Source organism: Phyllopteryx taeniolatus, unplaced genomic scaffold (assembly GCF_024500385.1).
Source record: "Phyllopteryx taeniolatus isolate TA_2022b unplaced genomic scaffold, UOR_Ptae_1.2 contig_70, whole genome shotgun sequence".
In the NCBI taxonomy this organism is placed as follows: Eukaryota; Metazoa; Chordata; class Actinopteri; order Syngnathiformes; family Syngnathidae; genus Phyllopteryx; species Phyllopteryx taeniolatus.
The window spans coordinates 12,340-84,428 of record NW_026903668.1 but is presented as its reverse complement, the minus strand read 5'-3'; the positions used below and the strand labels follow the sequence as shown (position 1 = coordinate 84,428).

Sequence of the window (72,089 nt, the reverse complement as noted above, 5' to 3'; positions counted from 1 at the left end):
GCCTATTTCCGAAAATGCGTTGGTGAACAAAGCGTTCTTAACTTTGTGTGTCCGCTGCTTGCTCCACATGCATGTATCTCCACACGAAATGACGAAAGGTTTAATAAGCCTGCTTAGTTATGAAGTGCTGCCTACACGAATGAAAATAAAAATGCTTTTCCAAGCAGCCACTTGTCTCTGACAGTGCCAAAACTAACCTATGGAAAATAAAAGGGGCAGTCAAAAAGTAATGAGGCCTATTTAATTTAACCTACTAATCAGTGAAATGTTCAGTTTGTAGTTGAAATACTTGTTTGAAGGTGAATAAAAAAAAAAAAGTTTTGTTTAAGCCTGTTCTTTTCCTGTCAGCCATTTTGGAAATGGCGTCTTTGTTGGATGCCCGTCAGAAGGAGAGCGCTGTGAACCACCACTAAACATTTTCAAAAGGTTGCAAAATGTGACTGGGGAAGCTGCAATAGGCTACAACGCAGTCAAAAAGTTGTTCTTCACCTTTGATCCTGGACACCCACGTTTAGGACAATAATCCATCCATCCATTTTCTGAGCCGCTTCTCCTCACTAGGGTCGTGGGCGTGCTGGAGCCTATCCCAGCTATCATCGGGCAGGAGGCGCGGTACACCCTGAACCGGTTGCCAGCCAATCGCAGGGCACATACAAACAAACAACCATTCGCACTCACATTCACACCTACGGGAAATTTAGAGTCTCCAATGCATGCATGTTTTTGGGATGTGGGAGGAAACCGGAGTGCCCAGAGAAAACCCACGCAGGCACGGGGAGAACATGCAAACTCCACACAGGCGGGGCCGGGGATTGAACCCGGGTCCTCAGAACTGTGAGGCTGACGCTCGAACCAGTCGTCCACCTTGCCGCCTAGGACAATTATTGGTAGGTTAAATTAAATTGGGTCCATGAATTTATGAATGCCCCTTGTATATTTAAAAGTCTTATATGGTCCTTGATCCTTGCAATATTTTGTCAAAAGCATGTCACTAATGTTATGAAAACAAATTGTGAAAAACATTTACAGAATATGTCTGGCATATAAACACCATCTGTGCACAATCCTGCTCCACCACGCATCAGTACCTTTGCCTCTGCTTCCTCCATTTGGCCCTTTTCATATATGTAGTCATAGAGGTCCATGCAGGGCCTTCTCCATCACCAGTACAATCCCTTTGTCCAGACTGTACCAGTACCAGAAACGATCCCATGTCTTCCTCCAACTTGTTACATTAGCGCAACATCTAGTGGGACCAGATACGCGTTCCCGTTTATGAACTGACACATCCACACGTGTGTCTTTTTGGGATGTGTTTGATCGCCAAATGTTGCACACAATTCCTAAACATTTGGTTAGTGGCGCTATAACAATGACCTGTGTAGGCTAGTGTGACTCTGCGGTCAGCAATTGTCGGAGCGGCGAGGGAGATTTGGCCGGGCCTAGCCCGTTTTGGCTTGCCTCCCCTCCACCACCCCACCTTGTGGTGGGCAGTGGGGCTTTGGCTGTGAGCCAGCGTCTTCGGCGGAGCAGGAAAAGCGAGAGAGACAAAGAACAAAAGGATTCCGTCCTTTGTACCAAGAAAAAGGGGAGTTGCCCCAAAAGACCCGAGCGGGACGAACAGACCACATCTCTGATATTGGATTTCACTTGAAAGTCCTCTGTGGTCTAAACCCAGTGGCTCTAAAATAAGAAAATTAATTCCCAGCTTTTGCATTGTCTCACACACCTTGGTTAACCTATGCAATGAGTGTTTCAACCTTATTTGGTTGACAGACATTTAACACGGCTAAAACTGTGGATACTGATTTCGAACTTGCAGTGACTCTTACCTGCCAGCGGGTGTCGCCCGTGCTCCACCAATGGTCCAAGATGGGCCCTTGTACTTCATTTGAGTCACTGCGAAGGTCTGTGAGTTTTAGTTCCATTTGTGGCCTGTCTGGCTAATAAATCCATTGTTGTCAATGGTCCCGAACTGTCACATTGGAAAAGAGGGTTCCCAAAATTCTTGGTCATTAGATCAGTCTACAGAAAAAGGTCTGTGTTGGAGAAACCAGTAAGTATGGCTGGAGGAGGACTCGACCAGTTTATGGCCCAGGTGACATCAACTCGGTTTCCTGTCTCTTGTGAAAACAGAGCAGCTCGTTGAGGGTGAGAAGGCAAGAATGCAAAGGTTATCAGCTCTTGGGGGGTGCCATCGACGAATGTATTTTATAGGCCGTATTCTACGGTGGCCTGGAACTGCAAAACAAATTGTGAAAGACTTACATTTCAAAAAACAAATAAACAAAAGCCAAAACACTTTTACATTTCAGAAAACAAATGAACAAACATCAAGCTTCAACATGATTGGCTCCTGCATCGGGGAAGGGTAGGCTCCGCAGATGGAACGAGCTGTCCATCCCAAATATGTAGCACATTAGTACAAAATAAATAAAAAGCAAATGATTTTGTTATGGTTATGTTTAGGACTAGCGTTTGGGTTAAGGCAGTTTCTGATGGGTTAAGGTTAGGATTATGATGGTTAAGGCTGGCGCACACCGAGCACCACCGCCGAGCCCAAATGAACTATGGCGCAGTGTGCGTGGTTTGGTAACTGTTTCCTTGAGCGTGCGATCAGTCGGCTACTGGGGTTTTGACGCGATTCAAAATGACAACCTCTGTTGCACGGCGTCGTAACATCCCTGCTTACATTCAATCAAAATCCACAGAAACTTCGTTCGTTTTCTGAAATGTAAAAGTCTTTCTCAATTTGTTATGTTGTTTTGCACTTCCAGACCACCGTAGCATAGCGATGAGGAGCAGCAGCTGCAGCCAGCGCACGTCATGTGCGTCAATGCTCCAAATGTGCACATCATATTTGCAAGAAACACATGAATGGTGGATGTAGTGCAAGTTTTCATAATGCTTAAGATTGTGAGGGGTTGAAAGTCCCCCAAAAAATTCAGAGGGGCGGACGACTGGTTAGCACATCTGCCCACATTCAAATCCAGCCTCACCTGTGTGGAGTTGATGTTCTCCCTGTGCCTGCATGAGTTTTCTCCAGGTACTCCGGTTTCCTCCCACATACCCAAAACATGGTAAGTTGAGTGAAAAATTTGCCGTAGGCGTGAATGTTTTTTTGTTAACAGCCATTGCACCAAAACGATAATGCGTGAAAAAAAAAATCTGTTATTACTTATTGACCTTTTCAAGGCTCTAATTGACCTCATATCAAATATTCCATTTTGAAATAATCTTTTTGAAAATATGGTATATTTAGAGTTATCGTCATAACACAATACTTCTTTTATTGTCCATCGAGGGCATACACTATATATATATATATATATATATATATATATATATATATATATATATATATATATATATATATATATATAGTCCAATGGTGACACTAATAGGCCTGAAAAGTGTATAATGTAATGGATGAAATGAGTAATTGATAATACAGAATATGATTGGATGATTAATCGGATGCATGTTCAGGAAGTTATTATTACACTGCACTGAACAAAAATATAAACGCAACACTTTTGTTTTTGCTCCCATTTTTCGTGAGCTGGACTTTAAGATCTAAAACTTTTTTCTACATACACAAAAGGCCATTTCCCTCAAATATTGTTCACAAATCTGTCTAAATCTGTGTTAGTGAGCATTTCTCCATCCCACCTCACAGGTGTGGCATATCAAGATGCTGATTAGACAGCATGATTATTGCACAGGTGTGCCTTAGGCTGGCCACAATAAAAGGCCACTCTGAAATGTGCAGTTTTATCACACAGTACAATGCCACAGATGTCGCAAGTTCTGAGGGAGCGTGCAATTTTCATGCTGACTGCAGGAATGTCCACCAGAGCTGTTGCCCTGTGAATTGAATGTTCAATTCCCTACCAGAAGCCGTCTCCAAAGGCGTTTCAGACAATTTGACATTACATCCAACTGGCCTCACAACCGCAGACCACGTGTAACCACACCACCCCAGGAGCTCCACATCCAGCATGTTCACCTCCGAGATCGTCTGAGACCCGCCACCTGGACAGCTGCTGCAACAATCGCTTTGCATAACCAAAGAATTTCTGCACAAACTGTCAGAAACCGTTTCAGGGAAGCTCATCTGCATGCTCGTCGTCCTCATCAGGGTCTCGACCTGACTGCAGTTCGTCATCATAACCGACTTCAGTGGGTGAATGCTTACATTTGATGGCGTCTGGCACATTGGAGAGGTGTTCTCTCGGTCCCGGTTTTCACTGTTCAGGGCAGACGGCAGACAGCGTGTGCGTGAGCAGTTTGCTGATGTCAATGTTGTGGATCGAGTGGCCCATGGGTAGGCGTATGTTATGGCCAACCAACACAGGTGCATTTTATTGATGGCATTTTCAATGCACACAGATACCGTGACGTGATCCTGAGGCCCATTGTTATGCCATTCATCCATGACCATCACCTCATGTTGCAGCATGATAATGCACGGCCCCATGTTGCAAGGATCTGTACACAATTCCTGGAAGCTGAAAAGATCCCAGTTCTTGCATGGCCAGCATACTCCCCGGACATGTCACCCATTCAGCATGTTTGGGATGCTCTGGATCGACGTAAACGACACCGTGTTCCAGTTCCTGTCAATATCCAGCAACTTCGCACAGCCATTGAAGAGGAGTGGACCAACATTCCACAGGCCACAATCGACAACCTGATCAACTCTATGCGAAGGAGATGTGTTGCACTGCGTGAGGCAAATGGTGGTCACACCAGATACTGACTGGTTTTCTGACTTCCCAGACCCCCACAATAAAGCAAAACTGCACATTTCAGAGTGGCCTTTTATTGTGGCCAGCCTAAGGCACACCCGTGCAACAATCATGCTGTCTAATCAGCATCTTGATATGCCGCACCTGTGAGGATGGGATGGAGAAATGCTCACTAACACAGATTTAGACAGATTTGTGTACAATATTTGAGGGAAATGGCCTTTTGTGTATGGAGATAAGGTTTTAGATCTTTGAGTCCAGCTCACGAAAAATAGGAGCAAAAACAAAAGTGTTTTTTTGTTTAGTGTATAATTGACAAATATCCACCAGATGGTGCCTAAAAGAGTTACTAAATTAAAGTCAACCAGTCATTCACATTTACAACCATAAGACGGAGCTATGGTGGCGGTCACTCAAGTGTCACCATTTACAGTCTTACAGTTATTTGCTTGCTCGATGCTCATTTGCAAACATACATAACCTCTAACAGTTCATTTCATATATTTTTGATTTTAGTAATAGGAACCCACAATCATTTGTGCCCATACAATGATATGTGAGCTAGATGAGGAAGGGTTTAGGACCTTTGATTGTAAAATGGGATTTAAAATAACATGTCAGACATTTGATCTTCTTTCTTCTTCTTCTTTTCCTTTCGGCTTGTCCCGTTAGGGGTCGCCACAGCGCGTCATCCTTTTCCATGAGAGCCTATCTCCTGCATCCTCCTCTCGAACACCAACTGCCATCATGTCTTCCCTCACGACATCCATCAACCTTCTCTTTGGTCTTCCTCTAGCTCTCTTGCCTGGCAGCTCCATCATCATCATCCTTCTACCAATATACTCACTCTCTCTCCTCTGGACGTGTCCAAACCATTGAAGTCTGCTCTCTCTAACTTTGTCTCCAAAACATCGAACCTTGGCTGTCCCTCTGATGAGCTCATTTCTAATTTTATCCAACCTGGTCACTCCGAGAGCGAACCTCAACATCTTCATTTCCGCCACCTCCAGCTCTGCTTCCTGTTTTCTCTTCAGTGCCACTGTCTCTAATCCATACATCATGGCTGGCCTCACCACTGTTTTATAAACTTTGCCCTTCATCCTAGCAGAGACTCTTCTGTCACATAACACACCTGACACCTTCCTCCACCCGTTCCAACCTGCTTGGACCCGTTTCTTCACTTCCTGACCACACTCACCATTGCTCTGGACGGTTGACCCCAAGTATTTAAAGTCCTCCACCCTTGCTATCTCTTCTCCCTGTAGCCTCATTCTTCCCCCACCACCCCTCTCATTCATGCACACATATTCTGTTTTACTTCGGCTAATCTTCATTCCTCTTCTTTCCAGTGCATGCCTCCATCTTTCTAACTGTTCCTCCAGCTGCTCCCTGCTTTCACTGCAGATCACAATGTCATCTGCAAACATCATGGTCCACGGGGATTCCAGTCTAACCTCATCTGTCAGCCTATCCATCACCACTGCAAAAAGGAAGGGGCTCAGGGCTGATCCCTGGTGCAGTCCCACGTCCACCTTAAATTCTTCTGTCACACCGACAGCACACCTCACCGCTGTTCTGCTGCCCTCGTACATGTCCTGTATTATTCTAACATACTTCTCTGCCACTCCAGACTTCCGCATGCAGTACCACAGTTCCTCTCTGGGTACTCTGTCATAGGCTTTCTCTAGATCTACAAAGACACAATGTAGCTCCTTCTGACCTTCTCTGTACTTTTCCATCAACATCCTCAAGGCAAATAATGCATCTGTGGTACTCTTTCTAGGCATGAAACCATACTGTTGCTCGCAAATACTCACTTCTGTCCTGAGTCTAGCCTCCACTACTCTTTCCCATAACTTCATTGTGTGGCTCATCAACTTTATTCCTCTATAGTTGCCACAGCTCTGCACATCACCTTTGTTCTTAAAAATGGGCACCAGTACACTTTTCCTCCATTCCTCAGGCATCTTCTCACGCACTAGAATTCTATTGAACAAGCTGGTCAAAAACTCCACAGCCACCTCTCCTAGATGCTTCCATACCTCCACAGGAATGTCATCAGGACCAACTGCCTTTCCATTTTTCATTCTCTTTAATGCCTTTCTAACTTCCCCCTTACTAATCATTGCCACTTCCTGGTCCACCACACTTGCCTCTTCTACTCTCCCTTCTCTATCATTTTCCTCATTCATCAACTCCTCGAAGTATTCTTTCCATCTACCTAGCACACTGCTGGCACCAGTCAACATATTTCCATCTCTATCCTTAATCACCCTAACCTGCTGCACATCCTTCCCATCTCTATCCCTCTGTCTGGCCAGCCTGTATAGATCCTTTTCTCCTTCTTTAGTGTCCAACCTGCCATACATGTCATCATATGCCTCTTGTTTTGCCTTTGCCACCTCTACCTTTGCCCTGTGTCGCATCTCAATGTATTCCTTTCGCCTCTCCTCGGTCCTCTCAGTGTCCCACTTCTTCTTAGCTAACCGTTTTCCTTGTATGATTTCCTGTACTGTGAGGTTCCACCACCAAGTCTCCTTCTCTCCTTTCCTGCCAGATGATACACCAAGTACTCTCCTGCCTGCTTCTCTGATCACCTTGGCTGCAGTGGTCCAGTCTTCTGGAAGCTCTTCCCGTCCACCGAGAGCCTGTATCACCTCTTCCCGAAAAGCTGCACAACAATCGTCCTGTCTCAGCTTCCACCACATGGTTCTCTTCTCTGCCTTTGTCTTCCTAATTTTCCTCCCCACCACCAGAGTCATCTTACACACCACCATCCTATGCTGTCTAGCCACACTCTCCCCTACCACTACCTTACAGTTGGTAACCTCCTTCAGATTACATCGTCTGCACAAGATGTAATCCACCTGTGTGCTTCTACCTCCGCTCTTGTAGGTCACCCTATGTTCGTGCCTCTTCTGGAAAAAAGTGTTCACTACAGCCATTTGCATCCTCGTTGCAAAGTCTACCACCATCTGTCCTTCCAAGTTCCTTTCCTGGATACCGTACTTACCCATCACTTCTTCATCACCCTTATTACCTTCACCAACATGTCCATTACAATCTGCACCAATTACGACTCTCTCTCTGTCTGGGATGCTCAGAACTACATCATCTAGCTCCTTCCAGAATTTCTCTTTCACCTCTAGGTCACATCCTACCTGTGGGGCATAGCCACTAATCACATTACACATAACACCCTCAATTTCAAATTTCAGCCTCATCACTCGATCTGATACTCTTTTCACCTCCAAGACATTCTTAGCCAACTCTTCTTTTAAAATAACCCCGACTCCATTTCTCTTCCCATCTACACCATGGTAAAATAATTTAAACCCTGCCCCTAAACTTCTAGCCTTACTGCCTTTCCACCTGGTCTCCTGGACACACAATATATCAACCTTTCTCCTAATCATCATGTCAACCAACTCCCGAGATTTTCCTGTCATAGTCCCAACATTCAAAGTCCCCACATTCAGTTCTAGGCTCTGTGTTTTCCTCTTCTCTTTCTGCCGAAGAAAGCCGCTTTCCACCTCTTCTTCTTCTTCTTTGACTTCGACTTCGACCCACAGTAGCTGAATTTCCAACAGCGCCCTGCAGGTTGACGGCGCCGGTGGCGGACGTTGTTAACCCGGGCCACGACCGATCCGGTATGGAATTCTTTGGATGAACGCTCATATTTGTTTGGCAAGGTTTTAAGCCGGATGCCCTTCCTGACGCAACCCTCTGCATTTATCCGGGCTTGGGACCGGCCTACAGTTTGCACTGACTTGTGCCCCCCATAGGGCTGCATTGAAATCCACCTCCTCATTCTCTGTAATGTTTACACAAGAGGATTTGCTGAGTTGGGAAGCAGGCTGGCCTAGTCATGCGGTAGTTTGTCCGTATTCTCTTTTATTTTTATTTTTTTATTTTTTAGGGCAGTCACGTGCAATGTGGCCTTTGTTTCCACAGCACCAACAGATGGTATTATCATAATAATTTCGATTTCTACCATATCTTACTCTCCCACGGTCTCTGCCGCGTCCTCTAAAATTATCTCTCTCTCTGCCTTGATAGTATATTTCTGCTTCTTCGTCGAGGAAGACATCTATCTTCTCTTTTTGTTTTTTGTCTAACACTCTTTCTGCGTGGAGGGCATGATTAACATATTCCTCCAGAGGGCCAGTTGCTAGGTTTATCCAATGTTTATCTACCCATCTGTTAATGTGTTCTTTCGAATTCGCATGTAAAGCATTTTTTAACTGTTGTTGATAAGGTGTGATGCCGGCTACGGCCTTTTTCACATCCTCATTAGTCCAGGTCCTATAGACCAAAATAGTTTCTTTCTGGTCCTCTTGTATATTTGGATTTGCTACTTCAATCATCGGAAATAAATCCATGTCTCCCTCGTCTGAGGTTATATTTGTTATTTTGGGAGTGGGAGAAAATGTTTCTCCCATAGTTTTAGACCAATTCATTTGTACCCCTCCCGATCGTAAAATTTGTTGTGTTTGTGCCTCTTGAGTTGGAGGATTTTCATGAGGTGGCAAAACCGGGTACAAGGGTGCTGATGCTTTTGTTTCCTTATTTTTTTTACAACTTTCTTCAATTATCTTTTTCTCGCTAATTCTTATTATTGGTCCTGTCTCGTCATCTTCCTGTCTTTGAAACAACATATTTTTATGTCTACCTTCCTGCTCTTTTTGTTCATTTGTTAAGTGTTTCTTATTCTCCCTTCCTTTTTCTCTTTTTGACGCCATGTTTAACCAGAAGAGTAAGTCGTCAAATCCATCTTTTTGTATTTGTGATATATCATTTTTGTGTCGACACTTTATTTCGTTTTGAAGTTGAACTATTTTTTGCGAATTTAGCTGGCCAGCGAAACCGTATTTGGTTATCCACGTGTTTAAATGTTCTATTTTGGAATGGTTTTGTAGTTGAACATATTTCCAATCTTTACACGTTAGGTCTATTTTTTGATCCGGTTTACTGTTATTTATTCCCATTTTTGTGAATTTGGAAGTCAGTTCATTTGCACCTAGAGTGACCTAAATACTGACTTTATTCAAAAATGACAGGGTGACAATAAATGTCTGAGTTCTGGAAATTCTCAAGCTTCTACCCCAATTGGGGCGGAGAATTCTTGCCTTTGCTTCCAAACCCAGTTGTCACTTACAATCCCGTCTTATACATTCATACTTTTACACATACACACGATATTAATAACGTTTTTATAAACACACGAAAACACGGAAACACAGAAACACAGAAATACGGAATTTAAGTACGTACAGGACCCCGCCGTCCCCACGGATTTTATCGGATTCCGTCGTCCATCTGACCACTTGCCAGTGACTAGTATTACACAAGGTTTGTTCTGCCGCAGACTTCTTCGTCGCGCAATTCACTCACTCTTTAATCCTTTTTTCCTAAAAAACATTTTTTTTTAAATTTAACTCACCACTCGTCTTCAATCCTGTGGATTGTCGTCAACCTTCAGATCCCAGTTGAGGAGAACGAAGACCAGTCCCGTAAAGGGTCTTACTTGCCGTGGCCACGGTCTCTTAACTGGAAGTCGGCTCCACAACTGGAATCTTCGGGTGTGTTGACATCCGGGTCGAAGGACCATTTTAATGTTGGATTTATCTTACCCAACATTATAAAAAATAGACACAAAAAGAATGAAGACACTGGTTTCTTTTTCTCATGAGGAGGGCGTATGGGAGATTGTTCAGATCACAGCCTCTCAACACGCTCTAAACAATCCCCCCCCCCCTCGCTCCTGCTTTTATTTGAAATAGGAGGGATTTACAAATCATAATGTTCTAAGCAATAAGACACAACACAAAATATTTGATAATAAGAGGGTTTTTCCCAGACATAGTATTCTAAGTAATAAGACACAACACATAATATTGAACCAACACCTGTCACGACCCGACCACATCCGATCACGTCCTTGGTCCAGGCGCCCTTCCATCGGATGATGCTGAGTCTTCTTTTTGAAGGCACCTCAAACGACTGCACCTCAGCGAACCCGACTGTCAAACTCCTGAAGTTTGCAGATGACACCACTGTCATCGGCCTCATCAAGGATGGTGACGAGTCTGCATATCGACAGGAAGCGGAGCGGCTGGAGCTGTGGTGCGGCCGACACAACCTGGAGCTGAACACGCTCAAGACTGTAGAGATGATCGTGGACTTCAGGAGGCATCCTTCGCCACAGCTGCCCCTCACGCTGTCCAGCTGCCTTGTGTCAACCGTCGAGACCTTCAAGTTCCTGGGAATTACAATCTCCCAGGACCTGAAGTGGGCGACCAACATCAACTCCGTCCTCAAAAAGGCCCAGCAGAGGATGTACTTCCTGCGGCTTCTGAGAAAGCATGGCCTGCCACCGGAGCTGCTGAGACAGTTCTACACAGCGGTCATCGAATCAGTCCTTGTCATGGTCTGTGTTTTGGGTTTGGGTTGTGTTTAGTTTTGTTCCATGTTTTCCTGTGTTCCATGTTTGTCGTGTGCTCATTAGGTTGTTGTGTCCACCTGTTCTCGTCTATTTTGTGTCGACCAATCAGCTCTCTCCAGCCACTCGTGTCTTGTCCAGGTGTTCCTCGTTGTCTCGTCAATTTGTTTGTATTTAGTTCCCTGGGTTCTTTCAGTCCTTGTCGGTTCATTGTCGTTGTCACATGTCTTGCCATGTCATAGTCGCCAGTTGTTTTTGTCATAGTCGCCAGTTGTTTTTGTCATAGTCGCCTGTTGTTTTATCATTGTGATTAAATATTATTATTTTGAGATTCCCGCACTCCTGCCTTGCCTCCCTGCTTCCCTGCAATTGGGTCCACCATGTTCTTGCCTTGCGTTCCTCGCCGTCGCCCTAACCATGTTCGTGGCTGAATGAACCGACCAGAACAGGACCCAGCGGGAAGAACATGGCGTCACCCTGGACGCCACCAAACTGCCTCCCACCGTCCTCAGCCTGCCATCCATACCTACCCTCCTCCAGTAAGCCCTATCATTCAGTCTTTTCTGTCCTTTTCCTCGGGTCCCCCCACTTGTCCTAGTTATTCACCATGCCCTACTATTGTACATCCACATGTTTCTTTAGATTCAGATTTTTCTGATTGTGAAGATGGCCCTGATTTAGTTAACCTCCTGTCGGATTCTGACTCTGACACAGATTTAGATTTTTCTGGTTCCTTCCCTAGTTTATCCCGTCCTCGTCAGTTTTTGTCACGTTTCCACGTTTCCAACCCCAGTGAGTCCAAATCCTTTCCCTCTGACCTTTTCTTGGGCACCCGTTTGGCCATCTACCCGGGACCGCCGCGTGGTGGCCAACGGAGGCGCCCAAGTAAAGGTCAAATTTTGCCCCCTCGTTTTTTCCCCCCTGTTCACAAATCACTTGATTTTTCACCTGTTCCCAAACGTTGTTCCACGGCTCCAATTAAGTCACGTCTAGTCAAACCTGCCCCCAAGCCATGTTCAGTACCAGCCATTTTTCCTAGTTCACCTTCCCGAGACCTTGTGCACTCTTCCACTCCCGTACCCTCTACTCCCACACCTCAATGGCGGCAGGCTGAGGAAGCGACTGCAGCTCCCGTTCCGGCTAATCGGCAGCTGCGCCAGGCTCCCGTTCCGGCTCCTCGGCAGCTGCGCCAGGCTCCCGCACCGGCGGCGCTCATCCAGCGGCCGCCACCTGACCCTGCTCCGGCGGCGCTCGTCCAGCGGCCGCCACCCGTCCTTGCTCCGGCGGCGCTCGTCCAGCGGCCGCCACCCGTCCTTGCTCCGGCGGCGCTCGTCCAGCGGCCGCCACCCGTCCTTGCTCCGGCGGCGCTCGTCCAGCGGCCGCCACCCGTCCTTGCTCCGGCGGCGCTCGTCCAGCGGCCGCCACCTGACCCTGCTCCAACGGCGCTCGTCCTGCGGCCGCCACTCATCCTTGCTCCGGCGGCGCTCGTCCAGCGGCCGCCACCCGTCCTTGCTCCGGCGGCGCTCGTCCAGCGGCCGCCACCTGACCCTACTCCGGCGGCGCTCGTCCAGCGGCCGCCACTCATCCTTGCTCCGGCGGCGCTCATCCAGCGGCCGCCACCCGTCCTTGCTCCGGCGGCGCTCGTCCAGCGGCCGCCACCTGACCCTACTCCGGCGGCGCTCGTCCAGCGGCCGCCACCTGACCCTGCTCCAACGGCGCTCGTCCAGCGGCCGCCACCCGTCCTTGCTCCGGTGGCGCTCGTCCAGCAGCCGCCACCCGTCCTTGCTCCGGTGGTGCTCGTCCAGCGGCCGCCACCCGTCCTTGCTCCGGAGGCGCTCGTCCAGCGGCCGCCACCCGACCACGCTCCGGCGGCGCTCGTCCAGCGGCCGCCACCCGACCACGCTCCGGCGGCGCTCGTCCAGCGGCCGCCACCCGACCACGCTCCGGCGGCGCTCGTCCAGCGGCCGCCACCCAACCCTATTGCCTGGCCCCTGCATTACCATTGGGTTCGGCACCGTGGTCGTCCGCCTGAATGGCCCTGTAAAGACCCTGGTGCTTGGCGTCCTGGACGACCTCCTGACCCGCTCAGCCAAGCACCTCACCTCGGGTGGCCTGGATGGCCACCAGACTGACCTGAGGGGTGGACTCTGTACCCTCCTCCAGGCCCCCTTCCGCCCACCCTGGGTTGATGACTTTTTGGTTGTTGTTTGGGGAACGTCTGGGATCCGTTCCTTTAGAGGGGGGGTACTGTCATGGTCTGTGTTTTGGGTTTGGGTTGTGTTTAGTTTTGTTCCATGTTTTCCTGTGTTCCATGTTTGTCGTGTGCTCATTAGGTTGTTGTGTCCACCTGTTCTCGTCTATTTTGTGTCGACCAATCAGCTCTCTCCAGCCACTCGTGTCTTGTCCAGGTGTTCCTCGTTGTCTCGTCAATTTGTTTGTATTTAGTTCCCTGGGTTCTTTCAGTCCTTGTCGGTTCATTGTCGTTGTCACATGTCTTGCCATGTCATAGTCGCCAGTTGTTTTTGTCATAGTCGCCAGTTGTTTTTGTCATAGTCGCCTGTTGTTTTATCATTGTGATTAAATATTATTATTTTGAGATTCCCGCACTCCTGCCTTGCCTCCCTGCTTCCCTGCAATTGGGTCCACCATGTTCTTGCCTTGCGTTCCTCGCCGTCGCCCTAACCATGTTCGTGACAGTCCTGTGTTCTTCCATCACAGTCTGGTTTGGTGCTGCTACAAAAAAGGACAAACTCCGACTGCAACGGACAATCAAAACTGCTGAAAGGATTGTCGGTACCCCCCTACCCACCCTTGAGGACTTGCACGCTGCCAGAACTAAGACAAGGGCGTGCAAAATCCTCTCGGACCCTCCCCACCCTGGTCACCAGCTCTTCCAGCTCCTTCCCTCAGGTAGGCGCTACCGATCAATGCAAACTAGAACTAGTAGACATTCCAACAGCTTCTTCCCTCTTGCAATCAACTTCTTGAACAGCTAACTTACAATTCCATTACAACAAGCTGGCAATTTTTTGACTTGAGTTCGTTGTCACATTTCTGTATTATGTATTACTCGTGCACTCACTGTAGTTGTCTCGCCGTGCTGCACTATTTGCATATAGTGGCCACTCATGCCAGAGTAGTATCTGCTCCATTTGCACACTGATTGAGGAGTATCTGTAACATTTGCACAACCATTGTCCCAGATTATCGCAGTACTCGTCACTTTAAACCGCATACACTCCTTGAAGTCTCAGTGCCCTTTGCACAATGGTCATTGCACCGGACTATTGCGATATTAGCCATTCGAACTGAGGACTCTGCATCTTTTTGCACAATTGTTGTTTGTTGTTGTTTTTTGTCAATGTCTTTATGTCTCCAAAGTGTTCTGTAAATTGACTGTCTGTTGTACTAGAGCGGCTCCAACCACCGGAGACAAATTCCTTGTGTGTTTTGGACATACTTGGCAAATAAAGATGATTCTGATTCTGATTCTGATTCTGAGACATCTAAAATTGTCCATTATACTAATGCAAGCTAAGCAAATAAATGATAACTTCTACATGCCAGACTGATTTAGAGTCTGTCATGGTCTGTGTTTTGGGTTTGGGTTGTGTTTAGTTTTGTTCCATGTTTTCCTGTGTTCCATGTTTGTCGTGTGCTCATTAGGTTGTTGTGTCCACCTGTTCTCGTCTATTTTGTGTCGACCAATCAGCTCTCTCCAGCCACTCGTGTCTTGTCCAGGTGTTCCTCGTTGTCTCGTCAATTTGTTTGTATTTAGTTCCCTGGGTTCTTTCAGTCCTTGTCGGTTCATTGTCGTTGTCACATGTCTTGCCATGTCATAGTCGCCAGTTGTTTTTGTCATAGTCGCCTGTTGTTTTATCATTGTGATTAAATATTATTATTTTGAGATTCCCGCACTCCTGCCTTGCCTCCCTGCTTCCCTGCAATTGGGTCCACCATGTTCTTGCCTTGCGTTCCTCGCCGTCGCCCTAACCATGTTCATGACAGAATGAACCGACCAGAACAGGACCCAGCGGGAGGAACATGGCGTCACCCTGGACGCCACCAAACTGCCTCCCACCGTCCTCAGCCTGCCATCCATACCTACCGTCCTCCAGTAAGCCCTATCATTCAATCTTTTCTGTCCTTTTCCTCGGGTCCCCCCACTTGTCCTAGTTATTCACCATGCCCTACTATTGTACATCCACATGTTTCTTTAGATTCAGATTTTTCTGATTGTGAAGATGGCCCTGATTTAGTTAACCTCCTGTCGGATTCTGACTCTGACACAGATTTAGATTTTTCTGGTTCCTTCCCTAGTTTATCCCGTCCTCGTCAGTTTTTGTCACGTTTCCACGTTTCCAACCCCAGTGAGTCCAAATCCTTTCCCTCGGACCTTTTCTTGGGCACCCGTTTGGCCATCTACCCGGGACCGCCGCGTGGTGGCCAACGGAGGCGCCCAAGTAAAGGTCAAATTTTGCCCCCTCGTTTTTTCCCCCCTGTTCACAAATCACTTGATTTTTCACCTGTTCCCACACGTTGTTCCACGGATCCTATTAAGTCACGTCTAGTCAAACCTGCCCCCAAGCCATGTTCAGTACCAGCCATTTTTCCTAGTTCACCTTCCCGAGACCTTGTGCACTCTTCCACTCCCATACCCTCTACTCCCACACCTCAATGGCGGCAGGCTGAGGAAGCGACTGCAGCTCCCGTTCCGGCTAATCGGCAGCTGCGCCAGGCTCCCGTTCCGGCTCCTCGGCAGCTGCGCCAGGCTCCCGCACCGGCGGCGCTCGTCCAGCGGCCGCCACCCGTCCTTGCTCCGGCGGCGCTCGTCCAGCGGCCGCCACCCGTCCTTGCTCCGGCGGCGCTCGTCCAGCGGCCGCCACCCGTCCTTGCTCCGGCGGCGCTCGTCCAGCGGCCGCCACCCGTCCTTGCTCCGGCGGCGCTCGTCCAGCGGCCGCCACCCGTCCTTGCTCCGGCGGCGCTCGTCCAGCGGCCGCCACCCGACCATGCTCCGGCGGCGCTCGTCCAGCGGCCGCCACCCGTCCTTGCTCCGGCGGCGCTCGTCCAGCGGCCGCCACCTGACCCTGCTCCGGCGGTGCTCGTCCAGCGGCCGCCACCCGTCCTTGCTCCGGCGGCGCTCGTCCAGCGGCCGCCACCTGACCATGCTCCGGCGGCGCTCGTCCAACGGCCGCCACCCGTCTTTGCTCCGGCGGCGCTCGTCCAGCGGCCGCCACCCGTCTTTGCTCCGGCGGCGCTCGTCCAGCGGCCGCCACCCTGACCATGCTCCGGCGGCGCTCGTCCAGCGGCCGCCACCCGTCCTTGCTCCGGCGGCGCTCGTCCAGCGGCCGCCACCCGTCCTTGCTCCGGCGGCGCTCGTCCAGCGGCCGCCACCCGTCCTTGCTCCGGCGGCGCTCGTCCAGCGGCCGCCACCCGACCCTGCTCCGGCGGCGCTCGTCCAGCGGCCGCCACCCGACCCTGCTCCGGCGGCGCGCGTCCAGCGGCCGCCACCCGACCCTGCTCCGGCGGCGCTCGTCCAGCGGCCGCCACCCGACCCTGCTCCGGCGGCGCGCGTCCAGCGGCCGCCACCCGACCCTGCTCCGGCGGCGCTCGTCCAGCGGCCGCCACCCGACCCTGCTCCGGCGGCGCTCGTCCAGCGGCCGCCACCCGACCCTGCTCCGGCGGCGCTCGTCCAGCGGCCGCCACCCGTCCTTGCTCCGGCGGCGCTCGTCCAGCGGCCGCCACCCGTCCATGTTCCGGCGGCGCGCGTCCAGCGGCCGCCACCCGTCCTTGCTCCGGCGGCGCTCGTCCAGCGGCCGCCACCCGACCACGCTCCGGCGGCGCTCGTCCAGCGGCCGCCACCCAACCCTATTGCCTGGCCCCTGCATTACCATTGGGTTCGGCACCGTGGCCGTCCGCCTGAATGGCCCTGTAAAGACCCTGGTGCTTGGCGTCCTGGACGACCTCCTGAACCGCTCAGCCAAGCACCTCACCTCGGGTGGCCTGGATGGCCACCAGACTGACCTGAGGGGTGGACTCTGTACCCTCCTCCAGGCCCCCTTCCGCCCACCCTGGGTTGATGACTTTTTGTTTGTTGTTTGGGGAACGTCTGGGATCCGTTCCTTTAGAGGGGGGGTACTGTCATGGTCTGTGTTTTGGGTTTGGGTTGTGTTTAGTTTTGTTCCATGTTTTCCTGTGTTCCATGTTTGTCGTGTGCTCATTAGGTTGTTGTGTCCACCTGTTCTCGTCTATTTTGTGTCGACCAATCAGCTCTCTCCAGCCACTCGTGTCTTGTCCAGGTGTTCCTCGTTGTCTCGTCAATTTGTTTGTATTTAGTTCCCTGGGTTCTTTCAGTCCTTGTCGGTTCATTGTCGTTGTCACATGTCTTGCCATGTCATAGTCGCCAGTTGTTTTTGTCATAGTCGCCTGTTGTTTTATCATTGTGATTAAATATTATTATTTTGAGATTCCCGCACTCCTGCCTTGCCTCCCTGCTTCCCTGCAATTGGGTCCACCATGTTCTTGCCTTGCGTTCCTCGCCGTCGCCCTAACCATGTTCATGACAGAGTCGTTAGCACTAAACTGTTTTTCCAACTTTGCTGCATAGTTCCTCTTTGCAATGTTAATTTCTTTCGTCAGCTGGTTTCTAGCTCGATTACACAGGGCCCTGTCCCCGCTCTGAAATGCGTCCTCCTTAGCTTGGCGAAGCTACTTAGGTTTAGCAGTGAACCACGACTTGTTGTTGAATGTGGGAAATGATTTTGTTGGTACACACACATCTTCACAGAAACTGATATAGGATGTAACAGTGTCCGTATATTCATCCAGGCTGCCAGCTGAATTTTAAAAGACATTCCAGTCTGTGCAGTCTAAGCAGCTTTGAAGTTCCATCTTTGCTTCCTTGGTCCACTTTTTCACTGTTTTCACTGTAGGCCTCGCAAATTTAAGTTCTTGCCTGTACGTCGGTATTAATGAATGAAGCAGTGATCAGACGAGCCCAGGGCTGCACGAGGTATAGCACGGTATGCGTTTTTTAGCGTAGTGTAGCAGTGGTCTAAAATGTTATTTTCCCTGGTAGGACAGCCGATGTGCTGCTTGTATTTAGGGAGTTTGTGGTTGAGTTTAGCTTTGTTAAAGTCCCCGAGAATAATGAGGGGTGAGTCCGGGTGTTTTTTTTCAATTTCGTTGACTTGTTCGGCGAGCGTTAGCAGTGCGGCATTCGTGTTAGCTTGAGGCGCAATGTAGACTCCAGCCAGGATGAATGATGCAAACTCACGCGGCGCGTAGAAGGGCTTACAATTCAAAAACAGTGACTCCAAATGCGGGCTGCAGTGTGTGCTGAGCTGCTTCGACTCCGGCACTCTCTTTGCTAGTGTAGTATATATCAATAGTACCACAGTCAGAGTTCCTTTGCGAGGGCCAAATGCTTGGAGATCTGTATTCAAGCCAACCATCTTTTCTTTGAAGTTCTACATCAAAGGACTTCCTTCAACCATTTTTACGTTTATTAGGGTTTTCCTTCTCCGCCAGACAGCAACATGTCCTGGGTTCACAGCAGGCGTCCCGGTCTGCAAAAAGGTCTGTTTTTCATCTTATAAGATAAGGGTAGCGGGTGTGAGCCTAGCTAGAATGTGAGGCGCCAGCAGGCGGGTGTGATTCCCAATATGGTCATGAGGAACGAACATCTTCCGGGTGCAACCAGGGTGTGGGTAAGTCCACGCCCAGAGAATTAAACCTTGATAAACTGAGATCCAGGTTTTTTCGGGGCTTTTTTGTTGTTCTGGCTATGTAAGCAGGTGTTATGACACTAAGGCTTGTTCAATAAATCAAATTAGCCCAAACGCCAAGTGTCTCGAAGTCTGCATTCATTCCTGCCCAACGGAAGCCCTGTGGCTTCTCCCGGGTGGCCTCCGACTCGGAACCATCCATCCATCCATCCATTTTCTGAGCCGCTTCTCCTCACTAGGGTCGCGGGCGTGCTAGAGCCTATCCCAGCTGTCATCGGGCAGGAGGCGGGGTACAACCTGAACTGGTTGCCAGCCAATCGCAGGGCACATAGGAACAAACAACCATTCACACTCACAGTCACAGTCATGCCTACGGGCAATTTAGAGTCTCCAATTCATGCATGTTTTTGGGATGTGGGAGGAAACCGGAGTGCCTGGAGAAAACCCACGCAGGCACGGGGAGAACAGGCGGGGCCGGGGATTGAACCCGGGTCCTCAGAACTGTGAGGCTGACACTCTAACCAGTCGGCCACCGTGCCGCCGACTCGGAACCACAGGCGAAAAAATATAATATCACGAACAGGATTCTTTGCTGCACTGCCGGGCGATGGCGCCGCGGGACCGCTTCAGATTTCATGCCGGCAAGAAGGTGAGCGTTTCCTCACTGTTTGGATCTGGCAGCCACGCGGCGCTCGCGCGAGTGGCTTGCGTGCGGCATTGAAACGGCTGGTGTGGGTGTGCCTGTGTATCCGTGTTGGTGGAGGTGGTTGAAGGCTTCGTCTAAATTTGTGGATAAGACCACGTGGATCTATTCCAGAAACATCCCCTCCTATCACTAAATATGAATGTTGTGTTTGTCCAATTACTTGACCATTGATTCTTAGCATCATAGGGTTTTGTGTTGAACCATAATTTCTTTGGTGTTTTATTCTATCCATTATTGCATTATGTTTTTTTCTGGCCCTTAATGCCTTTGTCCACCATTTTTTGTGGGGTCCACCTGCCGGTAAAATGGGTGGTTTGTCCCCATGTCTGACACCATGTGTGACTATATGGCAAATTCTGCACGCATCAGGTCTGTACCATCTGGTTGAAACATAAGTAGATGTCTGTTCCTCTATACGAGCTGTTATAGCCTCCACAGTCAATCACTTCGCATTAGTCGAAAACATAAGCATTGTTTGTTCCTTTCTTTGTGATTAATTGTAATTTGGAATGGTATTCCACATTTGCTTGGTACCCTTTCTCCTGCTCTATGAATTGTTGGTCTACTAAATTCCCCGTTTGCCGAATGCAACTTGAGGCAATAAATGCAATACTAATGAAACAATCAAAGTGGTTTGGCAACACGACATTGTGACCTGTGGAACCAGGTAGTCCCTTTTCCTTCAAGTTGGTAGGCGTGTGAAGTCCTCGCAGTCACGGTGAACGGTCCCGTCCACCTTGGTTCAGACCACTTCCTCTTTATCACTCGAAGCAGCCCGCATTTGGAGTCGCTGTTTTTGAACTGTAAGCCATTCTACTCGCCGCGTGAGTTCACATCATTCATCCTGGCTGGAGTCTACATTCCGCCTCAACCTAACACGAACACGGCACTGCTAATGCTCGCCAAACAAGTCAACGAAATTGAAAAAAAAACACCCGGACTCACCCCTCATTATTCTCGGGGACTTTAACAAAGCTAAACTCAACCACGAACTCCCTAAGTACAAGCAGCACATTGACTGTCCTACCAGGGAAAATAACATTTTAGACCACTGCTACACTTCGGTAAAAAACGCATACCGTGCTATACCTCGTGCCGCTCTGGGCTCGTCTGATCACTGCTTAATTCACTTAATACCGACATAAAGGCAAGAACTTAAATGCGCGAAGCCTACAGTGAAAACAGTGAAAAAGTGGACCAATGAAGCAATGATGTAACTTCAGAGCTGCTTAGACTGCACAGACTGGAGTGTCTTTCAAAATTCAGCTGGCAGCCTGGATGAATATACGGACACTGTTACATCCTATATCAGTTTCTGTGAAAATGTGTGTGTATCAACAAAATCATTTCGCACATTCAACAACAACAAGCCGTGGTTCACTGCTAAACTGAAACAGCTTCGCCAAGCTAAGGAGGACGCATATCAGAGCGGGGACAGGGCCCTGTATAATCGAGCTAGAAACCAGCTGACTAAAGAAATTAACATTGCAAAGAGGAACTATGCAGCAAAGTTGGAAAAACAGTTTAGCGCTAACGACTCTAAATCAGTCTGGCATGCATTCCAATCGCTGACTAATTTCAAGCGACGATCCCCCCAAGCTGAGAACAATAGCACACTAGCCAACGACTTGAATACCTTCTACTGCAGATTTGAAAAGGACACTTTCACACCCCACACCCACCCGGCCGCACCCCCGACCACAATCACACCTCTGACTTCTGCGTTAACCATCAATGAACAGGATGTGAGACGCATCTTTAAACAACAAAAGATTAACAAAGCGGCAGGCCCAGACCATGTGTCCCCGTCCTGCCTCAAAGTCTGCGCGGACGAGCTCGCGCCAGTCTTCACTCAGATCTTCAATAGATCTCTGGAACTGTGTGAAGTACCATCCTGTTTCAAACGCTCCACCATCATTCCAGTCCCCAAGAAACCTGCAATCTCGGGTATAAATGACTACAGGCCTGTCACTTTGACATCTGTGGTCATGAAGTCCTTTGAAAGTCTCGTGCTGGACCACCTCAAGAGTGTCACAGGTCCCCTGCTGGACCCCCTGCAGTTTGCCTACCAAGCGAACAGGTCTGCGGATGATGCAGTCAACATGGGACTGCACTTCATCCTAGAACACCTCGACAGTGCAGGGACCTACGCGAGGATCCTGTTCGTGGACTTCAGCTCAGCGTTCAACACCATCATCCCTGAACTCCTTTCATCCAAGGTTCTCCAGCTCAGCGTCTCTCCTGCCATCTGCCAGTGGATTTACAGCTTTCTGACAGGCAGGACACAGCAGGTGAGGCTGTGGGAGGCCACCTCATCCACACGCAGCATCAGCACTGGGGCGCCCTAAGGTTGTGTCCTCTCTCCGCTGCTCTTCTCTCTCTACACGAACGACTGCATCTCAGCGCACCCGACTGTCAAACTCCTGAAGTTTGCAGATGACACCACTGTCATCGGCCTCATTAAGGACGGTGACGAGTCTGCATATCGACAGGAAGCGGAGCGGCTGGAGCTGTGGTGCGGCAGACACAAACTGGAGCTGAACACGCTCAAGACTGTAGAGATGATCGTGGACTTTAGGAGGCATCATTCGCCACAGCTGCCCCTCACGTTGTCCAGCTGCCTTGTGTCAACCGTCGAAAGTTCCTGGGACAGTCTCTCAGGACCTGAAGTGGGCGACCAACATCAACTCCGTCCTCAAAAAGGCCCAGCAGAGGATGCACTTCCTGCGGCTTCTGAGAAAGCACGGCCTACCACCGGAGCTGCTGAGACAATTCTCCACAGCGGTAGTCGAATCAGTCCTGTGTTCTTCCATCACAGTCTGGTTTGGTGCTGCTACAAAAAAGGACAAACTCCGACTGCAACGGACAATCAAAACTGCTGAAAGGATTGTCGGTACCCCCCCTACCCACCATTGAGGACTTGCACGCTGCCAGAACTAAGACAAGAGCGTGCCAAATCCTCTCTGACCCTCCGCACCCCGGTCACCGGCTCTTCCAGCTCCTTCCCTCCGGTAGGCGCTACCGATCAATGCAAACTAGAACAAGCAGACATTCCAACAGCTTCTTCCCTCTTGCGATCAACTTCTTAAACACCGAACCTACAATTTCATTACAACATGCTGGCAATTTTTTGACTTGAGTTCTGTGGGGCCAATTATATATTACTCGTGCACTCACTGTAGTAGTCTCGCAACACTGCACTATTTGCATATCTGTTGTTGACCAATACTGGCCAATCATGCCCTTTATTGCTCAGTGACTGTTTTTTTAGTCAATGTCTTTATGTCTCAAAAGTGTTCTCTGTAAATTGACTGTCTGTTGTCGTACGAGAGCGGCTCCAACTACCGGAGACAAATTCCTTGTGTGTTTTTGGACATACTTGGCAAATAAAGATGATTCTGATTCTGATTCTGACACGTGTCGAGCAGTCCCCAATAGATGTCAGCAACAGGAGTCACAGTTTTTTGTTGCACACATGCTAGCACATGTGTACGCAGGTCTCCTTTGGCCGGCAGCATGGTTCCATCTGGAAACACAATGTCAGGTCCGTGTACTGCACAGACAATGGCATCATTACATTTCTGTAAAATGTCTCTTTGGCACATTTCGCCTGCCTCGTCCTGTTGTTTCACCACGTCCTCTGGGCAGCAGGTTGGGACAACAGTTGGCAATGTGTCCCTCTTGTCCACAGGCGTAACAACTGTAGTTACTCTGTGCTTCAGCAGGGCCTCGACAGACAAATGCAACGTGTCCAGTTTTTCCACATGCAAAGAATCTTATGAAGTTCGCACCGCGGGAGTGACCCCTGAAACCACCTCCGACCCCCCTCTAGTCTGCTGCTGTAGTAGCAAAGTGGCCCACGTCGGGTCCTACGACAGTAGCTGAGGTGCCATGACAGATAGTGCTTGTTTTTTTTTTGTTTTTTTTTCTGACACATTTTCTTTGGCAGCGCCTTTTTTCTATCCATCTTTACATAAAGCGAAGTACTCTTAGTTCTAAGTATAGTGAGGAAGTTTGTGGTGCCTGCGCATATGGTGTTTTTTTAATTTATTTTATTATTTATTTTTTATTTTTTCAATTTCATCTTCCTTTCTTTCTCTTTTTTCCTTTTGTCATGCCATAATCATGGCATCATCTTTTGGTTCAAATATCCCCACCAATGCAAGTACATTCATCACTGTACACAGAGTTTGTTCTTTTTCAGCGATTTTAGAGTTCATTGCGGAAGACGGACGGTTTTTTGTTTTTTAGAAGTTTTATTTCTACAACTAGTCTGTCTTTTAGACGGTGTAACTCAGGAAGCAAAGGCTCAGTCTTTCTGATTTGTCCTTCTTCCTATTTTTTATCTAATCATTTACTTATTTTCTCTCTTTCCTTTTTCTGTCTCTTCTCCCCTACATACCTTAGTCCCGTATAGTGTAACATTAACTTTGTGAATTGCCACCTTTTCCCCCTTCGTGACCTGAATCTCCCAATACCAATTCGGGTTTTTCTACCAATTGACAATGTTTGTCTAAATGTGCTTGCATCCATCCATCCATTTTCTGAGCCGCTTTTCCTCACAAGGGTCGCGGGCGTGCTGGAGCTTATCTCAGCTATCATCGGGCAGGAGGCGGGGTACACCCAAAACTGGTTGCCAGCCAATCGCAGGGCACATACAAACAAACAACCATTCGCACTCACATTCACAACTAGGGGCAATTTAGAGTTGTCAATTAACCTACCAAGCATATTTTTGGGATGTGGGAGGAAACCGGAGTGCCCGGAGAAAACCCACGCAGGCACGGGGAGAACATGCAAACTTCACACAGGCGGGGCCGGGGATTGAACCCTGGTCCCCAGAACTGTGAGGCAGACGCTCTAACCAGTCGACCACCGTGCCACAAAATTCCCTTCCATCATATAATTATGGGGAGAATTTGTAAAAAAGTGAATGACAGATTTCAAGTGTGAGAAAGGAAGTTTCTACCACAAGTGGCGCCTTTCTCCTTGGGGTTTCCCCACACTTAATACATCTTTTTAATTCACTTCGGAATTCTCCTAACAGTTCTTTCGACGTGTACTAAAAATGCCTGAAAGAATTTTCTACACATAAATAACACTGTATTATTCTGGTCCACCAAGACCTTCCCTGGTCTCTAACCAGAGGGATCCTTCACTTCTAATATTTACCTTTTAATAGTGGTAAATCTTCCCTGACCGTCGTCAGAGGATAACCTTCCCCAGTCGTCACTGGGGGATAACCTTCTCCAATCTGTCGTGATTGGAGGCTAACCTTCCACAACCTTTGTTGTAGGATTTCTCTATCTCGCGAGTCACACAAAACTTATGATTTAGAAAAAATTACTTGTCTCGGACTCACAAATAATTTGGTAACTGTCAATGTTCAGAATTTTGTTAAAAAGGTCTCTGCTTACCTTAGTTTGTGAGCGCTCTGTTTGTGAGTCCAGGCCAAGTAGTTGATGACCAAAATTAACCTCTCCTATCGGACAAATCACGACGCAGGGTCACCATCTTTTAAGGACGTAATATAATGTCAATGTTCAATAGATCATGGAACCTTCAATCATCCTTGCGTGTTCGTTTTCTTTGTCCAAAGAGAGAGGAAAAAACAAGACACCGTGCTGAGTCTCAGGGTGCATTCAATCAACTGCCCACCAGAGTGCAGGTTCTGTGAATGACACACCTTGTTTATTTGCGCTAACTCCTTTTATACATGTCAGAAGGTTTCGTTATGACTGTACAGCAGAAGGTTTAGATATATGTTTAGCAGAAAGTACCTCTGGCCTTGGGTGTTATCAGAAAAGGGGAGTCACCCTAAAACCATGATTCTTAAGTAATCTACCTTGGGTGCTATAAAGCAAAAAAAGGGAGTCATCCTAAAATGTGGGCACCCCTCTCTCTGGCCTTGGATGTTTTGGAAATTGAACTTAATTGTTAAAGAAAGGAACATAGCATCATGAGTACAAATAGAACAATCCAACAGTACGAAGATCTTCAGTGATGTCTGCAAGACACAAAAAGACAAACACACAGTTTGGTAAATCTGTTCTCATGTTGTGTGTTCTAGTTTATATTTATATTTAAGGTTCATATGAAAGACAGATGAGTTTGATATCCATCCATCCATCCTTCCATTTTCTGTACAGCTTATCCTCACAAGGGTTGCGGGCATGCTGAAGCCGTCCCAGCTCAAATTATTCTCTTGTATTTTAGACAAAAGTTAAAACACCAATGACTTCTAGGGGGCATTCAAGGATTGGCCGCTGACATAAGTTTAGGTCAAATCAACATTACAGGACAAAAATAATGGGTGCTAACTTACTGTAATTAAATTACTCTATTGCAATTAAATTACTTTAATAAATACTGTGAATGACATGCTTACTCTAACTTTCTCAATGTCCCGGCTATATGGAAGGGTTTTGTCCAGAGTTTAAGTTCGTTTGACTATCGACCCCCACCCACCCCACGCTGCGTTGCTTGAACACGGCATGCTCCTCGTGTACATTCTTCAGGTGCTTGAACAAATTTGTTGTGTTGAAGCATTTAAATGACGTTCCCCACGACGTATTTCAGATTGCAAATAACTTACGTGTGGTTTGTCTGAAACACTGCACAATAGTCCCACACCGACGACGTGTTTTTTCACCGACAAGATTGAAAAACTTTATTGGCCGTCAGATAGTTACAGTACTGTGCAACAAGACACGTGACAAGGCTAAAAATAAACTATCTTTTGGATTCATACACGACGAAGACGCGGAGTTAAAAATCGTGTGCGGAGCCGATCAATGACGTCATTGATCGGATCGGCGACTTATGACATGAAAGCTGATCAGCATAAAATGCTACTTATCATCCGATACTGGTAACACCGATCAGATCGGCGTAAAGTAAAAAGTCTAAATTAATAAAGTTCACAAAAACAACTATCACAACTATAACAACTATGTTCCAGTGTTTGCCACTAAGAAGTTTATGTGTTTGCTGTATCCACTACTCGTCATTGTCGTCATTTGAACGCCCTGTTTACACCTTCGTCAAGCCTCCCGGAATGATGGCAAGCTCCAAGTTATTGCCCTCGGTCGAATGGTGACTGTAGAGATGCTTCTCCCGGCTCGGCCTACCTCGCCTTGTTTCCGCGGAAAATCAGCTTCGTCTTCTTGACTTAGCGAAGCTCGTTTTCCTGCTTCCTCCACTTGCGAACCATGGATTCGTTGATCTTGAATTCTCTCGTGGCTGCTCGATTCCCATGTTCCTCCGCGTAACTGATAGCTTGCAGTTTAAACTGTGCTTCGTAAGCGTGTCTCTTCGTAGGTGCCATTTTCGGGGGTCCTTAGCCAAACCGATGTTGTTTTGCACAATGCACATACCGCCGCTATATACCGATTGGGGGCGTGCCTTTAGCGTCCTCTTTCATGCGCACCCTTCCCCGTTTAACGTCCGCATGCTGTCCTCAGTCACTTTCCTTAATATAAGCAGCGTGTTGGCAGGAAATGCTCCCAGTCAGTCAAGCGGAGCGCTCATCAAAGTCACACAACAACATTTACAGATTTTGGTGCACACATAAGGTGCGCCCCATTATAAGGCACCCCATCCATTTTGGAGAAAATTTAAGACTTTTAAGTGCGCCTTATGGTCGTGAAAATACGGTAGTTATTGACATTTTGGATTATTCTTAAATTTTGGAGGATAATGGCTTTATTTTATTCTTAAATTTTATGATATGATACAGTGGAGCATCAGTTCATATTGCAGTCATTAAATAAATTTGGCTTTAGTAATTATTTTTGCTCCACCATTAAAACCCTCTATGAGAACAGCAATAGCTCCATTAAAGTATCAGGTGGCACATCCCCTAGATTTGAGCTTTCTAGAGGTATTATACAGGTTTGTCCTGCATCTCTATATCTTTTTTTGACAGTGGCACAGCTCATGGCATATCATATTAAAAATGGTGCTGTTGAAGGTATCTCTCTCCTTGGTAAAACAATTCATCTTGACTCAACTTGCGGATGATTCACCACTTTTTTGGAAAAATGAAAGCCAAATCTCTGCAGCCTTTAATATAATTTGCAGTTTCTCAAGGGCTTCTGTTTTATGCTGGAATATTAACAAATGCGAACTCATGGCTATTATAGATTGTGCAATATCTGAACTGTATAGCATCCACAATCAAAAAAGAAGTGCGATACTTTGGTATCTTAATAACAAAGTATCAAAGCACAAGATGCACCTCAAATGTCAACCCAATTATTAAAAAAAAATAATAATAAATTAAAACAATGGCTCTTACAAGATCTATCGCTAGGAGGAAGAATCTTACTATATCAGAAGGAATCTCAAAGGAAAGGCTCTACATGTCGATAAACAGATCCTGAGAGAGCTTGACAAAAGGCTCCTTAATTTTGTGTGGAAAAATAGGCCTCCTCCTCCTGGAAGCCATCACTTTATCGTGGTGCAGGGGTTTGTGTGTCCCAATGATCCTAAGAGCTAAGTTGTCTTGGCATTCACGCCCCTGGTAGGGTCACCCATGGCAAACAGGTCCTAGGTGAGGGACCAGACAAAGCACGGCTCCAAAAACCCCAATGAAGAAAGAAAGAAATGGATCGAGGTTTCCCTTGCCCGGACGCGGGTCACCGGGGCCCTCCTCTGGAGCCAAGCCTGGAGGTGGGGGTGGGAGACGACCGCCTGGTGGCCGGGCCTGCACCCGTGGGGCCCGGCCAGGCACAGCCCGAAAGGGTAACGTGTGTCCCCCTTCCCATGGGCTCACCACCTCTCTTTGCAAACACTTTTCTTTCTTTTTTTTGTAATAAAAACCCACAAAGACAAGATTGCTTCCTGACTTATTCTGTCAGAAAAAGATTTGCCAAAACACGTCACCATTTTTCTCATTAAATATATTTCCAAAGGTGCTATTGACGTGAAAATTTCACCAGTAAGCCATACATACAAAGAAAGTAGAACAAATAAGATCAGAAATTGAGTTGTGTGTAATAATGTGAAATGCCAGAGGGAAAAAAGTATTGAAAACGCCAACTGGTATTTATTTATTACTTTGTACAAAAGCCTCTGTTTGCAATGACAGCTTCAAGACGGCTCATGTATGAAGAAACGAGTCGGATGCATTGCTCTGGTGTCAATTTGGTCCATTCCTCTACACAAGCAGTCCTCAAATCTCAAAGTTTTCCGAGGGCTTCTTTTATGGACCTTGAGTTTCAGTTCTTTCCATACATTTTTGATTGGATTCAAGTCAGGTGATTGGCTGGGCCATCTGAACAGCTGTTGTTTTTCTTTGAAAACGATTGAGAGTTTCTTGGCAGTATGTTTTGGATCATCCTGTTGAAATGACCCCCCATGTTTCTTTTTCATCATCCTCCGAGGTGGCAGCAGATTTTTGTCGAGAACGTCTCGGCACATTTGCCCATTCATTCTTCCTTCCATAATATGAAGTTTACCAGTCCCATTTTGAGAAAAGCATCCCCACACCATCAAGTTCCCACCTCCGAACTGTTGGTATGGTGTTTTTAGGGTGATGTGCAGTGTCATTTGTCCTCCAAACGTGGTGTGCATTACCAAACAGTTCAAGTTTGCTCTCATCCAACCAGACTAATTCTCCCAGTATTTAACTGGCTTGTTCAAATGTTGTTCAGCAAACGTTCAGAAGCTTAGATATGTGCCTATTTATCAATAAACAAACAGCAATCCAGCCTCTTGTCAATGCAAATGAATATCAGCTGGTTCAGTCCTAATTGATGGCCTACAAAAAGGTTTGATTGCCAAGGTGTGAGTCAAGACACTGACTGGTCTCAAGACCATCGCAAACTATTTGTTGCAAAACATAGCAACGCCATTCGTTACCATACAATGGCTCAATTAAAGTCCAAATGGTAGAGTTCAGGAGAGATTCAAGCAACATTCCCATACCGGGAGTTGAACCCCAGCTATCTGGATGAAAACCAGAAATTCTGACTCCTTGACCATATGGGACACATTATGGTGTGTGTTCAATTTATTTTTTGGGAAATTCTTTACCTTTCAATTTCCAATGCCAAAACAAAATAATTCAGATTACATTCCCATACTGGGAGTAGGAGACCAGTGAAAACCTGTAATCCTGACTGCCACATCATATGGGACACATTTGGTGTCTCTACCACTTATTCTCTCTGAAATTTTCTGCATGCCAGTCAAAGCCCAAATGGTGGAATTCAGGGAATGTTCCCATACGAGGAGTTGAACTCAGGCTGTTTGGGTGAAAACTACAAATTCTGCTTGCCCATATGGGACAAGTGCTTTGTTTTTATTTTCCAAAATATTGGAGATGTATATGGGAGAGTTCCAAGCACAAAATATTGGAAATTTTCTCCATGAAAATCTAAGCCCAAATGGAGGAATTCAGGAAATGTACCCATACTGGGTGTCAAACCCAGGTCACTTGGGTGAAAACCAGGATTCCTGACTGCTTGCCCATATGGGAAAAGCCTTTGTTTTGTTTTCCAAAATATTTAACATTTCCCCAAGCTCAATCGGATGTTTTCTGCATGAATGTTAAAGCCAAATTGGTGGAATGCAGGGTATAAAATTGCTCTCATTCTAGGAGTCGGACCTGGTTCCCTGGGTGATCCATGCCATCATATTGAAAGTCAGGTAGTTACTTTTCCAGTTGACAGTCTAAATAATAGAGTTCAGAAGAGATTCAGGGAACATTCCCATACTGGGCGTCAAACCCGGGCCACTTGGGTAAAAACCATATGAGACACATATTGGTGTGAGTTCAAATTATTGTTACCACTTATTCTTTCTGAGTTTTTTTTTTCCAAGCGCAAAATATTGGAAATTTTCTGCATCAAGATCGAAGCCCAAACGGTGGAACATTCCCATACTGGGTGTCAAACCCAGAAGACCTGTGTGAAAACCAGAAATCCTGACTGCCTGTTGTTTTTTTCCCAAAATATTGAACGTTTCCCAAAGCGCTTTTTTTTTTTTTTTTTTTTTGCTGATGAATGTTAAAGCTAAATTGGTGGAATGCAGGGTAAAAAATAGCTCTCATAAAGGGAGTCACACTGGGATTAATATCCATGCAACACTACCAGTATTAAGGGAATGTTGCCCTACCAAGTGTTAATCAAAGTCCAAATGGGAGAGATCAGGAGAGGTTGAAGGAACATTCCCACACCAGGAGTCGAACCCGGGCCACCTGGGTGAAAACCAGGAATCCTGACCACTAGACCATATGGGACATGTGATGCTGGGTCTTCTTTCCAATTGATACGCTCAGGCCAAAACAAAAGTTACATTCCCATATCGGGAGTAGGAGTCCAATAAAAACCACAAATCCTGACCACCAGACCATATGGGACACGTGGGTCTGCCAGTTTTTCAAAGCGCAAAATATTAGAAATTTTCTGCTTGATCAAAGCCCAAATAGTGGAAAACAGGGAACATTCCCAAACCAGGAGTCAAACTCAGGCCTCCTGGGTGAAAACCAAGCAACCTGACCGCTTAACCATATGGGAAAATCCTTTGTTTTTTTCCAAAATATTGAACATTTCCCCTAACTGGAATTTTTCGACATGCTGTTAAAGCCCAAATGGTGGAATTCAGAGAACGTTCCCAAACCCAGAGTCAAACTCAGGCCTCATGGGTGAAAACCAAGAATCCTGAAACGCTTGGCCATCTGGGAAACACCTTTGTTGTGTTTTTTCCCCCAAGCTCAATCGGAAGTTTTCTGGATGAACAGCCAAATTGCTGGAATGCTGGGTAAAAAAATACTCTCATTCTGGGAGTCGGACCTGGTTCCCTGGGTGAAGATCCATGCTATAATACTAGAACTCAGGTAATGTTACCATACGAGGTGACAAAGTCTAAATGGTAGAGTTCAGAAGCGATTCAACGAACATTCCCAAAACGGTAGTCAAACCTGGGCCGCCGAGGTGAAAACCAGGAATCCTGTCACTTCAACTTTCTTAAAAAAAACAGCGCGTCATCCTTTTCCATGTAAGCCTATCGCCTGCATCCTCCTCTCGAACACCAACGACCCTCGTATCTTCCCTCACGACATCCATCAACCGTCTCTTTGGTCTTCCTCTCGCTCTTGCGTGGCAGCTCCATCCTCATCATCCTTCTACCAATACAGTCATTATTTCTCCTCTGGACGTGTCCAAGCCATCAAAGTCTGCTCTCTCTAACTTTGTCTCCAAAACATGGAACCTTGGCTGTCCCTCTGATGAGCTCATTTCTAATTTTATCCAACCTGGTCACCCCGAGAGCGAACCTCAACATCTTAATTTCCGCCACCTCCAGCTCTGCTTCCTGTTGTCTCTTCAGTGCCACTGTCTCTAATCCGTACATCATGGCTGGCCTCACCACTGTTTTATAAACTTTGCCCTTTATCCGAGCAGACTCTTCTGTCACATAACACATCTGACACCTTCCTCCACCCGTTCCAACCTGCTTGGACACGTTTCTTCACTTCCTGACCACACTCACCATTGCTCTGGACAGTTGACCCCAAGTATTTAAAGTCCTCCACCCTTGCTATCTCTTCTCCCTGTAGCCTCACTCTTCCCCCACCACCCTTCTCATTCATGCACATATATTCTGTTTTACTTCGGCTAGTCTTCATTCCTCTGCTTTCCAGTGCATGCCTCCATCTTTCTAACTGTTCCTCCACCTGCTTCCTGCTTTCACTGCAGATCACAATGTCATCTGCAAACATCATGGTCCACGGTGATTCCAGTCTAACTTCATCTGTCAGCCTATCCATCACCACTGCTAACAGGAAGGGGCTCAGGGCTGATCCCTGATGCAGTCCCACCTCCACCTTAAATTCGTCTGTGTTGGATTTATCTTACCCAACATTATAAAAAATAGACACAAAAGGAATGAAGACGCTGGTTTGTTTTTCTCATGAGGAGGGCGTATGGGAGATTGTTCAGATTACAGCCTCTCAATACGCTCTAAACAATCTCTCCCGTCGCTCCTGTATTTATTTGAAACAGGGAGGTTTCTAAGTTTACAAGACATAACGTACTAAGCTACAAGACACAACACACTAAGGGTAGGGTTTCAAGGTGAAAACATGGGACCAACACCTGCCACGTCCCGGCCACGTCCTTCTCTCTGATGATTCCTGCTGAGTCATCTTCTTGAAGGCGAGACATGTTCCTTTCTCAAAATGGTCCATAATACTAATGCAAGCTAAGCAAATAAATGATAACTTCTACAATATATTTAACATTTCCCTCCTGTTTATCATGTATTTGCACAAATTCTCATATCATTTTACAGTCACTTCATTTCGATTTTTTAACTGTAGAATCATTTTTATGAAACAAATACATTTACACTCAGAGTAAACTTGTCATACATGAATGTTGTAGTTTAAACATCGTAATCACCTGGATCAGGAAACAAATCAGGTAAAACAACATCATCATCATCATCATCGTCATCATTATCAACCTCCAATAAAGGATAAATCTGCTCCATACGGTTCCATGTGGGGGTAATTGCTGTGGTAATTAATCTACTGATTAAAGCCCGAATGCATGGGCTACAATAACATCCACACAATGTCAGAATGGCTGCAAAAACAGCAATTGATATCAATATTGGTGAAATTAGGTTTTTGTATTTACCAAAAACGTCCATCCAGCTGTCCCACAAGGAGTGTTGATTGAGGGTCCGTAGACCATCGATGGCTCTGGTCAAGCTGCCATCTGAAGCAGTATTGTTTGTTCTCCAAACATACCGCAAACACCTCCCTCTCTTGCGAGGAGCATGTCGACAGCTATGCGGTTTTGGAACGTCCTTGAGCTGCTCGTGCACAGCTTCCAACCCACTCTGAGTCCAATTTCCTAATCTCTGTACATTGAAGTGGATATAGTTTATCCCATCAACATTTTTATTAATCGTACACCAACAGCATATGAAGTATTCAAATCCTCCTGCAACTTGGTCAGCTAATTTGTATTGATTAGGAACCCCACGAGGAACACCTATGGCGTCGATGTATGTTTATGTTGGATAATTTTGCCTCTGCCAGGATAAATCCCTTTTTTGTCTATGTTCTAGATTGGACAAAAACATTGGTGCCCTTTCCATTAAATCTTGAACAGGCATAGGGTATACTGACACATGCAATGTCAAAGTGATAATAGCGCACAATCCAGATATATCTTTAGGTAATCTATCAAACAGTCTATCATCTCCGCACCACCACCAGATGTCGCTCCGTGATACTGGCACAAAATTTGGTCCGACCTTTAAGGTTACTTTACACTGTGTGTCGTTCAGTGGTCCTAATTTTTTTCGTTTACTAATCATGTTTATACAAGTGAAATTATTTGGTGCTACTAAAGTAGAACACATTGGTTTGTGTTTATCTGCTTTTGTTACGGGATATATAGGATCCCATGATTTACACCTCTCAGTTGGTACAGTAGCGTTCATTAATGGAATAATACAATCTTGTGATCATTGTGCCGGAACTATGCGCAACAAAGGCCTGGGACCCATGCAAACTACACAATCTTTTCTCGCTACATTTGCTGCTTGTTCCATCAATAGTAACCAATTGTTATTTTGTCCTGAAACTCCTGTGACAACAAGGAACCAATCATCAGTAGTTATGTTGTTAACCATTAAAATTTGTCCACCTTTCTTTGAAGTTTTCAATGGCATTTCTGGTTTAACACGGTTCCTATAACACAATGCTACTTGGAAGTGGGGATCTTTTCCGCCAGAATAGGCCCACAAGCTCACCATCAAACACACTGGGTGACTTGATTTGTATTTCAATATTAAACTATGGGCCGTTTTGCTTATGTTAAACTTCTTTCTATGTTCTTTTGCTATTTTTTGTGACCAACTGGACCAATCATAACCTGTTTCACCAATGAGGTGTTCCCATCCAAAGCCTATAGTTGCATACCAGTCATATCCAAATCCCCAATTCTGCCCATTCTCTTGAGCATCTTTGGTGAGAGCCGCATATGGAATTATGATTAAAGCAGTTTGATTTTGGGGGCACAAAATATGAAACCGTTTTGCCGCGTTTGGAGGCCATGCCCACAGTTCTGGTCATCAGCTGTACTCCTTTTGATACGAGTTAATGATTCAAAAAATTTTTATTAATGGGTTCGTCATATTGGTCCAGTTGGTAGGTGATTTTCTATCTAAAAAATTGGTTTTATCATTTAGGGTGGGACGTCCCATGTACCACATAAACAAAACCAACACCATAGTAGCCAAAGTTGCTACGTAACAACCTATCAAATCTCATAACCAACGTGGGTGTGCCTTGCTGCTGAGTTCTCACTGAAAGGGTTGGTGTCTTTTTTCTTCACTGACCAGCAAGCGTTTTCAGAATCTACACATCTGCTCCCGCTCCGTTATCAGACTTTTGCTCACCTTCCCTATTTGACTACTCAGCTGAAATGACTCTTTTACAGTGTGTTAAATGAACCCACGTGTTTCTTTCTGCGAATTTTTAGGGCTGTAAAGTGTCAATCTATCTGTGCCACCATCCCTCCGGTTGAGACATGTGACACAGCATGGCTCAATATAGCAGCCCATTTGAATAGGTTTTTTTTTTTTTTTTTTTTTTCTTTGCTAATGTAAATTTCATTTTATCGTTTTGCACTTTTATTTTTCCCAATAATTGCGTTCTTGCTGTGGAATACTCATATTGGCTATCAGTATAGATTGTACCATCTTTATTTATCATTAGTTTGCATGCCTCGGTTAATGCTACTAATTCAGCAGCTTGTTCAGCCAATTCCTGACAATCATGCTGCGTGCCTTCATCAAGTAAGGGTACTAGTGTGGCTGGATTTAAGGTTGTGCATCGCTCAACAGTCAAATGTGGTTGTGACAGCAAGATGGCCATGCTAGATAAATGTCTTGCAGGTGATAAAAACGCCATATTGGTTTGCAATAGGAGAGCAGACACTGTATGTGGGACCTTAAGAGTTAATGGATGAAATAACACAATTGTGGAACTGCTCTCTACTGCCGTCAAGGCTGCCACAACTGCTCTGACACAATGCGGTAATGCACACGTCACGCTGTCCAATTTAGTCGAAAAATAAGCCCTTGGTCTTAGCTTATCACCGTATTGTTGTGTAAGTACGGAGGTCATGTAATAGCTTTTACAATCTACCATTTGAATGAATGTTTTATCATTAAATTTGGAAGGCCCAGTGCAGCACTGGACACCAAATGTTGTTTAATGTCACAGAAGGCCTTTTCTGCCTCTGTACTCCATTAAACAGGTGATGTCATTTTAAGGTTGTCTTCATACATTAATTTTGACAATGGTGCAACAATTTCTGCATAGTTTGGAATCCATGCTCTACAATAATTTGTCAGACCTAAAATTGATTATTATATGTTTCTTCATCTGCGGTTTAAGATTTTTTAAGACTATAGCTTTTCTGTCTTCTAATATAGTCCTTCCTCCTACACTTAAATTATGGCCTAGATATTTGACTTGCTTTTTACACCATTGCAATTTATTTTTGTTAACTTTATGTCCCTCTTCTGCTAGATGATGCAGTAAGGCCAATGAATCTTTGATGCATGTCTCTCCATCTGGAGATGCCAGCAGCACATCATCTACATATAGTAAAATTTGGCTCCCTCCTGCGGGAGTGAATTTAGACATGCTTGTTCTCATTACTTGTGAATAAATGGTTGGACTTTCACAGTAACCTTGTGGTAATCTAGTAAATGTATATTTTTTTTCCTCAAATGTGAATGCAAACCAAAATTGACTGTTCTTTTCTACTGGTACAGAAAAGAAAGCATTACTTATGTCCACCACTGTAAACACAGTAGCGTCTGGTTTCAATGAATTTAACAATGTGTGTGGATCTGGTACGCATGCTGCTCTCTGTATTACTGCAGAATTTACTGCCTGTAAATCTTGCACCATTCGCCAACCGACTGATCTGGTTTTAATGGATATTGACGAATCCCTGGTCTATATTCTGTTTTGGGTCTAATTTGTACTGGTAAAGCCCCTTTAATAAGGCCTACATCAAATGGTCCCGTGGACAATAATTGTATTTTTTTTTTGCAACTTTTTTCAATATTTCTTCATCAATTTCAGTGAGAATCATTTGGTCAAATCAAACAGGTTGCATGTGTTTCCCTTCATCACCCTGTATTGTCCAAAACATCGCCTTCCTAATTAGACCAGTTGATGCACTGTATTCCAGTTTGTTTTCTATTTGCTGCCAATCATCTGTCTCCTGTCCTTGTTTTACTAATGTTCCCATATGTTTCCACTGTGACTCATAATCTTTGCACAATGAAATATGTGGGACACTTGTATTTTTATACAGTTCCTTTAATTTGTCTGGTAAAATAATTCCTGCCGCGACTTTTGCTTCATTGTCTGAGTACAGATAATCTACAGTAATTTTATCAGGTGTCGCATGTCGTACCTTGTTTTCATATCCTAGGTCTGGCCCTTGTGTGTTTTTGTACCACAGTTATATGCAGCTCATCACATTTATTTTTTATTTTTTTATCTTCTACTTCTGTGATAAGCTGCAAGGCTGCAGACAACAGGGCCTTTCCCATGTTTAACGGTGGTTTGTCTGGGATATCGATTGTGTAATAGAATGTACTTTCTCTGCTTTCCAGTGTTACATAGAGGTCCTCTCTTTTTAATTTATGTTTAATTCATGTTTGAGTACAAGTCCTAGTTGGAATAAGCCATCTCTTCCCAACAAATTCACAGGGCACTCCGGGACTTCGAAAATGGGCATTCTACAAGTTCTCCCCTGTGGGTCTCTAATCCACACAGGCTCAAGTTCCATGGCAAAAGTAATTTGTCCATTTGCAGATCTAACTATTGCCTTATGTCCCGATAGTTTGGAACCTGGAATCTTTTCCCGACATGCAGTCCTACATGCTCCTGTATCGCAAAGAAATTTCATTTCTTTCCCATTTACTGACAAGGTTATTTCAGGTTTTTCAGTGTCCAAACTCAGAATGTCCTGTAAATTGAAATCCACCTCCTCATTCTCTGTAATGTTTCCACAAGAGGATTTGTTGAGTTGGGAAGCAGGCTGGCTTAGTCATGCGGTAGTTTGTCCGTATTCTCTTTTATTATTATTTTTTTTAGGACATTCACGTGCAATGTGGCCTTTGTCTCCACAGCACCAACAGACGGTATAATAATTTCGACTTCCACCATATTTTACTCTCCCACGGCCTCTGCCGCGTCCTCTAAAATTATCTCTATTTCTGCCTTGATAGTATATTTCTGCTCCTTCGTTGAGGAAGACATCTATCTTCTTTTTTTTTTGTCCTAACACTCTTTCTGCGTGGAGGGCATGATTAACATATTCCTCCAGAGGGCCAGTTGCTAGGTTTATCCAATGTTTATCTACCCATCTGTTAATGTGTTCTTTCGAATTCGCATGTAAAGCATTTTTTAACTATTGTTGATAAGGTGTGATGCCGGCTACGGCCTTTTTCACATCCTCATTAGTCCAGGTCCTATAGACCAAAATAGTTTCTTTGTGGTCCTCTTGTACATTTGGATTTGCCACCTCAATCATTGGATATAAATCCATGTCTCCCTCGTCTGAGGTTATATTTGTTATTTGGGGAATGGGAGAAAATGTTTCTCCCATAGTTTTAGACCAATTCATTTGTACCCCTCCTGATCGTAAAATTCGTTGAGTTTCTGACTCTTGAGTTGGAGGAAGTTCATGAGGTGGCAAAACCGGGTACAAGGGTGCTGATGCTTTTGTTCCCTCATTTTTTTTACACCTTTCTTCAATCATCTTTTTCTCGCTAATTCTTACCATTGGTCCTGTCTCGTCATCTTCCTGTCTTTGAAACAACATATTTTTATCCCTACCTTCCTGCTCTTTTTGTTCATTTGTTAAGTCCTTCTTTTTCTCCCTTCCTTTTTCTCTTTGAGACACCATGTTTGGCCAGAAGAGTAAGTCGTCAAATCCATCTTTTTCTATTTGTGATATGTCATTTTTGTGTCGACATTTTATTTCGTTTCGAAGTTGAACTAATTTTTGCGAATTTAGCTGGCCAGCGAAACCGTATTTGGTTATCCACGTGTTTAAATGTTTTATTTTGGAAGGGTTTTGGAGTTGAACATATTTCCAATCTTTACACGTTAGGCCTACTTTTGGATCCGTTTTACTGTTATTTATTCCCATTTTTGTGAATTTGGAAGTCAGTTTATTTGCACCTATAGTGGCCTAAATACTGACTTTATTCAAAAATGACAGTGTGACAATGAATGTCTGAGTTTTGGTAATCCTCAAGCTTCTACCCTAAACGGGGCGGAGGATTCTTGCCTCTGCTTCCAAACCCAGTTGTCACTTACAATCCAGTCTTATACATTCATACTTTTACACATTCACACGATATTAGTAACGTTTTTATTAACACACGAAAACACAGAAACACGGAATTTAAGTACGTACAGGACTCCGCCGTCCTAGCGGAATTTGTCGGACTCCGCCGTCCCTCTTACCACTTGCCAGTGACTAGTATTACACAAGGTTTATTCTGCCGCAGACTTTTCGTCGCGCAATTCACTCACTCTTTAATCCTTTTTCCTAAAAATTTTTTTTAAATTTAACTCACCAGTCGTCTTCAATCCTGTGGATTGTCGTCAACCTTCAGATCCCAGTTGAGGAGAACGAAGACCAGTCCCGTAAAGGGTCTTACTTGCCGTGGCCACGGTCTCTTAACTGGAAGTCGGGTCCACAACTGGAGTCCTCGGGTGTGTTGACATCAGGCTCGAAGGATCAATTTAATGTTGGATTTATCTTACCCAACATTATAAAAAATAGACACAAAAGGAATGAAGACACTGGTTTCTTTTTCTCATGAGGAGGGCGTATGGGAGATTGTTCAGATCACAGCCTCTCAACACGCTCTAAACAATCTCTCCTGTCGCTCCTGCATTTATTTGAAAATAGGGAGGTTTCTAAGTTTACAAGACATAACGTACTAAGCTCCAAGACACAACACACTAAGGATAGGGTTTCAAGGTGAAAACATGGGACCAACACCTGCCACATCCCGGCCACGTCCTTCTCTCTGATGATTCCTGCTGAGTCATCTTCTTGAAGGCGAGACATCTCCCTTTCTCAAAATGGTCCATAATACTAATGCAAGCGAAGCAAATAAATGATAACTTCTACAATATATTTAACATTGACCAATACTGGCCACTCATGCCAGTAGCATCTGCTCCAATTGCACACTGATTGAAGAGAATCTGCAACATTTGCACAATAAACATTGTCCCAGATTATCGTACTACTCGCTTGAAGTCTCGGCGCCCTTTGGACAATGGTCATTGCACCGGACTATTGCAATATTAGTCTTTCGAACTGCTCTAAATGCTAGCGGACTCTGCATCTTTTTGCACAATTGTAAAAAAAAAATGAACCGGCATTACCAGATAATTAGCAACCCTTAATTGCTCAGTGACTGTTTTTTGTCAAAGTCTTCATGTCTCAAAAGCATTCTCTGTCAATTGACCGTCTGTTGTCGTACGAGAGCGGCTCCAACTACCAGAGACAAATTCCTTGTATGTTTTGTGGACATACATGGCAAATAAAGATGATTCTGTTTCTGAAGAGTTGGTGTTGCTTTTCAGGTAACCATGTGGCTTACGGCCATACTACTCTGAGAACGCCCGATCTTGTCTGATCTCGGAAGCTAAGCAGGGGCGGGCCTGGTTAGTACTTGGATGGGAGACCGCCTGGGAATACCAGGTGCTGTAAGCTTTTTCACTTTAGATTCTCGTGGAATCGTTTTCTTATCGGTGGTTGACCTAAATTATAATGCAGTCATTCTCTCTCTTATGACTTACCGTCTCTTTATTAGGAGACAGACTCTTCACGTACCTTTTTTAAACATCCCGTTTCTCCTTTTCTGACAGTAAAAAATAAAATAAAAATCTATACACACATATATCTACATATATCTATATCTATATCTAAATATATATATATATATATTAGTATCACGTGATACGTCACAATTTTATCACATGAGTGCTTTTAATTAGCTCGAGGCTAAGGATACGAAGGTATGGATCTTTAAATGATACGTAATTATTGCACATCATTGTGTGGACCTCAAAGCCACGGTTTATGAACCCGAACCACTTCCGAGGAATACATTACAGTCGAGTGAATGGTAGTATTAGAAGGAGTAGATTAGATAGAGTAAATCAGAATCTATTTGCCGAGTATGTCAGAAACATACAAGGAATTTGTCTCTGGTACTTGGAGCCCCTCTCGTGCGACAACGGATAGCCATTTGAGAGAAAATACTTTGGAGACATAATCACATGAGACCAAAGTACAGAGAATCACTGAGTAATGAAAGGTTAGCGGTAATGTGGTCATGTCAATGCAAATTTTGTGTTATTTTTTATTTTTTGACAATTGTGCAAATGATGCAGAGTCCTCTAGCAATTTAGAGCAATTTGAAATGACTGATCGAGCAATAATCTGGTACAGTGACAATTGTGCAAAACGTGAAGAGACTTCGAGAAATTTAAGCAGTATAAAGCGAATTGTAGTGCGATAATCTGGAACAGTGTCCATTGTGCAAATGGTGCAGATACTTCTCAACCACATGAGTGGCCAGTATTGGTCAACAACAGATATGCAAATTGTGCAGAGTGGTGAGACTACTACAGTGAATGGACGAATAATGTATAATTGGCCCGACAGAGATGGGACAACAATCTCAAGACAAATTGCCAGCATGTTACAATGCAATTGTAAGTGAACTGTTTAAGAAGTTAACGGTAAGCGGGACGAAGGTGTTGGAATGTCTGCTAGTTTTTGTTTGCATTGTTCGATAGCACTTGCCTGGGGGAAGGAGCTGGAAGACAATTATATATGACTCATGCACTCACTGTTGTAGTCTCGCCATGCTGCACTATTTGCATATCTGTTGTTGACCAATACTTGCCACTCATGCCAGTAGCATCTGCTCCAATTACACACTGATTGAAGAGAATCTGCAAGATTTGCACAATAAACATTGTCCCAGATTATCGCACTACTCGCTTGAAGTCTCGGCGCCCTTTGCACAATGGTCATTGCACCGGACTATTGCAATATTAGTCTTTCGAACTGCTCTAAATGCTAGAGGACTCTGCATCTTTTTGCACAATTGTCAAAAAAAAAATTAACCAGCATTACGATAACTAGCAACCCTTAATTGCTCAGTGACTGTTTTTTGTCAACGTCTTTATGTCTCAAAAGTGTTCTCTGTCAATTGAACGTTGTCGTACAAGAGTGGCTCCAACTACCAAATTCCTTGTGTGTTTTTTGGACATACATGGCAAATAAAGATGACTTTTTCTGAAGAGTTGGTGACCAGGATGTGGAGGGTCCAAGAGGATTTTGTATTCTCTTGTCTGAGTTTTGGCAGAGTGCAAGTTCTCAAATTCTCGAGTGTGTTAACTTTTCTAAATCTATGATCTGATCACACATTTGTAGTGTTGAGAATGAGTTCGCATCATCCACAGAAAAAAATCCAAAATAGACCAGCCAGCCGATTGAAGAATAAAGATGACGCGATCCGCTCGATATTTTTAAGCGAAATATGATATTTTACGGCCATACAACCCTGAGAACGCCTGATCTCGTCTGATCTCGGAAGCTAAGCAGGGGCGGACCTGGTTAGTACTTGGATGGGAGACCGCCTGGGAATACCAGGTGCTGTAAGCTTTTTCACTTTAGATTCTCGTGGAATCGTTTTCTTATCAGTGGTTGACCTAAATTATAATGCAGTCATTCTTTCTCTTATGACTTACCATCTCTTTATTAGGAGACAGAATCTTCACGTACCTTTTTTAAACATCCCGTATCTCCTTTTCCGACAGTAAAAAAAAAAAAAAATCTATACACACATATATCTACATATATAGATCTATATAGAGATATATATATATTAGTATCACGTGATACGTCACGATTTTATCACATCAGTGCTTTTAATTAGCTCGAGGCTAAGGATACGAAGGTATGGATCTTTAAATGATACGTAATTATTGCACATTATTGTGTGGACCTCAAAGCCACGGTTTATGAACCCGAACCACTTCCTAGAAATACATTACAGTCGAGTGAATGGCAGTATTAGAAGGAGTAGATTAGATAGAGTAAATTGTCAGAATCAGCAGAATAAAAATCAGAATCTATATTTGCCGAGTATGTCAGAAACATACAACATACTATGGAGGCGTGGGGTCAAATCCCATTCCTGACAGTGTCTAGTGTATAAAGACAATGTCTCCATTCTGGCATTCATTTCCTTTTTGTGAGTGCGCCTCTGCTGAGGGGGAATTCAGTGCTCACATGGCGAGTGACAATGTGACTCGGAAGGGCGTGATAAAGGCGAAAGCCTCCTCACCCCTCCCCGATCTAAGCGCGAGTCGTGCTTACTTCTAGGAATAATGTGCTCGTCACAGACTGTCAATAATGACCACCATCTTCACACATAAGGGTTTCCAGATGAGCACTTGACACCAGGACAACCAAAGGTCGCAGTTCGATGATCGACTTTGTGGTCGTGTCATCGGACACTGGGGTGAAAAGAGGGGCGGAGCTGCAATCTGATTCCCACTGGGTGGTGTGTTTGCTTTGATGTTGGGGGCAGATGTCAGTTCGACATGAAAGAGAATTACGTATTGTGAGGGTGTGCTGGTAATGTCTGGCAGAGTCCCCAGTCAGAAGGAGCTTCAACTCCCACCTCCGGCAAAACTTTGTCCATGTCCCGGGGGAAGCAGGGGACATTAAGTACGAGTGGCCCATGTTCTGTCAACAGACTTTGTCTTCATTCTCCTGCATTGACTTGGATTCCTACTTTTCAGATGAGTATTGAGTCAGTAAGTCAGAGGCACTGGCATGCATATAAACATCAGAAAACTATGATGCAATGAAAAACAACACAATCGAAGTCTGTCGGAGTGGCAGAGCCGTCAAAGCAACTCCATTCAGGTTGCAATATCTACGGGTATGCGGGTTGATATTCTGCTTCTTGTGTGATTAGACTGACAAAAACTGTCTGTTTCCTCTCCTTGGCTTTCCAGTCCAACAGAAATTGGTCCGACTCGGGTGTTATCATTGTTTCTGCCCAACACTGCCACGAAACAACACAAGGAATATTTGTGAGGATGGCCCAGCGCGCCAAGTTGGTGAACGAAGTTCGCAAAGTCTACGCATGTGACACCCTTCTGACAAGATGTGACCAACAAACACTTGGTTTCTGTCCGCGGTCGTTCAGTACCGGGAGGGGAAAATGTGTGTTTTGCAAGCAGAAGGAGTTTGTACTCATTTACCTCAAATAGAGCTAAATATACACAAAATGGTCAAGCTGCATTGGCCGGGAATCAGACCCGGGTCTCCCGCGTGGCAGGTGAGAATTCTACCACTGAACCACCAATGCTTCGTATTGGGGATCTTGCACTTTGACTACATTCCAATGCTCTCGAACGGGTCGCCCACCGGATGAGCAGACCGCCTGGGGTGAATAAAGATCCGGACCCTTTGTTCCTTCTAAACAACACAACGTATTACAGTCAGGATGGCCGAGCGGTCCAAGGCGCTGCATTCACGTTGCAGTCTCTATAGAGGGGTGGGTTCAAATCCCACTCCTGACAGTGTCTAGTGTATAAAGACAATATGTCCATTCTGTCATTCATTTCCTTTTTGTTAGTGCGCCTCTGCTGAGGGGGAATTCAGTGCTCACATGGCGAGTGACAATGTGACTCTGAAGGGCGTGATAAAGGCGAAAGCCTCCTCACCCCTCCCCGGTCTCAACGCGAGTCGTGCTTACTTCGAGGAATAATGTGCTCGTCACAGACTGTCAATAATGAACACCATCTTCACACATAAGGGTTTCCACATGAGCACTTGACACCAGGACAACCAAAGGTGGCAGTTCGATGATCGACTTTGTGGTCGTGTCATCGGACATGCTGCCGCATTTCTTGAACACTGGGGTGAAAAGAGGGGCGGAGCTGCAATCTGATTCCCACTGGGTGGTGTTTTTGCTTCGATGTTGGGGGCAGATGTCAGTTCGACATGAAAGAGAATTACGTATTGTGAGGGTATGCTGGTAATGTCTGGCAGAGTCCCCAGTCAGAAGGAGCTTCAACTCCCACCTCCGGCAAAACTTTGTCCATGTCCCGGGGGAAGCAGGGGGCATTAAGTACGAGTGGCCCATGTTCTGTCAACAGACTTTGTCTTCATTCTCCTGCTTTTGACTTGGATTCCTACTTTTCAGATGAGTATTGAGTCAGTAAGTCAGAGGCACTGGCATGCATATAAACATCAGAAAACTATGATGCAATGAAAAACAACACAATCGAAGTCTGTCGGAGTGGCAGAGCCGTCAAAGCAACTCCATTCAGGTTCCAATATCTACGGGTATGCGGGTTGATAGTCTGCTTCTTGTGTGATTAGACTGACAAAAACTGTCTGTTTCCTCTCCTTGGCTTTTCAGTCCAACAGAAATTGGTACGACTCAGGTGTCATCATTGTTTCTGCCCTACACTGCCATGAAACAACACAAGGAATATTTGTGAGGATGGCCCAGCGCGCCAAGTTGGTGAACGAAGTTTTGCAAAGTCTGTCGGAGTGGCTGAGCCGTCAAAGCAACTCCATTCAGGTTCCAATATCTACGGGTATGCGGGTTGATAGTCTGCTTCTTGTGTGATTAGACTGACAAAAACTGTCTGTTTCCTCTCCTTGGCTTTCCAGTCCAACAGAAATTGGTCCGACTCGGGTGTTATCATTGTTTCTGCCCAACACTGCCACGAAACAACACAAGAAATATTTGTGAGGATGGCCCAGCGCGGCAAGTTGGTGAACGAAGTTCGCAAAGTCTACGCATGTGACACCCTTCTGACAAGATGTGACCAACAAACACTTGGTTTCTGTCCGCGGTTGTTCAGTACCGGGAGGGGAAAATGTGTGTTTTGCAAGCAGAAGGAGTTTGTACTCATTTTCCTCAAATAGAGCTGAATATACACAAAATGGTCAAGCTGCATTGGCCGGGAATCGGACCCGGGTCTCCCGCGTGGCAGGCGAGAATTCTACCACTGAACCACCAATGCTTGGTATGACAGACTTTGTCTTCATTCTCCTGCTCTTGACTTGGATTCCTACATTTCAGATGAGTGTTGAGTCAGTAAGTCACAGGCACTGGCATGCAGTGCCTCTGACTTACCAACAGAAATTGGTCCGACTCGGGTGTTATCATTGTTTCTGCCCAACACTGCCACGAAACAACACAAGAAATATTTGTGAGGATGGCCCAGCGCGTCAAGTTGGTGAACTTCGTTTGCAAAGTCTACGCATATGACCCCCTTCTGACAAGATGTGACCAACAAACACTTGGTTCCTGTCCTCGGTCGTACAAAATGTGTGTTTTGCAAGCAGAAGGAGTTTGTACTCATTTTCCTCAAATAGAGCCTAATAAACACAAAACGGTCAAGCTGTATTGGCCGGGAATCGTACCCGGGGCTCCCGCCTGACAGGTGAGAACTCTACCACTGAATCACCAATGCTTGGCATGGTGGATCTTGAACTTTGACTACATGCATTGACTCTCGAATGCATTTCTGTCAAATGGCTGTCCGTTGTCGCACTCGTGCGGCTCCAACTCCCGGAGAAAAATTTCTTGTATGTTTTTTCCATACTCGGCAAAAAAAGGATGATTCTGATTTTGATTCTGCTGATTCTGATTTCGTTTACTCTACCTAATCTACTCCTACTAATCCTGCCATTCACTCCACTGTAATGTATTCCTCAGAAGTTGTTCGGGTTCATAAACCGTGGCTTTGGGGTCCTCACAATAATGTGCAATAATTATCATTTAAAAATCCATACCTTCGTATCCTTAGCCTCGAGCCAATTAAAACCACTGATGTGATAACATTGTGCCGTATCATGTGATACTAATATATATATATATATATATATATATATATATATATATATATATATATATGCATTCTTTTCACAGTCCCCTCATATCGGTGCATCACCTGACAGGAAGGTGTCCTGTGACTGTTGCGGCTCTGCGTGCTCACAGATCAAATGTCCCGACTTGGCAAAAGACAGGACAGATTTAGAACGATCAAAAGAAAAAAACTTTTTGCTTGTTTGCTTCCTCACCATCACACATGACACTGCGACTTAACAGGCAGCACAACAATTACGTTCAAGTACTGTGCCAGATTCATGTTACAAAATCACAATTCTGTGACTTTTCTGTGTGGTATATTACGAGAACAACCCCAGATCCGAGTTTCAGAAGTTAAGTTATGAAGGCAACAAGGTTTTCAAGTGTGGAGAGTTGCCAGAATTGCTAGGAAAGTGGTACATACGAAATACAGTGCTTAATCTGATCTGTAGGCCTGTATCTGGAAAGGTAAACAGAATAAAGGGAACAACTCTGTAATTTTTGTGGAAAAACCCTTCAACACCCCAGGCCTTTGACACAAATGAGATGCTTCCTTCTCTGTGGTGTGTTGAATTTACATGCCATTTTTTGGGCATGCCTTAGTGCCACTTTAAAAGCATTTCAATTCTTTTCAATGGGGAAAATGGATTTGAGATAGAAGTAAATTGAGTTACTCTTACTGTTGGAAGCGTACTTTATTATGATCTCATATTCCGCACAGTTTCGAGTTTACCACGAATAGTCACAGCTTCTTGACAGTCTCGTTCAATCAATCATTCATTTATTTGATATGGACATCACTAAATTATTGGGAAACAAGGCATCCCCTCTCCTTGAGCCGTCACCTTATCGCGTTGGAGGGGTTTGTGTGTCCCAATGATCCTGGGAGCTAAGTTGTCTGGGGCTTCACGCCCCTGGTACGGTCACCCATGGAAAACAGGTCCTCGGTGAGGGACCAGACAAAGCACGGCTCCAAAAACCCTATGACGAACAAAATATATGGATCAAGGTTTCCCTTGCCCAGACGCGGGTCACTGGGGCCCCTCTCTGGAGCCAGGCCTGGAGGTGGGGGACGAAAGCGAGCGCCTGGTGGCCGGGCCCCATGTGCCGGGCACAGCCTGAAAGAGTAACGTGGGTCCCCCTTTCCATGGGGTCACCACCTGAGGGAGGGGCCATAGGGGTTGGGGTGCAGTGTGATTTGGGCGGTGGCCGAAGGTGGGGACCTTGGCGATCCGATCCCCGGCTACAGAAGCTGGCTCCAGATGAAGACGAATCACCTTTTATTGTGATGAACATGCATGCATGTACACGAATTTTTTTCTCTGCATTTAACCCATCACAGTGAACACATACACATGTTAATGGAACACACTGGAGCAGGGGGCCCCACGGTGTCAGGCAATGATCCTAACCATGGGCCACGGCTGCCACAGAATGTCACCTCTCTGACAGGGAAGGAGCCCGAGCTTGTGTGTGAGGTTGAGAAGTTCCGACTCGATGTAATCGGACTCGCCTCCACGCACAGCTTAGGCTCTGCTACCAGTCCTATCAAGAGGGGTTGGGCTCTCTTCCACTCTGGAGTTGCCCACGGTGAGAGGCGCCGAGCAGGTGTGGATATACTTATTGCCCCTCGGCTCGGCGCCTGTACGTTGGGGTTCACCCCGGTGGACGAGAGGGTAGCCTCCCTCCGCCTTCGGGTGGGGGGATGGGTCCTGACTGTTATTTGTGCCTATGCACCAAACAGTAGTTCAGAGTACCCACCCTTTTTGGAGTGCTTAGAGGGGGTGTTGGAAGAGCTCACGCTGGGGAGTCCATCGTTCTGCTGGGGGACTTCAATGCTCACGTGACCAATGACAGTGAGACCTGGAAGGGCGTGATTGGGAAGAACGGCCCCCCAAATCAGAACCCGAGTGGTGTTCTGTTATTGGACTTCTGTGCTCACCACGGATTGTCCATAATGAACACCATGTTCAAGCATAAGGGTCTCCACATGTGCACTTGGCACCAGGACAACCTAGGTCGCCGTTCGATGATCGACTTTGTGGTCGTGTCATCGGACTTGCGGCCGCATGTCTTGGATGCTCGGGTGACGAGAGGGGCTGAGCTGTCAACTGATCACCACCTGGTGGTGAGTTGGCTCCGATGATGGGGAAGATGTGACGTGGCAGGCCCAAACGTATTGTGAGGGTCTGCTGGGAACGTCTGGCAGAATTCCCTGTCAGAAGGAGTTTCAACTCCCACCTCCTGCAGAACTTAACCCACGTCCTGGTGGAGGCGGGGGAAATTGAGTCCGAGTGGCCCATGTTCAGCGCCTCTATTGCCGAGGCAGCCGACCGGAGCTGTGGCCGTAAGGTAGTCGGTGCCTGTCGTGGCGGCAATCCCCGAACCCGTTGGTGGAAACCAGCAGTGAGGGATGCCGTCAAGCTGAAGGAGTCCTGTCAGGTCTTTTTGGACTGTGTGAGGCAGCTGATGGGTACCGGCTGGCCAAGCGGAATGCGGCTTTGGTGGTCGCTGAGGCAAAAACCCGGACATGGGAGGAGTTTGGTGAGGCCATGGAGAATGACTTCCGGACGGCGTCTTTGTGTGTCTTTTTAACCTTCCGTTTTCAAAATATTTACTGAATTGTTTTCCAAACACTCCAATATCATCTGATTAAAGGTCTGACGAAAGAGTGGCCGAGACGCAACTTTTGATACCTCATTTGTGCGTAGAAAATTGTTGTTTACATTCCTTTATGTTTGCATGTGCGTGCAGAATTAAATAGCATTATTATTATTATTATTATTATTATTATTATTATTATTATTATTATTATTATTATTATTATTATTATTATTATTATTATTATTATTATTATTATGTGGCACGGTGGCTCGACTGGTTAGAGCGTCAGCCTCACAGTTCTGACGACCCGGGTTCAATCCGCGGCCCCGCCTGTGTGGAGTTTGCATGTTCTCCTGTACCTGTGTGGGTTTTCTCTGGGCACTCTGGTTTCCTCCCACATCTCCAAAACATGCATGGTTGGTTAAATGACTACTCTAAATTGCCTGTAGGTGCGAATGTTTGTATGTGCCCTGCGATTGGCTGGCAATCAGTTCAGGGTTTACCCCGCCTCCTGCCTGATGATAGCTGGGGTAGGCTCCAGCACGCCCGTGACCCAAGTGAGGAGAAGCAGCTCAGAAAATGGATGGATGGATTATTATTATTATATTTTTTTAACAGCCTTTACTGCCACCGAGTTGAATTTGCTTCTGAAATGGAGCATCTGAATATTTGAAGCTGAAATGTTTGGATTGGATATTTTGATTAAATATTTTTTAAAAGTAAAATTCAAATTGAGTGTAAAAAAAAAAAAAAAAAAGTGAAATTCAAATTGAGAATCTGGTGACACAGATATACTTCCACACCTAAATTTCCTCCAAAACACACCTCGATCGACAATTCTACTTCCTAAGGCCCGGGACACACAAAAGGATTTTTCCAATCTTAAAAGAGTTTTCATCTGCTACTGACCCCACGCTTGAACATAAAAAAAATGAACCCTTTAACAATTTCTGTCATGTTGTATGCTCCAATAATCTGAAATGCAAAACAACATACAGAAGGATTCTGTTCCACCACAGGTCTGGAAACAAAACTGTAAAATGGCGATGTCATCCATATGGGACTTTCATCCATCCATCCATCTTCTGAGCCGCTTACCCTCACAAGGATCGCGCGAGTACTGGAGCCTATCCCAGCTATCATCGGGCAGGAGGTGGGGTAAACCCTGAACTGGTTGCCAGCCAATCGCAAAGCACATATAAACAATCAACCATTCGCACTCACATTCACACCTACAGGCAATTTAGAGTCTTCAATCAACCTACCATACATGTTTTTTGGATGTGGGAGGAAACCGGAGTGCCCGGAGAAAACCCACAAAGGCACGGGGAGAACATGCAAACTCCACACAGGCGGAGTAGGGGATTGAACCCCTGAGCTCAGAACTGTGACGCAGACGCTCTAACCAGTCGGCCACCGTGCCGCCAAAGGGGACTTGCTTTGGAAAATACTTTTTGCTGTCTGGGCAACCCACCCAAAAAAAACATGACATCGGGTAAGACGTTTGTTTTTATTTGCGGTTGTTTCCTTGTTCCTGAGTCAGAGCACTATTTGATTGGCTACGTTCTGTTTCACGTCACAATTCACGACGTCATGACTGAGGGCTTCCACACGTGGAGATTTTGTAAGAGTCGTAAATATTTTTCGGCCCGACCCATATCGGTCCCTATATTCTGAACAAATTCACTCTTAACACATCTCAGATTTAAAGCAAAACAAATTAATTTATATAGTGGATTTCATACACAAGGTAACTCAATAATGCAGCCCTATGGGGGGCACAAGTTAGTGCAAACTGTAGGCCGGTCCCAAACGCAGATAAATGCAGAGGGTTGCGTCAGGAAGGGCATCAGGCTTAAAACTTTGCCAAACAAATATGAGCGTTCATCCAAAGAATTCCATACCGGATCGGACGTGGCCTGGGTTAACAACGTCCGCCACCGACGCCGTCAACCTGCGGTGCGCCGTTGGAAATTCAGCTACTGTGGGTCGAAGTCAAAGAAGAAGAGGTGGAAAGCGGGTTCTTCGGCAGAAAGAGAAGAGGAAAGCACAGAGCCTAGAACTGAATGTGGGGACTTTGAATGTTGGGACAGGAAAATCTCGGGAGATGGTGGATGATTTGGAGAAAGGTTGATATATTGTGTGTCCAGGAGACCAGGTGGAAAGGCAGTAAGGCTAGAAGTTTAGGGGCAGGGTTTAAATTATTTTACCATGGTGTAGATGGGAAGAGAAATGGAGTCGGGGTTATTTTAAAAGAAGATTTGGCTAAGAATGTCTTGGAGGTGAAAAGAGTATCAGATCGAGTGATGAGGCTGACAACTTGAAACTTGAAATTGAGGGTGTTATGTGTAACGTGATAAGTGGCTATGCCCCACAGGTAGGATGTGACCTAGAGGTGAAAGAGAAATTCTGGAAGGAGCTAGACGAAGTAGTTCTGAGCATCCCAGACAGAGAGAGAGTCGTAATTGGTGCAGATTGTAATGGACATGTTGGTGAAGGTAATAGGGGTGATGAAGAAGTGATGGGGAAGTACAGCATCCAGGAAAGGAACTTGGAGGGACAGATGGTGGTAGACTTTGCAAAAAGGATGCAAATGGCTTTAGTGAACACTTTTTTCCAGAAGAGGCACGAACATAGAGTGACCTACAAGAGCGGAGGTAGAAGCACGCAGACGCATCTTGTGCAGACGATGTAATCTTGTAGGTCACCCTATGTTCCTGCCTCTTCTGGAAAAAAGTGTTCACTCCAGCCATTTACATCCTTTTTGCAAAGTCTACCGCCATCTGTCCCTGTGTCTCCTGCGGTACAATGGCTCCCCAGTTACCAAGTTCCTTTCCTGGATGCCGTACTTACCCCTTACTTCTTCATCACCCCTGTTTCCCTCACCAACATGTCCATTACAATCTGCACCAATCACGACTCTCTCTGTCTGGGATGCTCAGAACTACTTTGTCGAGTTCCATCCCGAATTTCTCTTTGACCTCAAGGGCACATCCTACCTTTGGGGCATAGCCACTAATCACATTATACAAAACACCCACAATTTCAAGTTTCAGCCTCATCACTCGATCTGATTCTCTTTTCACCTCCAAGACATTCTCAGCTAACTCTTCATTTAAAATAACCCCTACTCAATTTCTCTTCCCATCTACACCATGGTAAAATAATTTAAACCCGTCTTCGCCTTCGACCCATAGTAGCTGAATTTCCACCAGCGCCCTGCAGGTCAACGGTGCCGGATGTTGTTAACCCGGGACATGACCGATCCGGTATGGGATTCTTTGGATGAACGCTCATATTTGTTGAGCAAAGTTAAAAGCCAGATGCCCTTCTTGACGAATCCCTCTGCATTTATCCAGGTTTGGCACCGGCCTACAGTTTGCACTGGGTTGTGCCACCCATAGGGGTGCATTAAAAGAGGATCAAACCCAGGTCAACCCAATGTCCCTACCCATAGTCAATGTTGAACAACACTTGACCAAATAGGCTTAAGAATTAATGTTCCCTGACTGGGAATCGGACACGGGCCGCAGCGGTGAAAGCGCTGAATCCTAACCACTAGACACCAACAACTGCAAATCCAGGACTTGTCTGGATTTAAAGACAGGGGTAACAGCAGATTTCCAGGCCTTTGGAAAGTGACCAGATGAAATTGAAAGATTAATGATTGAGGCAATAGGAGTAGCAAGAGTTGAACCTAGATCTTTGAGCATGCTCGTGTCCATTCCAAAAACATCCTTTGCCTTAGATGGTTTGAGTGAATGAATTAAATCGATAACTTTGGTCTCAGTAATATTTGTAATAGTAAAGAACTGCGTTGCAGACAATGCAGGGTATTCCTTCATTTGTTTTACTGCAAACTTAGAAGAGATTTCTGACACAGATTCAATTAAGTAGTTGTTAAAAGCATCAGCCATCACTTGAGGTTCCGTCAGGATGTTTCCATTTAATTGAATTTGCATTAGTTTTGTTTTGTTATTTTGTGTATCACCCAATAGTTTTTTAATATAATTCCAGGTTATTTTTGAATTTCCCTTCGCACTATTCAGAGCAGTAATGAAAAAGTCAGCTTTAGATTTTCTTATTTCTTTCACTACCCTATTTCTCAGTGAGATAAAGTGCTGTCTATTGTATCCTGATTTGACCGACAACTTCAAGGAATGATCGCGTTCTTTCATCAGTTTCAGAATAAATGTGTTTAACCAAGGCAGGCCATTCTTTCTAGCTTTTAGTTTAATTATCCGTGTAAATTGTATAATAATTTCTTGTATTTTGTTGGCAAATTTAGAACACTCCTCATCTAAATTTTTACCAGCGAGTAATACATCCCAGTTTACTTCTTGGATGGAATCTTGGAAATTTTGTTGTTCATGTTTTGGTATCCTATTGGATTCAGTGGTGGCCAAGGGTTTGAAGCGCTTTTTATTTAATTTTCTTGGAACCATTATAAGATTGTGATCAGACAATCCTGTGAGCATATTGTATGGCTTCAAGATCCTTTCTGGCCTATTAGTAAAGGCTAGATCAATCTGAGTTCGGGTGGAGTTTGTAATTCTCGTAGGGCCATTGATAACCTGAGTCATATCCATATCATCCATAACCCTTTTCAATTTTTCCTAACTTTGTTAACTTCCCAATTAACATATTAGGTCACCCATTATTATCACCTCTTTTGCAAGATTGAGTTGTTTCAGTAACATTTCCAGCTTTTCATAGAAAGCGGCATTTGATGAGGGAGGCCTATAAGTAACTACAAGAATAAAAGACATTTGCTTTGACAAAGAAACAGTTAGTCCAGTTCTCATCTGTAACATGTATTTCATTACAATTAAAAGTGTCCTTGGCATAAATCATAACACCTCCTCCCTTAGAACCCTGTCTGTCGTTTCTAAACATTTTATAACCAGGTACAGATAGTATTGCTGAGGGCGAAGATTCATGGAGCCATGTCTCAGATAGGCAGAGGAAGTCAATATTTGAGTCAGTGAGAAGGTGATTGACCTGATCACTTTTCGTTAAAATGCTTCGTATATTTCAGTGTGCACAAAGAATGCCTTTTGGTTTACGTGTTGAGTCCCATATTAATTTAGAGTTATTAACGGTTTGGAACGCCCTCCATTTCCGGTGCTTTAGTATTGCGGGGTTTGGCAGCCCCCTGTTTCTTTTATTGGCAATGTTTGCATATAGTTTTACGCTGCCAGCTTCCACATCAGCCGGCAGCGGTGGAGGCCCAGCCGTCGGTGGTGGTGGAGGCCCAGCCGTCGGTGGTGGTGGAGGCTCAGCCGTCAGAAGTGGAGGCTCATTGGCACACATGATAACACAGCAAGACAAGAAGAAACCGCGTCAAAAAGGTTGTTTGGAATCATACGCCCAATATTGAGCCATTTTGACAAGAAAGCAGTTGAAGAAGTTGCGACTTTTGCGAGGACCAAGAAAAGCCCAATTGGCACGCCAGCTAGCTAGCTAGCTGGCTGGCTGGCTGACTGTCGACAAGTTCCCAAATACAGAGTGGCGTCCAAACACCAGAAAGTTTACCTTGCCTGTGCGCGGCTGGGCTTCGTCTTCGACGGAGCCGGCAAATTCGGTCACTTCGTCCTTCGTGCGCCGCCGACGAGGAGCTCCCTCCGCCACGGTGTGACCAACTAGCTGGTGGCACGTTAGCTCGGCGGCTAGCGAGGTTAGCCGAGTAGAAAGAGGAGGACGCGTTTCACTTCGGCGGACTTCGCTGCCTCGCCAAAAGGTCCGCCGCGCCGGCCGGTTCCCTCACACCTGGGCGATGGGTTGTGCTCTTCGAAGAGGAAACCGACACTTCGATTTCATCCAGACAGAAGCGCTGCACGTTCCCGGGCGCAAGCTCAAACTCAAACCGCCTACGTCACTCTCAAACTGCCTACGTCACCGTTTCCTCATTCTTTTCACACTTTTTTTCAACCATATTTTTCCCACTTACTCTTACTACTTACTGGTCCTGTCTCATCATCTTCCTGTCTTTGAAACAACATATCTTTATCCCTACCTGCCTGCCTTTTCTGTTCACTTTTTAAGGCCTTCTTTTTCTTACTTCCTTTTTCTCTTTTAGACACCATGTTGAGCCAGAAGAAAAAGTCGTCATATCCCTTTTTCTATTTTTGATATATTATTTTTGTGTCAACATTTTATTTCGTCTCGAAGTTTAACCAATTTTTGCGAATTTAGCTGGCCAGCGAAACCGTATTTGGTTATCCACGTGTTTAAATGTTTTATTTTGGAAGGGTTTTGGAGTTGAACATATTTCCAGTCTTTACACATTAAGCGTTCTTTTGGATCCGTTTTACTGTTATTTTTTCCCATTTTGTGAATTTGGAAGTCAGTTTATTTGCACATAGAGTGACCTCAATACTGACTTTATTCAAGTGACAATGAACGTCTGGGTTTTGGTAATCCTCAAACTTCTTCCCACACGGGGCAGAGGATTCTTGCATCTGCTTCCAAACCCAGTTGTCACTTACAATCCTGTCTTATACATTCATACTTTTACACATTCACACGATACTAGTAACATTTTTACAAACACACGGAAAACACGGAAACACCGCCGTCCTCGCGGAATTTCTCGAACTCCGCCGTCCCTCTTTTACTTGCCAGTGACTAGTATTACACAAGGTTTATTCTGCCGGAGAATTCTTTGTCGCGCAATTCACTTACTCTTTAATCCTTTTTAAAAAAAAATAACATATCAAAGTCGTCTTCAATCCTGTGGATCGTCGTCAACCTTCAGATCCCAGTTGAGGAGAACGAAGACCAGTCCCGTAAAGGGTCTTACTTGCCGTGGCCACGGTCTCTTAACTGGAAGTCGGCTCCACAACTGGAATCCTCAGGTGTGTTGACATCCGTCTCGAAGGACCAATTTTAATGTTGGATCTATCTCGCCCAACACCTATAAAAATAGACATCAAGGAATGAAGACGCTGGTTTCTTTTTGCTCATGAGGAGAACATGTGGGAGATTGTTCAGTTTCATTCTCCTATCACGCTCAAAACAATCTCCCCCGTTGCTCCTGTATTTATTTAAAATAGGGAGGTATCTAAGTTACAAGACATAACATACTAAGGGGAGGGTTTCAAGGTGAAGATATGAGATTAACACCTGGCTATGTGTCCTTGATCAAGGTGCCCTTTTCTGATGATTCCTGCTGAGTCATTTTCTTGAAGGCGAGACATCTTCCTCTCCACCACGGTCAGCAAGCAACCATCAAAATTGTCCACAATACCAATGCAAGCCAGCAAATAAATGATAACTTTGTACAATTTATTTAACTCATACCAATAATTGTCCTAAACGTGGGTGTCCAGGATCATAGGTGAAGAAGAACTTTTTGACTGCGCTGTAGCCTATTGCAGCTTCCCCAGTCACATTTTGCAACCTTTAGAAATTGTTTAGTGGTGGTTCACAGCGCTCTGCTTCTGACGGGCATCCAACAAAGACGCCATTTCCAAAATGGCTGACAGGAAAAGAACAGGCTTAAACAAAACTTTTTTTTTTAATTCACCTTCAAACAAGTATTTCAACTACAAACTGAACATTTCACTGATTAGTAGGTTAAATTAAATAGGCCTCATTACTTTTGGACTTTTACTTTTATTTTCCATAGGTTAGTTTTGGCACTGTCAGAGTGGCTGCTTGGAAAAGCATTTTTATTTTCATTCGTGTAGGCAGCACTTCATAACTAAGCAGGCTTATTAAACTTGTCATTTCGTGTGGAGATACATGCATGTGGAGCAAGCAGCGGACACACAAAGTTAAGAACGCTTTGTTCACCAACGCATTTTCGGAAATAGGCAACTAACACAAGGTTTACTTGGTTGTGTAATGTCACACAAGAAGAGTGAGCAGGCATTACAGACAGCCAACTATTTGCATAGAAGCCATGAAAAATATCATTTTCTAGATGTCCCCTTTCAAATTTCATCTGTTTGTCTTCATCTCAGAACATCTTGAAGCAGCTCGTGGTCGCAGCAGTCACGATGGACACTGCAAACGTTTTCCATCGTCACATCAAGATGGAAAACGTCCTCATTGACACCAGCTCCCTCGTGTCTGTATCATCGATCTTGGAAATGGCGGCTTTGGAAACACTTTGGTGCACAAGAATTTCCTTGGTACAGTGTTCACCTCCTGCTCTTCATTCACATCTGCTGTTGTTCTCAGGCTGAGTCTCATCATTTATTTCTCTCTGTATGTCTTGTAGGAACCATTGACTTGGCTCCTACAGAAGTTGCTGCATGTGGGGAGTACAAGGCCAACCCCACCACAGTTTGGCAGCTCGAGACTGCTCTTCGAAATTCTGCATTGCGCTCCATTCGAACCGGAGGAGTTCTTCCTCAGGCTGGAAATCGACGCAAGGCTCTCTCACAGTAAGTTTAAGGATCCAGTCAGTACTAGCCATGATACTGTCAGCAGCGTTGTAGTTCGTAGACCACTGAAGTTGCCAACTTCAACTTTTCATCGCAGCCTGCCAAGATCTGCCTGACAAGAAACCCTGACGCCTGTGCCACTCTGTCCCAGCTTCAACAGCACCCTTGGTTCCACTGAGGCAGCACGGAAGACTACTGATCAGCCTATTTTATTCTTGAAATTCATATAAACTGTATATATTGCTGTACAAAGAGATCCAACGGTGACAAGATGCTTCAATTTTGAAATCACACCGTGTTTATACTGTATATTTCCGTATTATTTTATGGTTTTTATATACAGACTTTTTAGCTTTACTGTAATTCTAAAGACCTTTTAGAATGGTACACATTCCGTTCCAAATTAAAATGAACATAAAAGAACATGCAACAATTGTACAAAACAAACTAAACATTTTTGGCAATATGGCAATTGTACATTCAAATTAACAGGAGCAACAACAGAACAAGCCAATATGAATTATATGTTGAACATGGAAAAAAATATTTCCTCTTTAAAAATACAAAGTATTGCGCAAAGTTAAAATAGTGTACAATGTAGCACTGATAGAGCAACTTTATTTTTTACATTTAGATCATTCTTATGTTGGTTTCGTTTTTCCTCCATTTTTAATCCCTTAAGGAATGTTCAAATTTCACCTGTGACATCAGAATGATCAGTAAACTATTTCCTGGTGTAGCATGCGTAAATAGGCTTATATTTGAATATTTTCATTTTCCCAATTGGATTAAATGATCAATATCAATTTTCTATACCGCCTGTGAGTTGTCACGCATTCCAGCTGACTTTGGGTGAAAGACGGATATAACAAAGTTTTCTTCTTGTACAAATAAGCCACGGTCCAACTGAAGTTTAACCAGCATTTTTCTTCTTTACACAAGTAAACACAGTGAAAAACGTGCGCCTTCTGACCAGAAATTTAGGAGTTGTTACAGTCCTTTAGTGTCCATTTTCTTGTTTTCACCGACCAGCCTTTGTCCCCTGGCAGCACGTTTCCTTTTCACTGATCATATGACGCTGCATGCTGACTATTCAGTGGCAATATACACTGTGACCAGTAGGTGGTAGTAACATGCCACAGAACTTGTAGACATTACATTTAAAACAAGACATTTTCTCTGTAGGAACAGAAAACTCTGTACAAAAAGAAACACATTTTGTGACAGCTACACTGCCACCAATATTACAAAGATTTATATTCACCCATATGTTAAACAAATTAAATCTTGTAATTTTCTCTGAATTGACAATCAACCATCAAGTCATGCCGCCTCAACATCAAAACAATGTACAGGAAGTCCTTGAGTTACGACATACTCGACCTACGACGTTTCGACTTTACGAGGCCCGTGGGTCGTCCGCCATTTTGTCCCAGCACCATAGTGTTTCTGCTTAGCTAGTGCATAGTGCTTGTCTGTGTTTGTGCGCCGAGAGTATCTTTGCCTTTATCGCCCTCCTTTTTTCACACTCTCAGGACATTAATGGTAAATACAGCATCTTATTTTTTTATTTTAATGTATTTTAGTTTCTTTATACGAAGTGTTTACCTTTCCTGCTACGGTCACCTGACCGTAGTCGGGAGACGCAGGGGTTAACTCCCTTCTCTCGTTGCACAGCTGAGCTGGGTGGCGGCAACAATAAAGGCACGAAGCACCAATTTGCTGCTTTAATGGCTTTATTAGCTCCTCTGCACATTCAACGTCAACGGGTCCTCCGCTACTTTTCCCCGGTCGCCGTCACTACACTTGCCACTGTACACACTCGCACTGGCGCGCACTCCTTCCTCCTTCGCAGTCCCGCCGGACGACGCCTGCGCAGTCCCGTCTCACTCACACATCGACGCCCACGCCCATGCAGTACCACAGTTCTTCTCTGGGTTCTCTGTCATAGGCTTTCTCGAGATCTACAAAGACACAATGTAGCTCCTTCTGACCTTCTCTGTACTTTTCCATCAACATCCTCAAGGCAAATAATGCATCTGTGGTACTCTTTCTAGGCATGAAATCATACTGTTGCTCGCAAATACTCACTTCTGTCCTGAGTCTCGCCTCCACTACTCTTTCCCATAACTTCATTGTGTGGCTCATCAACTATATTCCTCTATAGTTCCCACAGCTCTGCACATCACCTTTGTTTTTAAAAATGAGCCCCAGGACACTTTCCCTCCATTCCTCAGGCATCTTCTCACACGCTAGAATTCTATTGAACAAGCTGGTCAAAAACTCCACAGCCACCTCTCCTAGATGCTTCCATACCTCCACAGGAATGTCATAAGGACCTACTGCCTTTCCATTTTTCATCCTCTTTAATGCCTTTCTAACTTCCCCCTTACTAATCATTGCCACTTCCTGGTCCACCACACTTGCCTCTTCTACTCTCCCTTCTCTCTCATTTTCCTCATTCATCAATTCCTCGAAGCATTCTTTCCATCTAGCTAGCACACGACTGGCACATATTGGCACATAGAACATATTTCCATCTCTATCCTTAATCACCCTAAACTGCTGCACATCCTTCCCATCTCTATCCCTCTGTCTGGCCAGCCTGTATAGATCATTTTGTCCTTCTTTAGTGTCCAACCTGGCATACATGTCATCATTGAGTTATGCATGCAAACCGAAAAGAAAAAACACACACAAGCATTCTACGCACAATTGTGACTGTTCTCGCTCTGCTTACGGCAAGATGTTTAGTCTCAAAATGAACACCAAACGCCATTTTTTTGGGAGGAACGCGGCAACAACCCACCGCCTGATGAAAATTTTAAAAAGCGTGGGAGTCTAAGCGCATCGTCGGCCTTTTTCCTGATGAACTGAGGCGACGTGATAACGAGGCTGTAAAGCGTTAAGTGTCAGTGATAAAGTGTTAAATATATTCTAGAAGTTATCATTTATTTGCTTAGCTTGCATTAGTATTATGGACGATTTTAGATGTCTCGCCTTCGAAAAGATGACTCAGCATCATCCGATGGAAGGGCGCCTGGACCAAGGACGTGATCGGATGTGGTCGGGTCGGGACAAGTGTTGGTCCAATATTTTGTGTTGTGTCTTATTGCTTAGAATACTATGTCTGGGAAAAACCCTCTTATTATCAAATATTATGTGTCGTGTCTTATTGTTTAGAATACTATGTCTGGGAAAAACCCTCTTATTATCAAATATTTTGTGTTGTGTCTTATTGCTTAGAACATTATGATTTGTAAATCCCTCCTATTTCAAATAAATGCAGGAGCGAGGGGGGGATTGTTTAGAGCGTGTTGAGAGGCTGTGATCTGAACAATCTCCCATACGCCCTCCTCATGAGAAAAAGAAACCAGCGTCTTCATTCCTTTTGTGTCTATTTTTTATAATGTTGGGTAAGATAAATCCAACATTAAATTGGTCCTTCGACCCGGATGTCAACACACCCGAGGATTCCAGTTGTGGAGCCGACTTCCAGTTAAGAGACCGTGGCCACGGCAAGTAAGACCCTTTACGGGACTGGTCTTCGTTCTCCTCAACTGGGATCTGAAGGTTGACGACAATCCACTGCTAATGACGCCGGGAGCTGCAGACTACATATAAATCAGACATTTTTCTTTCTCTTCTTTTTTTTAGTTTATCAGTTTATCAGTTTATTTTTGAAAGGGGACAATGCAATTTCATAAAACACATGAAGTACACATGGTTAAAAAAGCCAGAATTAGCCAGAAGGCTAGGATACATAATCAAAGTATACTATTAAGAGAGAATAAAACCATAATTTTTTTGATCATAACAAAAAGACAACATAACATACTTTTAAGGGGGAAAAACAACAACACCTTTGTTCTTAAAAATGTCCACCAGCACACTTTTCCTCCATTCCTCAGGCATCTTCGACAAATGACTGAGAACTATGTGAATTTCTTGGGTAGCCCCTCACTTACACTCTGGTCCTGTAGATGTTTATAATTTACATAGCCACTCCCAACACACGTCAGTTGTCCAGCCGGGTCTACGACCCCCTGTCCTGCAGGCTTCCACTCCTGTCCCTGTCCTGTCCAATCCTGTCCTATCTTGTTGTATCCTTACCTCGCAGGGTGTAGCACAACTGACCCATACAACACTCGATTCTGCGTAATTGTACTATATTACTTTCCTCATCTTGTTAACAGCTAGAGTTTCATCTTTTGTTGTCTTCTTTTCCTCTATTATTTAGCTACCTTTTCACTCTGTCTCCTTTTTTTGTTTCTGAAATTGCCCTTTAAAAACTTTGCTCTATTTGACTGAACGATTGTAATTCTCAATAAATATCCATTCGAATACAAAGAAACCACATCTCAAGAATGGTTAGCATAAACATTGAATCTGTATGTATGCGCCAGTGAGAATTTAAATCACGACCCCTGGTTTACAAGACCAGTGCTCTCGCCCCTGAGATATGAGACCTTCTGTTAGCATTTTCGCTCATGAGCTAATTTTACAAAATGAAGAGCAAAGCTTGGAAATGTATGTGATTAGCTTGTTAACCATAGTGCTAACGGTAGGTTAACAAGGGTTGACAGAGTATGTCATGGGTTTTGACATGTGCAAATTGACTATTCAGGAAGCTGGTTTCCTACCTTGTCTAGCATCATGTACAACAAATAGGAAACTACACTTCAGGCCTCAGTGAGAATTGAACTCACGACCCCTGGTTTACTAGACCAGTGCTCTAGCCACTGAGCTATGAGGCCTTTCTTTTGTGTTTAGAGTTACCATTTTGGTTAACTAGTTAACAGCAACAAAGTGGGCAAATGCATTGTCAGCTTATTAAGAAACAAAGTATCAAGGAATTGTCTTACCAACACACATTTACACATTTTTGGATTCATACGCGACCAAGACGCGGAGTTAAATGACGTCATCGATCGGATCGGCGACTTATGACATGAAAGCCGGCCAGCATAAAATGCTAATTATCGGCCGATAACGTTAACACCAATCAGAACGGCGTAAAATCTACTTTTAAACAAAATAATTTATTCTTTTCAATTTATATGAAAGTGGGTCGCGATTTTGCAACATTAGCCACATGCAAGCTGAATGTACTACTGAACTGAATGTCCTGTTCGCCACAAGTGATTCGTTCGTTTAACGAGTCCTGTCCTGCCACGAGTGACTCAGGCTGGAATTTCACTGCGAACTAGTACGATGAGTGATTCGTACTAGTGCAAGGAACGACATATTATGCAGTGAACGTACTCGTGAGTGATTATAACCGTTCTTCCTTACGGGACAGCTTTCACGAGCATCCGTTTCTCCAAGCTAAACGGCTAATGTTGGGTCAGTCAAGCACATGAAAACAAACACACATATTTAAAATAAATGTAAATTCATAATAAATGTACACATGCATACAGACATATTCCCCGGTGTCTCTAATGCAATAATTATATCATTTTAATTAATAACAACACAACTGCAATTAAGCTTACACAGCGCTTCTAAAACCACTCTGACACTTAACAGTAATCAGATGAATGTATTTAATACAAAATCATGAGTGAAACAGGTTGATGTATTCAGACAATAAAGTTAACTTTTCACAACAAGAGAAAGCTCCGCTTTCGCAGAGCATCAAAAAATTGAGATAGACTCTTGTTGTTCCTTCCCACGGAAATCTTTAGTAAAAGGCGAAAGATTTATACGATCTGAAAAGAAACAAGAGTAAACTGCTTTGGTCAGAGCGAAGCGGACTATGTCATTGTCCGCCATGCCATTTTAACAGACGGTCTTAAATTCAAACAATTGGACTTTTTTTTTAACACTAAGAAAAAAAATCCACCTACATTTGACATACTCCAATATTCTCATCCTGTCACGCAAAAAGACAATGTAAACGTGTATAGATGCTCTGCTTTGCCGTTTTTTTTTAATCAAGATTGACAACCATTTTGATGCACGGCATTGTGGGAAGGTGACACATTTCATGTCATCTGATTGATTGGGCGGCACGGTGGACGACTGATTAGAGCGTCAGCCTCACAGTTCTGAGGACGTGGGTTCAATCCCCGGCCCTGCCTGTGTGGAGTTTGCATGTTCTCCCCGTGCCTGCGTGGGTTTTCTCCGGGTACTCCGGTTTCCTCCCACATCCCAAAAACATGCATGAATTGGAGACTCTAAATTGCCCGTAGGCATGACTGTGAGTGCGAATGGTTGTTTGTTCCTATGTGCCCTGCGATTGGCTGGCAACCAGTTCAGGGTGTACCCCGCCTCCTGCCCGATGACAGCTGGGATAGGCTCCAGCACGCCCGCGACCCAAGTGAGGAGGAGCGGCTCAGAAAATGGATGGATGGATGGATCTGATTGATTGGTGTGTTCGTTTGAGTTTATGATTATTTGGACAATCTTGTGGGGGTGCACCGTTCCTGGAGGTACTGCGATACCAGGTCGATGCGTGGAGTGGACAGAACAAGCCCCTATTCCATCTCACAGTCCCAAAAACGAATTTAATATATGGTCCCCAGATAGGGGACGTATCAGATATTAAACTGATAAGAACAGATACTACACTTGATCTTAGCCAAAAGGCCGAGAAGCGATGCCGACATAACGCCAGAAAAGACGACCTCATTCTCCAGCCTACACGCCAAAATTATGGTGGCACATATCGACAAGATAATCACAGAGGAGTCACATATGGACACGCCAAACAACAATTATGAAACGAATGTCAACTGTGTTGTTTTTCAACGTTTATATTGAAAGAATGTTGTCAGATGCTCGTGTTCCTTGGTCACGTGGTCCACGTCGTTCCATTAGAATGCGGACATTAACGCATATCCTTAAGCCGTGTATTAAGACCGAAGAAAATAATGAGTTATTTGGAATACAAATCGGTTGTTGGTATAATGTTGTGGCCACGAGCTGAATAGCTGTTTGCTCAACATTTTGAAATGAACACACATTTTGAAATCAATGGCTCTGCCTCGGTCCAATACTTCCAGTTTCCTGCTTTGGGAACTGACAGTAGGACTCTAGCGCCATCGTCGCAGAGGAGGCGAATTACACCCCTTCCGCTAATTTAGTTACACAACGTTGCTGTTCCTCATGTCGTAAGCCTTAATAATCGAATAAAAACATGCCAGAAACGTCAAAATCCTTGAATATTTTCCATTAAACATTTCAACGTATACCCCAAAACAGTAAGCATGCCCTGCCCAAGAATTAATGCAAAAAACGACAGAGTGAAAGCAAAACCAACCACTTGTGAAGTACTTAACTATAATCAGCCATTATTACTTGACAACACACAACAATAGAAAAAGAAAATCCATATTCGTAAACAAATTTAGTTTGGTTGTCATATAGAGTATGTAGGATAGTATAATAGTCTTAAGGAAATGTATGGTCACGAGTAGGCCCCGTGTTTCGCAATTAGCTTTACCTATTGATGTGAAGTGACATATCCAATTTTGCTTCCTTAAAATCTTATGACTGGTCACTCAAAGGAGATTGACAACTTAGAGGAGTCTGTATTAACATTTTGTTTCAGTTGTTGATGGCGAAAATGCAATTTTGTCATCTAATTTGTTCATTTTACCTAACTTGACCGCTTGTATTCCAAAGTGATGCTCAGGTCACCTGGGAGATCTCAGCTTTCTTACGTAAAGGCGAAATAAGTGTTGCTATTGGACAATGACTTCCTTATAAAATGCTAAAAAGATGTATTTTTTGTGATTATTCATTGTTAATGAATTCATATTAAAATGTGCAAGTGGACATAATGTCAGAGAGCACTGAAGACTTTACCAATTATTCAGAAATAAGTTACAAATTGCCCTGCGATTGGCTGGCAACCAGTTCAGGGTGTACCCCGCCTCCTGCCCGACAATAGCTGGGATAGGCTCCAGCATTCCCGCGCTACTTAAAGAGCTGATGTAATATTCTGTTGGCAGTAACAATGAAATTGCTCAAAAAGGAAAAGAAAGTGATCTGTTCTTATCAGTTTAATATCTGATACGTCTCCTATCCGGGGACCATATATTAAATAGATTTTTGGAACTGGGAGATGGAATAGGGGCTTGCTCCGTCCACTCCACGCATCGACCTGGTATTGCAGTACCTCCAGGAACGGTGCACCCCCACAACTTGGTCAAAGTAATGAAATGCTTAACCGTGCACACCCAACAATCATATGACATGAAGTGCAGAATGTAGTGTAAAACCAATGAATCTCATTTCGGGGGTTGGTCGCTCTCGGGATTCAATGGGTCGCAGACATTTTACGTGCATTGTTATTCTGATTTTCGGTACAGTACGCAGGCGTATTAAGTTCCCACATGGAGCATAGTTGAAAAGTGACAAGAAATGTTGCTTCCTTGTTCTCTCGGTAAACAAATACAGAGCAGCCCAATCTGGCTGGTGGACGTCTTGGCAGGCAATATGACTTTGGCGGTACAGCAAACTCATCTGAAAGGGCATTTACAAATCTAATATACTGTACATGTACAAGTAGGTCACGACTTTGCAACATTAGGAACCACTGAAGAAGGCTTTTCTTCACCTGCGTAAAAAAACATCCAATTGTATCTGTGTCGGCGGCACGGTGGAGACTGGTTAGAGCGTCTGCCTCACAGTTCTGAGGACTGGGGTTCAATCCCCGGCCCCGCCTGTGTGGAGTTTGCATGTTCTCCCCGTGCCTGCGTGGGTTTTCTCCGGGCACTCCGGTTTCCTCCCACATCCCAAAAACATGCATGCTCGGTTAATTGACGACTCTAAATTGCCCGTCGGTGTGAATGTGAGTGTGAATGGTTGTTTGTTTGTCTGTCCCTGCGATTGGCTGGCAACCGGTTCAGGGTGTACGCCGCCTCCTGCCCGATGTTAGCTGGAATAGGCTCCAGCACGCCCGCGACCTTAGTGAGGAGAAGCGGTTCAGAAAATGGATGGATGGATAAGACGAATGCGTTATTTCGTCAAGAACTACTTCCAATTATGTTTACATTCGATTTTCTTTAATTAGTCAAATCATTGGTCTCTCTTAAACCCGAATGGGTGGTTTATTTGTTTCTGGGTGTGAATGACCTCACTTTCAACTTATTTGATTGTCTCTCGATGCCGCTGTGCATTATGTAACCATTTCCTGTCTCAATTTCATCTTTTATTGTGATGAACATGCATGCATGCACACAAAATTTGTTCTCTGCATTTAACCCATCACAGTGAACACATACACATGTTAGTGGAACACACAAGAGGAGGGGGGAGCTGAAGCGCCCGGGGAGCATTTCGGGGTATCAGTGTCTTGCTCAAGGACACCACAGCTGTGAGTCCGGGGGATGTTGGCGGATGGTCCAGTCGGGGTTTTGAACCTAGGTCCCCCACGGTGGCAGGCGATGATCTTAACCATTGGTTCACAGCTGCCGGATTTACAACATTAGAAACATGCGGGTGACAGTTGACAGTTGACAACCACTGTTAAGACCACTCACCTGCTCGACTATGAGCCAAGGTTGTCATGCATAATAGGTCACAGTCGGTGGCAGTAGCGTTTTTAGACGCACATCAAACTGTTGTACCCAAAAGTGTTATCAGTGTGTGACATTCGACTAGACGAATGCATTATTTTCTTCAAGTCCTCTAATTATGTTTACATTTTTTAGATTTTCTTTAATTAGTTAAATCATGCCAGCACGGTGGTGTGAATGTGAGTGTGAATGGTTGTTTTTTTGTATGTGCCCTGCGATTGGCTGGCAACCAGTTCAGGTTGTACCGCGAATGGGTGGTTTCTATGTTTCTGGGTGTGAATGATCCCACTTTCAAGTTATTTTATCGTGTCTCCATGCCGCTGTGCATTATGGGTATCCATTTACTCTCTCAATTTAAACTGAAATTCTCAAATAAGAAGCATATTTGTTCATGTATTAGCACACAGTAGCGTTTCATCTAGCGTATGTTCCGGCTTGCCCCTTATGTGTAGGGTTGTTCACATGCTCATGACGACACCGTCGCTTGACATGGCGTGCGCGTGAACGACTCGCGTGCTCGCGTCGAGTCCCACTCATACTTACCTGGCAGGGTACTGAATCATTCAAAACTGTTCATCAAAAACATTCGTTCATGTTCAGTTCTTTTTCACATAGTCATTCAATCAGAATCAGAATCAGAATCATCTTTATTTGCCAAGTATGTCCAAAACACACAAGGAATTTGTCTCCGGTAGTTGGAGCCGCTCTAGTACAACAGACAGTCAATTTACAGAACACTTTGGAGACATGAAGACATTGACAAAAAACAATTGTGCAAAAAGATGCAGTCCTCTAGCATCTAGTTTGAATGACTAATATCGCAATAGTCCGGTGCAATGACCATTGTGCAAAGGGCACTGAGACTTCAAGGAGTGTATGCGGTTTAAAGTGACGAGTACTGCGATAATCTGGGACAATGGTTGTGCAAATGTTACAGATACTCCTCAATCAGTGTGCAAATGGAGCAGATGCTACTCTGGCATGAGTGGCCACTATATGCAAATAGTGCAGCACGGCGAGACAACTACAGTGAGTGCACGAGTAATACATAATACAGAAATGTGACAACGAACTCAAGTCAAAAAATTGCCAGCTTGTTGTAATGGAATTGTAAGTTAGCTGTTCAAGAAGTTGATTGCAAGAGGGAAGAAGCTGTTAGAATGTCTACTAGTTCTAGTTTGCATTGATCGGTAGCGCCTACCTGAGGGAAGGAGCTGGAAGAGCTGGTGACCAGGGTGGGGAGGGTCCGAGAGGATTTTGCACGCCCTTGTCTTAGTTCTGGCAGCGTGCAAGTCCTCAAGGGTGGGTAGGGGGGGTACCGACAATCCTTTCAGCAGTTTTGATTGTCCGTTGCAGTCGGAGTTTGTCCTTTTTTGTAGCAGCACCAAACCAGACTGTGATGGAAGAACACAGGACTGATTCGATGACCGCTGTGTAGAACTGTCTCAGCAGCTCCGGTGGCAGGCCATGCTTTCTCAGAAGCCGCAGGAAGTACATCCTCTGCTGGGCCTTTTTGAGGACGGAGTTGATGTTGGTCGCCCACTTCAGGTCCTGGGAGATTGTAATTCCCAGGAACTTGAAGGTCTCGACGGTTGACACAAGGCAGCTGGACAGCGTGAGGGGCAGCTGTGGCGAAGGATGCCTCCTGAAGTCCACGATCATCTCTACAGTCTTGAGCGTGTTCAGCTCCAGGTTGTGTCGGCCGCACCACAGCTCCAGCCGCTCCGCTTCCTGTCGATATGCAGACTCGTCACCGTCCTTGATGAGGCCGATGACAGTGGTGTCATCTGCAAACTTCAGGAGTTTGACAGTCGGGTTCGCTGAGGTGCAGTCGTTCGTGTAGAGAGAGAAGCGCAGCGGAGAGAGTACACAACCTTGGGGCGCCCCAGTGCTGATGCTGCGCGTGGATGAGGTGGCCTCCCCCAGCCTGACCTGCTGTGTCCTGCCCGTCAGAAAGCTGTAAATCCACTGGCAGATGGCAGGTGAGACGCTGAGCTGGAGAAGCTTGGATGAAAGGAGTTCAGGGATGATGGTGTTGAACGCTGAGCTGAGGTCCACGAACAGGATCCTCGCGTAGGTCCCTGCACTGTCGAGGTGTTCTAGGATGAAGTGCAGTCCCATGTTGACTGCATCATCCGCAGATCTGTTCGCTTGGTAGGCAAACTGCAGGGGGTCCAGCAGGGGACCTGTGACACTCTTGAGGTGGTCCAGCACAAGACGTTCAAAGGACTTCATGACCACAGATGTCAAAGCGACAGGCCTGTAGTCGTTCAGACCCGAGATTGCAGGTTTCTTGGGGACTGGGATGATGGTGGAGCGTTTGAAGCAGGATGGAACTTCGCACATTTCCAGTGATCTGTTGAAGATCTGAGTGAAGACTGGCGCGAGCTGGTCCGCGCAGACTTTGAGGCAGGATGGAGACACGTGGTCCGGGCCTGCCGCTTTGTTAATCTTTTGTTGTTTGAAGATGCGTCTCACATCCTGTTCATGGATGGTTAACGCAGAGGTCAGAGGTGTGATTGTGGTCGCGGGTGCGGCCGGGTTGGTGTGTGGTGTGAAACTGTCCTTTTCAAATCTGCAGTAGAAGGTATTCAAGTCGTTGGCTAGTGTGCTATTGTTCTCAGATTGGGGGGATCGTCGCTTGTAATTAGTCAGCGACTGGAATGCATGCCAGACTGATTTAGAGTCGTTTGCGCTAAACTGTTTTTCCAACTTTGCTGTATAGATCCTCTTTGCAATGTTAATTTCTTTGGTCAGCTGGTTTCTAGCTCGATTATACAGGGCCCTGTCCCCGCTCTGATATGCGTCCTCCTTAGCTTGGCGAAGCTGCTTAAGTTTAGCAGTGAACCACGGCTTATTGTTGTTGAATGTGCGAAATGATTTTGTTGGAACACAGACCTCTTCACAGAAACTGATATAGGATGTGACAGTGTCCGTATATTCATCCAGGCTGCCAGCTGAATTTTCAAAGACACTCCAGTCTGTGCAGTCTAAGCAGCTTTGAAGTTCCATCTTGGCTTCATTTGTCCACTTTTTGACTGTTTTCACTGTAGGCTTCGCACATTTAAGTTCTTGCCTGTACGTCGGTATTAAGTGAATTAAGCAGTGATCAGACGAGCCCAAGGCTGCACGAGGTATAGCACGGTATGCGTTTTTTACCGTGGTGTAGCAGTGGTCTAAAGTATTATTTTCCCTGGTAGGACAGTCGATGTGCTGCTTGTATTTAGGGAGTTCGTGGTTGAGTTTAGCTTTGTTAAAGTCCCCGAGAATAATGAGGGGTGAGTCGGGGTGTTTTTTTTCAATTTCGTTGACTTGATCGGCGAGCGTTAGCAATGCGGCGTTCGTGTTAGCTTGAGGCGGAATATAGACGCCAGCGAGAATGAATGATGCGAACTCACGTGGGGAGTAGAATGGCTTACAGTTTACGAATAGCGACTCCAAATGCGGGCTGAAGTGTGTGCTGAGCACCGTGACGTCCGTACACCATGATATAGAGGCATATCCCGCCGCCCTTTGTTTTCCCCGATGATTCCATGTCGCGGTCCGCTTGATGAATATGGAAACCGGGAAGCATAACAGCGCCATCGGGTACAGCGTTGCAAAGCCTGGTCTCCGTGAAGCACATGGCCGCGGAACGTCCGAAGTCTTTACTGGTCTTTAACAGAAGATGAAGCTCGTCCATTTTGTTGGGTAGGGAGCGTACATTCGCGAGGTGGATCGACGGGAACGCCAATCTGTGTCCTCTCTTGCGGTGTTTCACCTGAATGCCTGCTCGCTTCCCTCTGTGGCGACGCTTCCGTCTCCATGCGCCGAAAACCGCGGACGCCGCTCCGGTGAGTAACCCGGGGAAAAAACTGAGCGGATATTCGAAAGTTGGTGACAGAAAGTCCGGAGTAGACTCCTTGATGGTTAGCAGGTCTCCCCTTGTGTAAGTGAGTCGTGTAAGGTCTCCAAAGACGGACGAAAAACACAAAAAACACAAAAACAAAGACAATACTAGAGAGCGCGTTACCGAGGCGACCACACTGGTAGGCGCCATTATGTGACTTTACTATGTCAAATGTTGCCGAGGTCATTGTTCCCGCCCAAGATCCTTTTGAGAGGGAGGTTCTGGAGGTGTGGTGTCGCTCAGGCATGGGTGTGAGCAGAGACAAAGTCGCTGCAACAATTGTGAAAATTCCGCTGAGGTTCAACCCGATCTCATGGGCGGGAGGGACCAGGGAATGTGGGGACGAGAATGTTCAGCGATACTTTGAGAGGGCAGGTATAAGTACTATTGGGGATTTATTAGATGGGGAGCGGGGAACTATGACATTGTTGGGGTTCGGACTCTGTTCCGGTCGCGGGGAGTCTCTTCCGCAGAGCGGGTGTTTTGCGCTTGGTGGAAGAATCAGGGAATCATACTACGGAATTGGGGGGTCTTTCTGGAGGGTTCTCCTCTGGAGGGTCCGGGGAGGATCGGGATGTAGGTTTTGTGTGGTTGACGGGACAGGTTTTTTGGTTGTCGGAGTGTAGACAAAACGACTTTACAGGGTTTTGATAGCCGGAGTGTTCCGGAGAGACCTGCAGCGGAACGCACATGGACACGGACATTCCTGCACTGACATTAATCATCTGGGCCACATGTTCAATTGGTACACCGCACAAAGGTCAGTAATATGACTTCAAATTACGACACATCTACTACTTGCACAACACTCAATGCAATTTTCCTAGCGTTTATGGCAGGCAGACTGTATGTGTGTGTGTAAAGAGGCCCGCAGGACTACGACATCTGTCCTGGGTGCAGAGCGTCGTGAGTTCCGTTCTAGGTTGGAGGATCTCCTCGCAAGGAGGTCTGGGCCTGAGCTTCCCCCCGGTGGCAGTGAGGCTGGTGATCATAATGTCGGGTTTTTCCTTTTTGGTTTCGTTCATCATCTTTCTCGTCATCAGTATC

At 45.3% G+C, this 72,089-nt stretch overlaps 9 non-coding genes and 1 pseudogene across 9 annotated transcripts; 4 read left to right on the top strand and 6 right to left on the bottom strand.

The window, feature by feature from the left end:
• Positions 1–30,799: 30,799 nt before the first annotated feature.
• On the bottom strand, positions 30,800–30,871 carry trnae-uuc (transfer RNA glutamic acid (anticodon UUC)). The gene has a single exon. It is a non-coding gene; the product is annotated as a tRNA-Glu (tRNA).
• A 9,428-nt stretch (positions 30,872–40,299) lies between these two features.
• LOC133473941 (5S ribosomal RNA) lies at positions 40,300–40,418 on the top strand. The gene has a single exon (XR_009787297.1). It is a non-coding gene; the product is annotated as a 5S ribosomal RNA (ribosomal RNA).
• A 1,846-nt stretch (positions 40,419–42,264) lies between these two features.
• On the top strand, positions 42,265–42,383 carry LOC133473942 (5S ribosomal RNA). The gene has a single exon (XR_009787298.1). It is a non-coding gene; the product is annotated as a 5S ribosomal RNA (ribosomal RNA).
• Positions 42,384–44,032: 1,649 nt separating this feature from the next.
• trnag-gcc (transfer RNA glycine (anticodon GCC)) lies at positions 44,033–44,103 on the bottom strand. Its single transcript has one exon. It is a non-coding gene; the product is annotated as a tRNA-Gly (tRNA).
• A 132-nt stretch (positions 44,104–44,235) lies between these two features.
• On the top strand, positions 44,236–44,317 carry trnav-cac (transfer RNA valine (anticodon CAC)). Its single transcript has one exon. It is a non-coding gene; the product is annotated as a tRNA-Val (tRNA).
• A 1,387-nt stretch (positions 44,318–45,704) lies between these two features.
• trnag-gcc (transfer RNA glycine (anticodon GCC)) lies at positions 45,705–45,775 on the bottom strand. The gene has a single exon. It is a non-coding gene; the product is annotated as a tRNA-Gly (tRNA).
• Positions 45,776–62,307: 16,532 nt separating this feature from the next.
• Positions 62,308–62,380, bottom strand: trnat-agu (transfer RNA threonine (anticodon AGU)). Its single transcript has one exon. It is a non-coding gene; the product is annotated as a tRNA-Thr (tRNA).
• An 863-nt stretch (positions 62,381–63,243) lies between these two features.
• LOC133473945 (U5 spliceosomal RNA) lies at positions 63,244–63,357 on the bottom strand. The gene has a single exon (XR_009787300.1). It is a non-coding gene; the product is annotated as a U5 spliceosomal RNA (small nuclear RNA).
• Positions 63,358–64,038: 681 nt separating this feature from the next.
• LOC133473943 (U2 spliceosomal RNA) lies at positions 64,039–64,229 on the bottom strand. Its single transcript, XR_009787299.1, has one exon. It is a non-coding gene; the product is annotated as a U2 spliceosomal RNA (small nuclear RNA).
• Positions 64,230–65,594: 1,365 nt separating this feature from the next.
• LOC133473944 (U2 spliceosomal RNA) lies at positions 65,595–65,773 on the top strand (annotated as a pseudogene).
• The last annotated feature ends 6,316 nt before the right edge of the window (positions 65,774–72,089 follow it).